The 60,948-nt window shown below is 36.4% G+C and overlaps 3 protein-coding genes across 4 annotated transcripts; 2 read left to right on the forward strand and 1 right to left on the reverse strand.

Annotated features, from left to right (window-relative positions):
- Positions 1-16,868: 16,868 nt before the first annotated feature.
- LOC143614364 (bifunctional nitrilase/nitrile hydratase NIT4B-like) lies at positions 16,869-21,450 on the forward strand. Of its 2 annotated transcripts, none has more exons than XM_077087822.1 (6): positions 16,869-16,982; positions 17,587-17,770; positions 17,874-18,053; positions 19,204-19,497; positions 20,062-20,346; positions 21,162-21,450. In XM_077087822.1, the coding sequence occupies exons 2-6, from the start codon at positions 17,629-17,631 to the stop codon at positions 21,296-21,298; spliced, it is 1,038 nt and encodes a 345-aa protein (XP_076943937.1). In that variant the 5' UTR covers positions 16,869-16,982; positions 17,587-17,628; the 3' UTR covers positions 21,299-21,450. The 2 variants fall into 2 exon arrangements, with proteins under 2 accessions (XP_076943937.1, XP_076943943.1); XM_077087828.1 differs by having other exon boundaries at positions 16,881-16,982; positions 17,590-17,770.
- Positions 21,437-22,549, reverse strand: LOC143614378 (uncharacterized). Its single transcript, XM_077087836.1, has one exon. It carries the CDS (start codon positions 22,382-22,384, stop codon positions 21,437-21,439), a length of 948 nt encoding a protein of 315 aa, XP_076943951.1. The 5' UTR covers positions 22,385-22,549.
- A 29,203-nt stretch (positions 22,550-51,752) lies between these two features.
- On the forward strand, positions 51,753-55,697 carry LOC143614390 (putative methyltransferase PMT3). Its single transcript, XM_077087844.1, has 7 exons — positions 51,753-52,190; positions 52,275-52,439; positions 53,360-53,542; positions 53,617-54,211; positions 54,325-54,437; positions 54,520-54,740; positions 55,238-55,697. Exons 1-7 carry the CDS (start codon positions 51,933-51,935, stop codon positions 55,554-55,556), a joined length of 1,854 nt encoding a protein of 617 aa, XP_076943959.1. The 5' UTR covers positions 51,753-51,932; the 3' UTR covers positions 55,557-55,697.
- The last annotated feature ends 5,251 nt before the right edge of the window (positions 55,698-60,948 follow it).

Here is a 60,948-nt window from a genome sequence, read left to right on the forward strand (position 1 = left end):
ACCATGTATCCTAGAAACTTCCAACCCTTGACACCAAAGTGGCATTTTGAAGGATTCAGCTTCATATTGTACTGATCTAGGATGTTGAAAGCTTCTTCATGTTCTTTTAGGTGATCCTCAACTCTCTTTGACTTCACCACTGTTTTGGATAAAAATCTGCTAAGGATAATGTATCCAAATCCGTAAAGTGAGGTTTAGTGCTAAATTGATAACGATGAATATATGAACGAAATTAAGATTAACACAGTGATTTGTTGCTAGGAAAAACCTTTTGACCTTGTTCATATCAAAAGAAAAAAACCCCGGGTGATGACAACTCGTCGATCACCAATCTATTAATATCAAAAAAGGGGTCACAATGGTTGTGGATATTAGATCGATGTTACCGTAGTAACTAACGTGTATAGAGAGAATAGTGAGTTCTGCTCTAAGTGTGTGTGAGTACAAGTTATATCTCTAATCGATCATATATAGATGTTTATAAAGAAAATAAATACAACAATGTTTTGGACAAAAATGTACTAAGGATCAAGTATCCAAATCTGTTATGTGAGGTAAGGTGCTAACTCGATAATAACAAGTGCGTAATTGTAATATTGGTGAACACAAAGGTTTGATCACGAGGGAAAAAGCCCTTAACCAAGATAGTCTTACTTCGGTCAAAACTTATCAAGGTAATCTTTGGTAAAATAACTCCGGTCAAGGATTAATAAGATAATCTTTGATCGGATTACTTTAGTCAATGATCAACAAGGTAACCTTTGGTCAATGAGTATATGATTATCGTGATCTCCGGCACAAAAAACCCCCGGACGGTGAAAACTATCACCGTCGATTGTATTGATAACTAAAAAGCGATTACAAGTGTTGTGGAGTTGTTGATCAACGAATGCTATGTGTGAGTACAGAATATCTTAGAAGCTAGAATACGTGTGAATGTGTGTGTTCTAATGCTGATCATACCTCTATTTATACATAAACATAATAACTCAATGGAATTGTTAATAATAATGACTATTAACTAATAATCCCTACAAATCTGCCATTCCTTCAATATAATCGTAACTGCCTCTTTGACCACGTGCTCCATCACTCAGGCTGCGAAATAAGGGGAAGTCCAGGTCTTGGAGCCGTTATATATAACTCTGGAACTCTTCAGAAGGATAATTGATCCAGGCATGTCTTCAAGGATAACATTTCCTTAGTACTCAGTTGTTGGTGACTCAAAAAGAAGTCCTATAAATCCGCCACTTCTCCCACTAAACGTGTTACAGCCATTTGACCACGTGCTGCAGGTGACTTGAAGCGAAATATTAGGTAGACCACGTCCTATAGCCGTTATACCTATCAAATATTAACCTACACATGAGAAACAATCGTTAGTAATACCAACTACTGAGGATCCTTAATCCTGACAGGATCTGTCTAAGGATAACTGATCCTAGAACATATGCCAGGATACCGTATCCACAGTGTCAAATTTCCGTGCCCTAACAATTGCCCCCAAAATGGCGGTTGTGATAAGATCACAACTGTCATTTTGCCTTTGAATTCGGACTTCCTGCAAAAACAGATGAGATTTGACAAGCTAGATATAATTATCAACTATCTATAGAATTTCCTTGGGAATTTCCCTTCCGGCTATATATCCAACTTCTCTTATTCTCCCTGTACATTATGAACAGCTAGTAACACATGTTTAACCAGGATAGATGGTCCATACTTTAAATGGTGAAGTCCGGGTTAAAACTTTTTGTAATTGTAAGTAAGTCCAGGTGACTTATGACTAATAATATAAATCTTTTGACTATTTACTTGTTATTTTACTGTTGAAAGTTTGTTAGATATAACTTTAACATTGTTGATAGTTTGGCAAATAGTTTTAAGTAAAAGATTTTTAGGATAAAAGATCCTTATGAAAATCGTTTATGATAGAATATCCTTAGGAAAAAATATTAGGAAAGAATATCCTTAAATAATAAATATTAGGATAAGACATCTTGAACAGTTGATAAAATTTATATAAGAGAATTTAAACTGAAAGATCCAAAATTAATGTGATAAATATCATACATAAGTTAATTAGCAGAGATCATACCAGAAGGTCTAGATAGACCTAAGTTACCAGAAGTGTTGAATTCTCAATGATCCTTGAAGGAATAGCTTTAGGATCCGGGATCCTTATATTTTTGATCTTCACATAAAACTTAGTAATTCTGTTGCAAATAATTCATAATGTTAACTGGGATCAAATCCAATAAACTGGGGTCAAGCCCAATAATATACTGGGGACAAGCCCGTGCAACTGGGGATAAGCCCGTGTAATCTGGTGTTAAACTGGGGACAAGCCCAAATACTGGGGACAAGCCCAAACTGGGGACTGGCCCAAAGATACGGATGTTAACTGGCGACATGGCCCTTGAGAAGAGGATAAAACCCCTTAAACCTTAGGAAATGGTACGTCTACCATTATTCGTAGGATCCTCCATATAGCCGGAGACAACGAAATTATCAGCCACTAAGCGTGTACTGGTCCAGCTGCCCTGAACTATACGTCGGATAGCGTGCGCAACTGGCGATCGTGAGAAAGGTGAAAACCTTTAAACCTTAGGGGATATGACCATCGGGGGTCATATCCAATTGTGGGAAAGGCCAAGGGAAATAGTAAAGTACCTTATATGTAAAGGAGAGGTGGCCAACCTCTTAGACTTTGAACCTCTTATTGAAATCTGCATTGTTACTTAAAAACTTGGAAAAGATAAATGTTAAGAATATATTATCCTTAGAATAACAAGAATAAAAAATAGATAAGTAATCAGATAGATATTGCCGATTTTAGGATCCTTGATCCTTTAAGGATAATATATCCTTCCAGGATACTGGATCCTGATTAGAAAAAGAACTTATTTAGGTGCATAGCATTCCATGCTCTTGGTAGTCTATTGCCTTCCATTGTGAGCAAATGATATGCCCCCTTTCCTGCTTCCGACTCAATCTGATAAGGTCCTTCCCATTTGGGCGCTAGCTTCCCATCAGCTGGATTTGTTGTGTTTTGGAAGGCTTTCCTTAACACCAAATCTCCTTCTTGATATCTTCTGATTCTGATATTTTTGTTGTATGCCCCAGCTACCCTTTGTTGATAAGCTACCATTCTGATCTTTGCTAGGTCTCTAAGTTCTTCTATAGTATCCAAGTCTTCAAGAAGGATTTCCACATTGGCTTGAGGATCACGGATGCTCGTTCTCGCAGTAGGAACTACCATTTTTGTGGGAATTACTGCTTCGGATCCAAACACCAATGAAAAGGGTGTTTGACTTGTTGCATTCTTTGGAGTTGTTCTGTCTGCCCAAAGAACATAAGGAAGTTCTTCAGCCCATTTTCCCTTCTTGGATCCTAGCTTCTTCTTCAGATTGTTGATGATGATTTTGTTGCTAGACTGTGCTTCACCATTGGCTTGAGGATGAACCGGAGTGGAAGTAATCATTTTGATGCCCCAACTGTCACAAAAGTTAGTGGTTCTATTTCCGATAAACTGGGAACCATTGTCACAAACAATTTCAGTAGGAATCCCAAATCTAGTTATAATATTTCGTTTAATAAAAGATATTACTTCCCTTTCTCGGACTTATACAAATGCTTCTGCCTCAATCCTTTTGGAGAAGTAGTCAGTCATAGCAAGCATAAAGACTTTTCCACCGGGTGCTTTTGGTAGCTTGCCTACAATATCCATACCCCATTTCATGAAAGGCCATGAGGAGGATATAGGATATAAAGGCTCCATTGGCTGATGAAGGATGTTTGCATGTCTTTGACAAGCATCACATTTCCTTGAATACTCCACTGCATCCTTCTTCATTGTTGGCCAGAAGTATCCAGTTCTAAGTATCCTAGGAAATAGTGCTCTTCCACCTGTGTGGTTGCCGCAGTCTCCTTCATGAAAATCCTAGAGTACTTCTTTGATCTCAGGATCCTCGATGCACCTCAAGTATGGACCTGCAATAGATTTTCTATATAGCATATCATCTAATAAAATGTACTGTGATACCTTGAGTTTGAAGGATCTGGGATTCTCTGTAGTTGGAATTTCTCCTGTTTGTATGTACTTTTTGATCGGGAGGATCCAGGATCCTTGATTGTCCGAGGATAATGGATCCCAAAGCACAATATGCTTATCATTTGTTATTTCCCCAATTTCTTGCTCTCCTATTGCTGGCGAGAGTATGTGAATAATTGGGATCTTCGTATTTTCTGGTATTTTTAGGGATGAGGCTAAATTTGCCAAAGAGTCTGCCCCGGCATTTCTTCTCTTGGTACCTGTACTATACTAAATACCTCGAAGGATTTTGCTAATTCCTTCACAATTTCTAAATATTTGATCATATTTTCACCTTTTACGGTATAAGAACCGTTAAAGTGGTTAGTAATGAGTAAAGAATCCATATAAACTTGAAGATACCTGGTCCTCATATTTTTGGCTAAGAGTAAACCTGCTATAAGTGCTTCGTATTCTGCTTCATTGTTGGTAGCTTGGAATGCACATGCAATGGACTGGGGTATTATGTCCCCCTGTGGCGATTTCAGTAGCATGCCCAATCCCGTTCCTCTTACGTTGGATGCTCCATCTGTGAAGTGGATCCAAGGATCCTTGATCTTTTCCAGTTGTTGGACCTCCAAGTTAGCTTCTTTTTGTAGATCACTAGTGAAATCAGCCACAAAGTCCGCCAGTGCTTGAGACTTGATTGCTGTTCTCGGCTCGTACTGGATATCATATGCACTTAACTTCACTGCCCATTTGGCCATTCTTTCTGATAACTCTAGTTTTCTAAGAACATTCTTCACAGGATAATTAGTTCTCAAAATAATATGATGAGTTTCAAAATAATGTCTCAATTTAGTAGAAGCCATAATTAAAGCAAGAATTAATTTTTCAAGATGAGAGTAGCTGGCTTCTGCATCTAACAGACTCTTACTTACATAATATACGGGGTTTTGTTCACCTTCATGATCCTTAACGAGAACAGCACTTACTGCATTACCAGAAACTGCTAAGTATAAATACAAGGATTCTCCATCCACAGGCTTCATTAAGGATGGTGCTGAGGATAAGTAGTCCTTCAACGACTTGAGTGTTGCCTCATGTTTTTCTGTCCATTCAAACTTCTTATTCTTTCTAAGAATATCGTAGAAGTCTTTACATTTATCGGAGGATCTTGAGATGAATCGGTTGAGAGCGGCAATTCTTCCTGTGAGCCTTTGGACATCCTTTGTATTTGCAGGAGATTTCAAATTGAGGATGGCTTCAATCTACTCGGGGCTTGCTTCAATTCCTCTCTTAGTCACCATATATCCCAGAATTTTTCCAGCCTTAACACCAAAGTGGCATTTTGACGGATTCAGCTTCATGTTATATTGGTCGAGGATGTTGAATGCTTCCTCGAGGTCTCTAAGGTGATCCTCAGCTTTCTTTGATTTTACCACCATATCATCTATGTAGACCTCCATAGTCAGTCTTACCTAACTGATCCTTGAACATCATGTTGACTAATCTTTGGTATGTTGCCCCTGCATTTCTTAGTCCAAACGGCATGGCAGTATAACAGTATATGCCGGTAGGAGTCATGAATGTTGTATCCTCTTGATCAGATGGTTCCATCTGAATTTGTTGAAATCCAGAGGAAGCATCCATAAAGGTAAGCATTTCATGTCCTGCCGTTGCATCCACCATGGAATCTATATGTGGTAATGGGAAAGGATCCTTGGGGCATGCCTTGTTTAAATCAGTAAAATCGACACACACCCTCCACTTTCCATTCTTTTTTGAAACAACGACCACATTAGCTAGCTATCGAGGATACTGAACCTCTCTGATCATACCGGCCTTAAGAAGTTTTTCAACTTCTTCTTGTATGATCTTGTTCCTCTCAGGAGCGAATTTCCTTTGCTTCTGATGGACGGGTTTAACAGATAAATCAAGGCCGAGTTTATGAGTGATGACCTCTTTTGAAATACCTGTCATGTCCGAGTGCTTGAAGGCAAAGGTAGATCTTCTTCGCCCTAAGAAGGATATTATATCCTCCTCAATCTTACTTGGGATACTGGATCCTAAGAACATCTTTATTTCTGGATCTTTGGGGTCCAATGATACTTCTTTAAGGTCTTTCTCCCGAGCTTCCAGCACGTCCCTAGGATGTTGCTGTAATTGCTATGCTATGGTTGTCTTGGCTGTTGGCTTCATTGACGATGAATAATATTTCTTGGCCTCCGCTTGGTCACCTACTATCTTTACAACTCCCCAAGGAGTAGGTAGCTTGATGAACTGGTGATAAGTTGAGGCTACGGCCTTCAATCCATGGAGCCACGGCCTACCTAAATAACATTGCAACAGGAAAGGTTATCTATTATACAAAATTTTTTGTAAGAATTTAACCCTCCGATATAAATTGGGAGGTTGATGTCCCCCAGTGTCTTCTTGGTTTCGCCACCGAAACCGACTAGCACCGAAGTTCTATGAATGATTTCTGAATCCGGGATGTTCATCTTCTTAAGAACATCATGTTGGATAATGTTGACCGAGCTGCCACCGTCTACTAGGATCCTGCGTACATAATGGTTAGAGATAAATAAAGTAATAATCAAACCGTCGTGATGAGGATCCTGAATGTTCATCTTGTCTTCCTCATCGAAGAAGATTCTCTTGTCTGTTGTTAAGGTGGTTGACACTATTGGTCGATCTCCGCTATCCATCTTTATCTCTTTAGCGAGTCTTTTTACTGCAGAGAAAGAAGTTCCACATATGTCAAAACCTCCGGAGATGAAATTGATCGTCTGCATATCCAGCTTGTCCTAATGAGGATCCTGGATTCTTGAATTGAAAAAGATTCTCTGATCAGTCTCTCGAGTAGTGGGGATGAGCGGTCTTCTCTCGTCGTCCAGTTCAAATTCTACTTCGGGATCTTCTCTTATGTCACAAGAATCTTGAAATAATTCGTAGTCTCTGGAGACAAAGTTGATCACATGAGCATCTGGTGGTGGTGGTGTTGCTTTCTGTGGAAGGTCTTCAGGATCCTGGATCTTGGATTTCTTCCTTCCCAAGAGTTCTTTAAAGTGACCCTTACTCAGGAGGTAACCAATTTCCATCCTTAATCCGATGCACTCGTCTGTCGCATGGCCAAAGTCTTCGTGGAAGGCGCACCGCTTAGATTTGTCCTTGAAACCGACAACCTTTTCATTCTTTCGTGGCCACCTCGCTTTTTCTCCCAAATCCTTCATGGCACAGATCAAGCCATGAGTGTCCACAGAGAAACAATAATCGGAGAAGCAAGGATAGTCTTCATCGTCATCTCCCTCTTCAACTGCCCGTACGTTCTGATTTTTGAATTTGGCATACGGCTTCGAGTTGTTATTCCTGTTCCAGGATCCTTTATTCTTCCCGGGGGTTTCTTGTTTTGGTTGTCCCCCAAAACGATCCTGGATCCTTTTGTCTTCTTCCAACCGGATGTATCTCAATGCCCTGTTTCTGACTTCGTCTAATGTCCTGCATGGAGTTATCACTAAATCATCATAAAAGGGGGAGCTCTTCTGAATTCCCATCTTAAATGCTTCAACAGCAGTAGTCATGTCAAGATTTGGGATTTCTAGAGCTTCCTTGCCGAATCTGGTGACGAAATCCCTAAGGGATTCATCACTAGGTTGGACAACACGATATAAATCACTGGTTAACCTCTCAAATTTCCGTCTACAGGAAAATTGAGTGTTAAATAAGTTAACTAAGTGAGAGAAAGAACTAATTGAAAAAGGAGGAAGACTTAACAGCCATTTTAGAGCGAACGGACAAAAAAGTTAGCCTGTCTGCCTGCAAGGCCCAATCGAAGCAGATTGTCCCCGACCTTAAGGGTGCTCCCGTTAGTGTGGATCCAAATCCCTTGCATAGGCAAGCTTCTTTGAGTCTCTCCGGAATAGGATTGATCTCCATCCTTTCCCTATACAGGAAAATTGAGTGTTAAATAAGTTAACTAAGTGAGAGAAAGAACTAATTGAAAAAGGAGGAAGACTTAACAGCCATTTTAGAGCGAACGGACAAAAAAGTTAGCCTGTCTGCCTGCAAGGCCCAATCGAAGCAGATTGTCCCCGACCTTAAGGGTGCTCCCGTTAGTGTGGATCCAAATCCCTTGCATAGGCAAGCTTCTCATCACTAGGTTGGACAACACGATATAAATCACTGGTTAACCTCTCAAATTTCCGGCTACAGGAAAATTGAGTGTTAAATAAGTTAACTAAGTGAGAGAAAGAACTAATTGAAAAAGGAGGAAGACTTAACAGCCATTTTAGAGCGAACGGACAAAAAAGTTAGCCTGTCTGCCTGCAAGGCCCAATCGAAGCAGGTTGTCCCCGACCTTAAGGGTGCTCCCGTTAGTGTGGATCCAAATCCCTTGCATAGGCAAGCTTCTTTGAGTCTCTCCGGAATAGGATTGATCTCCATCCTTTCCCTATACTGTATTTTTTGACTAGTTCTAAATATTTCATTAGTTTTTGTCCTCTAACAGCATATGAACCATTAAAATGATTAGTTGATAATAATGACTCAACTTGTATTTGAATAAACCTGATTTTCATGTTGATTTCTAATTGTAATCCTGCTATTAAAGCTTCATATTCTACCTCATTATTTGTGGCTTGAAATCCACAGGATATGGATTGAGGTATAATGTCTCCCTGTGGCGATTTCAGCAGGATCTCGAGACCTGTTCCTCTAACATTTGAAGCACCATCAGTGTATATAGTCCACTTATCTTTGATTTCTTCAAGTTGTTGGACTTCCAAGTCTGCCTCTTCTTTAAGTTCCCTGGTGAAATCAGCCACAAAGTCTGCTAATGCCTGGGATTTGATGGCAGTCCTAGGTTCATATGCTATATCATATTCACTCGGCTTCATAGCCCATTTTTCCATCCTACCTGACATTTCTAGTTTTCTCAAAACAGACTTAATAGGGTAGTTAGTTTTAACACATATAGGGTGAGTTTCAAAATAGTGTCTAAGTTTAGTAGATGCCATAATAAGTGCTAAAATTAATTTCTCAAGATAAGAATACCTGGTTTCAATATCCAAAAGACTTTTACTTACATAATAGATGAGATGTTGTTGACCTTCAAGATCCTTGGCTAAAACTACACTTACAGCATTATTTGATACAGCTAGATATAGAGATAGAGGTTCACCTTCCTCAGGTTTCACCAGTAGAGGAGCAGAAGAAATATAAGCTTTTAAGGATATTAAAGCCTCCTCATGCTTACTTGTCCACTCAAAGTTCTTGTTTTTCCTCAGGATATCATAAAATTCTTTGCACTTTTCTAAGGATCTGGATATGAATCTGTTGAGCGCTACTATTATGCCAGTTAGCCTTTGAACATCCTTGACTGATGATGGGGTTTTCAGATTCAGGATAGCTTGTATCTGCTCTGGACTCGCCTCTATCCCCCCTTTTGGTGACCATGTATCCCAAGAATTTGCCAGCCTTCACTCTGAAATGACACGTTGAAGGATTCAACTTCATGTTATATTTGTCGAGGATATCAAATACGGTCTTAAGATCCTGGAGGTGATCCTCAGCTTTCTTGGACTTCACCACCATATCATCAATATAAATTTCCATCGTGTTCCCCAGTTGCTCTTTGAACATCATGTTAACTAACCTTTGATAGGTTGCACCTACATTTCTAAGTCCAAAGGGCATAGCAATATAAAAATAAATACCTGTGGGACTCATGAAGGTTGTATCTTCTTGATCTGAAGGTTCCATTTGGATTTTCTGAAATCCTGAGGATGCATCCATAAATGTCAGCATTTCGTGGCCAGCTGTAGCGTCTACCATCGAATCTATGTGTGGTAGAGGTAATGGATCCTTAGGGAGGCTTTATTTAAGTCTGTGAAATCTACACAAACTCTCCATTTGCTATTCTTTTTCTGTACAACCACCACATTTGCTAACCATCGGGGATATTGAACTTCCCTAATCATATTCTCCTTCAAGAGTCTTTCAACTTCTTCTTGGATGATTATGTTTCTCTCAGGTGCAAATTTTATCCTCTTTTGATGGATTGGCCTGAAAGAATTATCAATTCCAAGTTTATGTGTTATAATATCTTTGGAAATACCTGTCATATCTTCATGCTTCCATGAAAATGTTGACAGTCATGATTTTAGGAAATTGAGCAACTTTGACTCAATATCCTCAGGATTACTCGTTCCTATCAGCACTTTGACTTCAGGATCCTCGGGATAAGGAAGTATTTCTTTAATTTCTTGTTCCCTGGCCTCCATTACGTCTCGGGCTGGCTTCTGTAATTGCTACGCCTGCTGGGATTTGGCAGTACACTTCATAGAAGAGGTGTAGCAATTCTTTGCATCTTGATTTTGATAACTCCCCACGGATTTGGGAGTTTCACAAATTGGTGATAAGTGGAGGGGATTGCTTCCATGTCGTGTATCCATGGCCCGCCTAATATAATATTGCAACAAGACAAACAGTCAATAACACAAAATTTTTGCATTTTGTTTACCCCTTCAACATATACTGGGAGCTTGATATCCCCAATAGTGTTCTTAGTCTCTCCACTGAATCCAACCAATACTAAGGACCTGGGGACAATCTCATTTTCTGGAATATTCATCTTTTTCAGCACATCTAGTTGAATAATGTTGACAGAGCTTCCACCATCAATAAGGATCCTGCGCACATAATGGTTAACCACATATAATGTTATTACCAAACTATCATGGTGAGGATCCTGAATATTGACTATATCGCTCTCATCAAAGGATATGGTCTTTGCTTGAGTGAGAACGGATGTCTTTGTTGGTCTGTCAACCACTTCTAACTTCCTTTGATCAGCATTTCTTTTCGCAGCAGAATAAGAGGTTCCACATATGTCAGATCCTCCGGATATGAACAGGATTGTTTTTGCATTTGTTGGTGGAGGAGTCGTCTTCTCAGGAACTTTTTCAGGATTTTGTTCTTTTCCCTTCTCCCGGCCAAGTAGCTCTTTCAAGTGGCCCTTGCTGAGAAGATAGCTAATCTCTCTTCTGAGTGCAATGAAATCATCAGTCAAGTGCCCAAAATCCTCGTGGAAGGCACACCATTTTGACTTGTCTTTCCAGGCTCCTTGTTTCTCCATCTTCTTTGGCCACCTATATTTTTCACCTAAGTCCTGCATGGCACACATTAATCCACCAACATCAACAGAAAAACAATATTCAGAGATCTTAGGATATTTTCATCATCTTCATCATCTCCAGCATCTACTGCATTAATCCTGGGGTTATCAGGCTTATATTAAGGTTTTGATCGATATGATTTTCCCGGGGATTCTGCTTTCCTGTTCGTCCGATCATATTTTGGGATATCGATCTTCTTATAGCTTTTCTTATCATCCTCTAGCTTGATAAACCTCAGAGCTCTGCTTCTTGCTTCATCTAATGACCTGCACGTAGTCATAACAAGATCATCATAGAAAGAGGAGTCTTTCTCTAACCCCAACTTAAGAGCTTCCACTGCCGAAGCAGGATTTAGATTTGGAATCTCCAGCGACTCCTTGCTAAACCTGGTAATAAAATCTCTCAAGGATTCCCCAGGATTCTGGGTAACCCTATAAAGATCACTTGTCATCTTCTCAAATGTTCTACTGCAAGAAAACTTTTTATTGAACAAGTTAACTAGATGAGAAAAAGAGGTGATGGTGTTAGGAGGAATACTCAGTAGCCATTTCATGGCTGCTCCAGTCAAGGTAGACCCAAATCCCTTGCAAAGACATGTTTCCTTGATTTCCATAGGGATTGGGTTGATCTCCATACGCTCCCTATATTGTGCAACATGTTCCTCAGGATCCGTTGAACCATCATACCGTTTCATATTTGGGGTTTGAAACCGTTTCGGGATCTGTACGTCACTAATTGATGGCACAAATTGGGATATTCTATGACTATCGGTGGGAACTTCAGCTATGGGACAGATTACACCAGGAACATTCGAGATCATGTCCTTAAGCTTCTATAATTTCCGGGCTAAACTTGAACTTGTGACTGCATCCTGCAAAAATCCTTGATTAGAATTAAAGTTAATTGTATTGAAAGTGTTACTCTGATTAATATTTTGAGGAACAGTCTGGGTGTTGTATCTTGCATTCCCAAACATAGCATTTCCTGGGGTAGCAAATGGAGTGGTCGAAGTGTTAGCCTACATCGGGATAAAGTCTCCCTGGTGCACCTCAGAGGATCCTACAACTGCTGAGTCTGAGCAAATGGTTGCGGAGGATTAGGGAATCCTGGTGAAGGTACTCTTGAGGATCCTGCATGTTGCTGAAATCCTGAGGATACTGCCTGCTGATAAGGACCTGAGGATCCCATCGATGGAACAATCCTGAGAACCCGGACTGTTGAAACAATCCTGAGGATCCTGCATGTTGGAAAGGCCCAGCAGAAGATGCGTGCAAGTATCCTTGGGATCCAGATGAGTGCAATCCTGCAGACCCTGAGCACTGGAAAGATGAGAATCCAGAATTTTATGCCATGGTCGACTCCAGACGCACCAATCCTGAGATCCTGGAGGAGTGAAATCCAGAGATCTCGGGACTAGTGTGAATTCTTCCACCGGCCTCTTGGCTTTCCTGATATCTTCCAGTTCCTTCACGAGCATCTGGTTGATCTTGTTCCGGTGATCCATCTGTTCCTGTAACTGTCTATACATAGACAGAAGGTCATTGTTGGATACCATGATGGGATCCTGAGGAGATGGTCTCGATCCTGAGAACACATGAGTAGCAGGTTTCATCTGAGTGTTGTCAGGTTTCTTTGGGATACCACTAGCAGGAGGAGGAGGAGGCATAGGAGGCCTCACAGAGGAATATGAAACTACGGCAGAAGAGGAAACATTCTTCGGTTGGGAAGATATGTGGTGGATGTTGAAAGTAGGGTTTAATTTGAGGGTTAATAATGATCAAAGCACCGTTTGCCCCACTGTCACACCCCCATCTAAGGCCTAGGCGTGTGACCCAATAGTTGGTACCATAATTGTAAATAAATCAGAGTTGCGTTATTTTTGCGGAAGACTTATAAATCTTTAAGGATCAAAACATAACTTTTATATATACATTCAAATGTCGGGGTTACAAAACACCCGTTAGAGTTGTTAACAAAGCATTACTTGTTTATATTTACAAACCATCATATATTAAGTTTTTAGAATAAATCCGAGCCATCGGATATTCAAAGCACTTCGACACTCCAAGTGCTAATATTTTTCACCTGCAAAATGTAAGAAAATACGTCAGCAACGAATGCTGGTGAACATGCTGAGGCAAAAATATTTTCTTTTACTTTATTACCCCTCGAGACTACGCCTGCCTCGGCCCAACGTGGCTTAGGAATAACAAAGTCAAATAACACATTATAAACATGAGCCTCTACTCTAGGTCACCTCAGCAAACACCGCAGCGTTCGACTTAGTTAAGTACCCGTAAATATACACAACGGTCGTACTCCCTGCAGGAGAGCATCCTACGACCAAGGGTGGTGCGATCATGCCCATTCATCGCATAGTACCACCTATGTAAGGATCCAGACATACGTATACCACAGCCTGAGGGCTAGGTTTATACCCTTTATTTATAACTGTTTTAGGAACACATAGTTCCTTGTAAACAATTTCATATAACAATTTTGACTCATTTTAAAATAAGTAAAAGTTTAGGGGCGTATTCACCTTTTCGCTTTAGGATCGGCTTCACTCACCGTCCAAGGGTCTTTCCCTTCTTTATCTCGTACCTATAGTACGAGTATGAATATTTGTTAGTCGGATACACGATCCGGCTTAAGACCTTTAGTCTTATTTTATATCTCAACCTCGATGAACCTTTAGTTCATTTTCTTTTACTTAAAAACCTTTAGTTTAAAAGTAAATTATAAACCTTTAGTTTATATTAAAAAAAACCCGACGTTTCTTCTTCTCCAAGAAACGTATTCTTTTCCTTTTATTATATAAGAATACTCATTATTCATTAAATAATATTTTCATAACAAAGAGCATACATATATACTTACACACATATATACGTAATCATATCCAATATCTTATTTTTCATTCATTTCTTTGTTATGTCTATTTCTCTTTTATCGAGGTATCGAGTATAACCTCGACTTAAGGCTTAAGCCTTTAATATAATATTATATTATATTCAATTGACATTACGCCTAACCTTATTGGCGTATTGGAAACCCTATGAAATCGCGCAGCACTCCTACGCCGCTTTAATTCTTGCTCAACTCTTTTCTCGACACGCAAATCGATGAACGCCAAACTTCAACACACGTTGGCACGTACTTCGAGAACAAACGCCATTCTTGGTATGTGGGTGGAGGGTGGCACGCACTTCGAGGAAATGTCGACATGGAAATCGAGGGTCGGGACACGTTTTACGAGGAAATATGGCACGCTTATCGAGGTATGGCTAGAGAGATGTTAGAGAGATATGAGAGCAGGTTTGGATGTGTGAAATGAACACCCCATGGCTGCTATTTATAGGCAAAATCTTGGGTCCCATAGCGGTACGCGAACGCCTCCTGGGCACCCGTCGCGTACCGCGACGTAGCCCAGGTGAATCACATAATAGGTCTGCCACGTGTCGCCACGTGGTAGACGGTGTGCCACGTGGCGGACGATGTGCCACGTGTTGCCACGTGTCGGGACACGTGACGACCGGTGTGCCACGTGTGGACACGTGGTGAAAAGGTGTCAGACGTGTCAGGCCACGTCATCGCGGTACGCTATGACTTAGGCTCAACAACGATCGCGTATCGCTGTTGACTTCGTCTAGAAGCTTTGACCAAATCCCATCGCGGTACGCGATGGGCTTGTCTTTTGCCTCGTCGCGTAGCGCGATGGGACAAGAAACCAGAATTTTCATTTTAAACCCTTAACTTTGGAATTTGGCAATTTAGTCCCTTAACTTTGGAAAGTTTGATACTTTGAACTCGAAATTTTCACGATGTTACACCCACGGTGGGCGCCAAATTGTTTCGGGCAAAAACTAACAAAGTAATTTAGTGATCAAATTCGTATGTGAAGTAGAGTGCTAGATCAAAAATATGGTGAACACAATGATTTGATTTCGAGAGAAAAGCCCTTGATCTTGAGGATCTTCGGCACAAAAAACCCCTGGACGGTTATCATCGTCTATTTATTAATAACAAAAAAGGTTGATTACAAGTGTTGGAGCTGATAATCGATCAAATACTAAGTGTTACAATGAGTTTCAGTAGCTATGAGTGCGTGGTGTGTGTTCTAAATGACCAATTCAACTCATTTAAATAAACAAAAGAATACAATTGAAATTCCAAGAAATCCGGAATAAACCCTAGACTAAGTCTTCCACTATCCGTTGCTTCACACGTTCGAGTCGACGAAGCCTCATAAATAGCCGTTGCAAACCCACGTCTCTTATTAGCACATTAAACACGTGGTTATATCTACAAAACAAACATAACAATAAAGGACAATTGGATTAGCGAAATGTAATCCTCATAATACTTGCACCAGTAGGATAGGTTGAAATTCTTAAGTCCTAATCAATCCCGAGGATAAAAATCTGCTCCCAACAATCCCTAAATCCAAAACATGCAAAATAGCCAAGTTCTTACCTAAAATATCAAGATTAACACCTTTGAGTATTGGCATATGGCTTAATCCTTCTGCATTATGCATGCAACAAATACAAACCACCAATCATAACCATGAGATAGCGTTTGGCATGTAAGAATGACAGAGAAATTGAAGTGAGTCATTGTGAGAGAATGAAAATATGTGTGTCTGGTAGCCAATGCCCACTGAAATGAAATCACTCATTACACAAGTGTATCTCATTCCATCAAGACTATTTCTTCTCACCCTCCTCCCCTTTAATTTTGTTTCTCTTTCACTCTACTCTTTGATAACACCACATGAGAAACCACCACGACCACCACCACCATCACCACCACCTAATTGCACCACTGTCGCCGCCACCACTACCATCGCCACAACCACCTCACCACTAAGGCTACCACCGCCACGAAAACCACCTGAAGGCCCCCACCACCACAATCTGACCACCATACTACCCGTTGCCACCACCGACATGTGACCGCCACCACCATCACTTTACCGTTGCCACCCCACCACCACCGTCACCATGACCGCCACCATCATCGTCGCCGCGCCACCACTTTCACTACCATCGCTGTCACTGACGCCACCACCACCGTCGTCATTGCAATTTTTTTTTCTATTTTGGTAGTTTTTTTATAGGGGATTATTTTATCAATTCTATTTCATTCTTGTGTTTTTTTTTCTTTTGCTACAAAATAACATAAAGTAATAATTCATTTTATTCTCATAGGTTAACCAAACAAAACAAAAAGAATAGCAATACCATATTTCATTTTCTTGCTCATTTTGTTCCTTCTTCAATTTTATTCTTACTCCATTTCATTACCCCCAACCATACCCCGAGTTGTTACCTACAGCCTGAATCCTAACATTTGAGGTTTTGTAGGTCAGGGTGTTCAGGTCTTTTCTAGAAAAAAAAATAAAAAGTAAGCCGATAACCGACCTATTTATTGACATCCATAGCTTAAACGGATATAAACGGGCTAGCAGGTTGACTAACATACTTAACTAAACATACCATGTACTATTTAGTTGACCCAATAATGGCCCATTTATCAAGTGAAAAAAAAAAAGAATCTTGACAAGCATGTGGACATTCGAGTGGTATTTTAAGAAGAAAAAATAAGGAATAAAAGTGAATCTGAAGAATAAGGGATAATAATACATACAATGAATCCAACCAAACATACATGTTAAAATAATAACGAGTGTGTGGAGAAGAGTGGTTCCTCTTCTACTTCCTTCTAGACGCCTCTCAATACATTCATCCATTTCTCATAATCAAACTGTAAGTTTCTTAACTTATTATTATGCACACACTTCAAATTCACGTAATTGCACACATGCAGATAGATGGATTATTTCAACTTTCATGCACCTTGATTCTGTATAATCCCTCTATTTGCAGCTAGATTTCGATTGTTTTGATGTTTAGAGTTAGTGAATTATCAAAATTGATATGGATACCTTGTGTTTTGATACTAAAATTGGAATTTTAGGCAAGAACAGTGTAAAACCTTTTATTTATACATGAATTTAGGGTTTTCTGTTATAGTAATGGTAACTAGCGAAAACCCGCAAGCTGCAGCCGAGACGCGGCTCGAATTTGGTTGGTTTGATTTGCTACGGTATCAGTACGATACCTGCACTCGCTATAGTAACCGTAAAAAAAGCCAAGATAAATAAAGTCGTAATATGTTCAAAAGAATATCCAAATATGTTCTACAATTAATATTTAGAATTTAATTAAATAAAATAAGAATAAAACAACATAATTAAAAACAAAGCAAAACATAAAAGAAATCATTTTGGACACAAATACCAAAAATGCACTATTATACATTGTTATTTATATAATATCTTGATCCATAAACTGTTTTATGGTTTTTAAGCAGCACGGTTCAAGAACAGATAATTTTGTGTTGTGATAATCAATGGCATTAGTTCCAACAACCCAGAACGATACTGCTGCTGTGTTCACTGAAGTCAACATGGGTTCCCCTGATTCGGGCTCAACCGTTCGGGCCACTGTCGTCCAGGCTGCAACCATTTTCTATGATACCCCTGCTACCCTCGGTTCGGGCCACATTTGTTTTAAACTTTCAATAGTTATAATTTATTAAGTTGATGGATAATTGTTGATTATAGTGACTTAAGTTGTTAATTGTATGAATTACAGATAAGGCTGAGAGGTTACTAGCTGAAGCTGCTTCATACGGGTCACAATTAGTTGTGTTTCCTGAAGCGTTTATTGGTGGTTATCCTCGCGGGTCGAATTTTGGTGTGACAATCGGTAATCGTACGCTTAAGGGGAAAGAGGATTTCAGGAAGTATCATGCTGCAGCCATTAACGTACCTGGTATAACTATGCAAATATTGTTGCAAGTAAATAGGTTCAGTAGAAACCGCACTGTTAACTGAAATAACCAACTGGGCCGTTTAATTTACCTTTGGTTCAAATTTGTTTTTAAAAATGCTAAAGTTCGGGTTAGTACAGTGTTAACCGACCTGTAACATGTTATATTGGGGCGAAAAATGCTACCGTGCCATTAATATTTTGTATATATTACAGTTTTATATATTATTTGTATATATATCTTCATCACACTATTTGGCAGAAACAACTAGTTTGTCAACTATTGGGCTATTGGCCTAAAGTAAAAGTGATTAACCGAAAAAAGACCATTTTGTGACCCATAACTGATTTTAACTGAACCACTCTTAACCAAAACGCTCAGTTTTTCATTTCTAGATAACCTAAGTGTATGTTTTAGTTAGCCATGTGCATGGGTCGGTTTTAAGCTCAAACCGAACCAAAAGCCGAAAATTTGGTTTTTGAGTACTTGAAAGCCGTTTGCTTTTAGTTTTTCGGTTTTGCCATTTGGGCTGGAATTTTTTGGCCTGAAAAAAATTGGCCAGCAATAATGAATTTGGGCCTAAATCTGCTAATTAATTATTTATTAAACATCAGGCTAAAAGATTTTGGTTCCGCTATTTATTAAATTCTTATAAATTACTTAACATTTAAAATAAAATATGAAATGTTTTCTGGTCTTGATTTTTGTATTGTGTTCGATTCGGTTTTACCATTTGGGCTGGGAAATTTTGGGCCACAAAAAAGTTGGCTCAAAATAATGAAAAATTTGGGTCCAAATTTTTTTGCTAATCTATGATTAATTGTTTACTATAGCATCTGACTAATATATATGTGTTACACTATTTATTAAATTCTTATCAATTTATTAACATTTAAAATGAAAATCCATATTCCCAGCTCGCTTTTTTCGGTTTTAATTACATGCAAAACCGAATCGCCAATTCGGTTTTTCCGAAAATATAAAACCAAATTCTCTGTTTTTGTTCGGGTTCGGTTATTTCACCTCTAGTATTAGTTCATAAGCAACCTAAACCGACCCACCTGTGCTCACTCATAATATAACTACCGTCAAGAAAATAATTCTATTTTTTGATGTGTTAACTGTTAAGTGTGTATTTGGTGATACATGCAGGTCCGGAAGTTGACCGATTGGCTGCAATGGCGGGAAAATACAAAGTTACTTTAGTGATGGGAGTTATAGAGAGAGATGGGTACACTCTCTATTGCACGGTTTTGTTTTTTGATAATCAAGGATGTTATCTTGGTAAGCACAGGAAGCTTATGCCAACAGCTTTGGAGCGCATAATTTGGGGTTTTGGTGACGGGTCACATATACCCGTTTTTGATACCCCGGTTGGAAAAATCGGTGCTGCTATTTGTTGGGAGAATAAAATGCCATTGTTAAGGACCGCGATGTATGCTAAAGGTTTGTGACTTTGTTCTATATCCCAATTTAGAAGTAACGATTTGTTTTTTGTTTATATTTGAATGAGTCGGTTTTGGTTATGATTTATGTCAAATATTCAAATGTAAAAAGTTAGTTGAAACGAAAACAGTCGATCAAATGGTCCAAAGTCATAAAGTGCCTTTTAACTTATTAGTGTACTTATATAGGTTTTATATCTCAACGTGCATAGTCAAATAAAAAAATAGCTATAAGAAATCAGATCAACGGGTTGAAAGTTTAAAGTACATTTTATAGCGCATAACATACTATATATGTACTAAAACATTTAAATAATTATTGTAATAATATCATGCTTATCATATGTTGAGAATTAACTATTTATAAAAGAATTCTAAAATTGACGGAATTTTGTATTCCTACCTAAGGGTGTGAATTTCTGACACTTAACACAAAATTTGCGGGTTTAAGTTTAGAGTAAATTGGTTCAGGCCAAATCTCAAGTTGAACCCTCAAACACCTTTAGACGTTAGTGTTAAATTTTTTGTTGTTATCTTTATTAACTATTATGCCTATGTTAAACAGGGATTGAAATCTATTGTGCACCAACAGCTGATTCAAGAGATGTTTGGCAAGCATCAATGACACATATAGCCTTAGAGGGTGGATGTTTTGTTTTATCCGCAAACCAGTTTTGTCGAAGAAAAGATTACCCCCCTCCCCCCGAGTATGATTTTATTACCGGAACCGATGAAGAACTCACACCCGAATCTGTAGTTTGTGCTGGTGGCAGTGTTATCATTTCACCATCAGGAGCTGTTCTTGCGGGCCCGAATTATGATGGCGAAGCACTTATTACAGCCGATTTAGGTACGTTCAAAATGTTTGCATTAGAGGTGGTAAATTGTTCTGGTTAAAATGGGTTACTTTTGGTGCTGGTTAAATGTAGGGGTGTATATGAGTGTCTGAGCTTGACTAGGCCCGAGCTCGGCTCGTGATTCGTGAGCAATTTTTGAAGCCCGAGGTTGGGTCGGGATCAAATCGTTTATTGTTTATTATCTATTTCAAATGCTTTTGTGATTTTTTTTTATATATATTTGAGTTAAGACTTTTATAAATAACGGAATATAGATATATTATTTGTTAATATAATGATTATTATGTGAATATATATATTTAACATGTTAAATAAAAATTGTATAAATAATAAGCTCATCTGGGCCCGTGATCCAGCTCGAGCTTGATAAGTGAAGCTCTGGCTCGGCTCGTGTATTGTTTAATTTTTAATTCAAATTCATTTATAATTATTTTTATTTATATATATTACTTATAATATGTATATGTAGTATTTGTTATTTTTATCATAATAGCATTATAATAATTATTATCTAAATATATATTTTATATATTAAATCAAGTTGTATAAGTGATAGGGTCGTTTAGGCCCGCAAGCCAATGCGAGCTCAATAAGTGAAGCGGGGGGGGGGGTGGACGCGACAGCTCAGACACGGGCTCTTTTAAGCTCAGCTTGATTCAAGCTTTTAGAGAGCTCACAAATGACTTGACTCGTTTACACCCCTAGTTAAATGAGATGGATCAGAAACCCATAAGCGGGTTTCATCAGTTTATTACAATTAAATGCATTGTTTTAATATTCTTGACGGTTTAAATGGCATTTGGTATAGATCTTGGTGAAATTGCTCGGGCAAAGTTTGACTTTGATGTGGTTGGGCATTATGCAAGACCCGAAGTGCTTAGCTTGATTGTGAGAGACGATCCAGCAACCCCGGTTTCGTTCACATCAGAGGGTTCTCACAAATAATAATTTTTTTTATGTATCAACTTGATAACTTGATGAAAATTAACGTTTTTTATGCGCTTTTTCTATTATCATTAATGAAAACTTTTGTAGTGATTTGAACGCTTAATCGAGCAAATTACATATAACATCGAAGGTATTTCAAGAAAGAACGGAACCGGATACTATACGGTCTCTTAGATCTTTGATCATTTTGTATCTCTCCATTTCATCTTCATACTCTTTCGTTGTAGATGAACCCGAAAACCCTAAAATGCTCGCTTCCAAACACTTATTTAACTCACCACTCACATTTTGCATATCGAGCCCAAATTCCCACTCGATGCAATCGGAGTTACGCCCAGCAACCTCGTTTTGAGCGTTTGTCATTTCAGCATTTATAACTTCAAGGGCGTTTTCGTCATTGACCATTTTTCCTAAGGCATTCTTGTTTTTGTTTTCGCCTTTGTTGTAATCAGTGCTTTGATACCATGATAAAACTTCGGGTGTTATATGGTATATGCCGTTATCGGCTTCCAAAATTTCCTCGAGGTCACGTGCTAGAATATCCACTTGCTTATGTTTATCCTCGTACTCGTGTTTTGCATCTATGAGCTTCATGTGAACGCGTTCCTCACGTAACATATCAGCAACACGAAGCATTTCCCTCTCTTCTTCTATCTCTGCACGTACCCGTTCAGATTCTTTCTTTAGTTCTTCAAGCTCAACTCTATTTTCTTCAATACTATGAACCATCTTTTGGCATAACCGATCCAAAACCTCAGTTACTTGTTTCTCTGATTCGGCTTCTTGTGTGACTTTTGCTAAAGACGACTTTGTGTTTGCTAGCTCTCGGCCTAGTTTCTTGTTCATCCGCTCAGCTTGTCGTCTGAGTTTCCTTTCGGTCTCCAGTTCTCGTGATATGGTTTTGACCGCAAACCGGATCTTGTCTTGCTCTTCGGACTTGTGTGCACTTGTTTGGTTGGACCGTTGTTCTAGGATTAACTTGTTGACGTGAGACCGGGCCTTGTTGAGCTCGTGATTCAGTGTTGATGCTAGGGAAATGCTCGATGGATGGCTGTTAGTGTGGTCCGTGTCAGTGGTCCACATGTTAGCTTGAAGTTTGAGTATTTCTTTCGATACTGTGAGCGAGTGCTTGATTTCATCCAACCCATAGGTCGATTTTAGCACACGGTCTTTGGTTACGGTTTCTATCTCGCCATAAGGTCGTGATTTTCCCTAACGAAAAAAAGAAAAATAATAGATTTAAGTTCAATGTATACAAACAAAGCTTTTTTACTACAATAGTTCACGCTAAAGTGTTTATAAATCGTTAAAATTGACCAAACTGTTCAACGTGAAGCAAGTCAGTCGGTTTGAGATTCAAACGGTTTGGTTCTAACGCTTTCCATTTCAATGGCTTGGTCCATCTGTAACTCAGAACCGGCCATTTAACTTTTATTATTTGTAACAGTTATATATACATGTGTTATACTGTAACTATTAACCACTTTGTCATTTTAAAGGTTAAATGTAAAATTTGTTCGAACCGTCAAATTAAACCATTTAGCCGCCAAACCGGTGAAGCTAGCCTACTTGGCCTAACCATTAAACCTGGCTGGTTTGGCTTGGCCTATTGTTCTCCAAACTTATAGTTAGCCTTTTTCATTTTTCTTTTTCTCAGCGGCTTAAATTACATCTTTTTTTTTCTTTGTTTTTTTTTTCATTTACGGGATTTGAACCCTCACCACAAAATAGACTTAATTGTTCCATCAATGATGGCACGTAACGTATAAAGGTAAAACAATTATTAGTTGCATTTTATTTAATATCATTGAATGTAACTTAATGAAATGGGGACACCATTTTATGTGGAGACTGGCCCAAACCTTGGAGACAAAGTTACAAAATAATGTAACGATCGGGCTCTGCATGTTAACATAATCATTTATTATTAGAAAAAAAATAAATTGTCCTTCTGGAATTCTACTTAAAAATCATTTTAACAGATATTTGTCCATTAAGTTTAAATTTGGTGCATTCAAGGAAAATGCATATTCTTTCCATAAATAAAAATGCATATTCTTTGAAAGTTGAATTCACCTATGACAAGAACTAAATATTAACATCTAGACATGTTTTATGCAATTGAATAACTTACATGATTTTATTATACGTTCAACTAAAACACAACACATTGGCCGAGACTTTGCATGATTGAACCTTTCTAACGCTCTTTAAGCTTCTTTTATCGAATAATAAAACGAAACATCACATGACATATTGTGGAAAAAATGCAAATTCGAGTAAAAGGTGAAATTATAAATACGCAATCCGACTTGTAACGTGTAGTGCTCTTGTTGTCTAAAAAGCTTAATGGGGTAAAAGAAAAGAAAAGAGTTGAAAGTAGTTTGAAAAGGGTAAAATCTAGTAACACGAAAGTTTAAATCGTGCAAGTTTTTTTTCTTCTGTGTCAGTTTTTAACTAGTTTCTTGCCAATAATGTGATTTTTGTTAAAATGTTTTTTTAAATTAAATGTGATTAAAATAACCAATTGAAAGATTTTTGGTACATATAATCTTTTGAAGTTTGAACTCCATACTTTGGATTAGCTAAAATTCAACAACGAATTCAGAGTGTGACCCCACTATTTGCTGTCTCTCTGACTTATAGTGCAAGGGGTATGCACAAAAACAACGAATAATTAATACTGCCAATTTAAAAGTATGTTAAGATTCTATTTTCTTAAAAAATAAAAAAAAAAGTCGTAATAAACATGTTATTGTACAAAACTTGTGTAAACATTTGTTTTGTATACGTTAGATTACATAACTTTTATGATTCCGTAAAAACCAACACGAGATCTTGACAAGTGTTCTTGACATAAACCATAATGTAACATAGACCGAAAATCATGTCAAACACATAAAACCAAACATAATACATGTATTTGTGGGTTAACATAATACGACATGTTTAACTAAAAATATTCATGTGTCTGATATGATATTGAGTCAGATCTACTTAGACAAAACTGAACCCTTTGAATTTTATGTTAGGTTTTTGTTATATCACAACCATGAATCTTGGAATTATCTAAGCACTTTTTTATATAAATAATTTTATTGATATAATCAGGGTTGGCCCTTAGGTGTGGCAGGGTGGTCGACGCCCACTTGCCCAACACCATGCTAGGCCCGAAAATTTTTTATTTAATAAATCTATTTTTATTAAATATAATATGTATATTTAATGTTTAAACATAATTACATAACAATTAGCTTGGTCTAGTGGTAAAAGGGTACTACTTCTAACGAAAAGGTTATGGGTTCTAATCTCATTTGAGACATGTTTAATCTTAATTTATACAAAAGTTTTTTACACAACCCAAATTATGACCAAATAAACCCATTTAAAAGCTAAATTGTTTAAACCCAACAAAATATTCCTTATACTTAAAGCCTAAAAAATTTTCGTCTTCAACCTAATTTTTTTTTTTTGCTTTCTCGGAGCCGGTCATATATATAATGAAATAAAAGAAAAAAGTCAAAATTATCTCATATGGTTTTGCATGGTAAGTCAATGGCATTCCCCCAAAGCCATTGTCTTTCTCCATAAAGCTACAAGATTGTCTGTATTGTGGATTGATTACCTGCATAGCGCCAAAAGGTTTCAGACACGTGGGCATGTGAGTAGTAATTTTTAAACATTTGTATGAAATTTATAAGTCAATTCTGAAATTTTTGTAATGACTCAAATCGGTAAAAATAATATTAAAATAATCAATTATATAATATACTGAATTTTTCAAAACGATTTAAAAAAACATTTAAAACATTATAATTTGAATAATAGGCCAAAAATATGTTTAAAAAGGTAACATATAAATATATAATTGTTGAATGGGTGTCGAAGCTTAGCGGAACCATTGTCAAATCAAATTTGAGCTGACTTGACTCATAATATGTAATCCGAGCGACACCATGATCAATTCAAACTTGAGCTGACTTGACTCATACTCTTTAATCCGAGCCAGAAGATCAGTTCGTAACATCGTATTCCCACAGCACGAACCCAGTGGGACACCACTGGCCAGTGAGATTTTTTATTCATTTTTTTAATGATTTTATATGTCTGTTTTTACATAAGTCTAAAATAACAAGTTAACAACAATCTCAGGTTATAAAAATATAAAAAATAACATAATATCAAATTATCGTACACAAGCTAATTTTCGAGTTTTTACTAAGCTAAATACTTTAAATTAGGAACAAGTGACAAGTCACAAATTACTTCACCTATGCTATTTTAAGTTTAAACCTACCACTTTATTTTCCTAAAATGTTTTCACAAATTTCAGTTCCCCATGAAAAAAAACTATATAGACCTTGTTAAATGTATCACCTTGCTATTAGAAAAATAACAAACATAAGTGGAAAAAAATGCATATAATAAAACTATACATTAAAAGTTACCAAACACCTTAATTTACTAAAATCACCAAAACAAACCTCAGGAACCGAAACCTTGCCAGGGGAGCTGCCAGTTTTGTTTCGAGATCGATCAACATTCGTACTAGATTTCTCCAAATTGACACATTTCTCATTTCGTGGCGAATTAGTTTTATCGACCGAATATTGTGCTAGAGTATTCTTTGCAAACGATGACGATGAAGTGGTAGGAAACCGACGTTTTCTGATCTTGGATGGCATATCTGAGGCCCTGATATCCATATATGCAAATGGAAGATTATAAGCAATTGAGATTTTGAGAGTGAGAAATGAAGAAGGTGTTTGATGGTAATAAAATGCCAAAGAGAAGAAGTGGCAAATACATGAATATAACGGGAACATGCATGTGGAAATGGACGGCTGGGATGTTGGATGGAACGAGGGTACCCACATTCATGATTTATTGGCATTTTATATTCCTCCTAACACGTTATATTGTTTGTTTTAATGTTTCGATAATTATTGGTTTTCTATTGTAAAATAATGTTGAGAAAGAGAATGGAAAACAGAAGTATAGATTAGAGTTATTTATTTCATAATAAAGTTACATAATACATATAGTTAAAAGATTATCTTTTATGAAGTCATAGGATATTTACGTTCATTATATATTATAGAGTGCATTAAATTATTTTTATCATTTTCCAGACGATGAAATCATTTGAGATTTTGAGTGGGTATGATATAATCTTAAGAACCAATTTACTTCAGATTTTTCTTAAATATTTCACATGGAGTGTCTTAGTAAATATATACTACAAAATTTTCGCTCAAACGAATTTGTTAACCTGGCCAATCCAAGTAATCTCCCATAACATCAATCAGTAATGAACTCGTCTAGTTGCCCTTATCTATTGGTGTTTTACTTAAGGTATATTGTAATAAGTTGGCTTTATTCTAAGTTGACTAGTAACATGCAATACTTCAACCATCTCTAGAAGACACACAACTCACTCTAGGTAAATTGTATTCTTTTGATATATGCTTTGGTATTTTAGTTGCATAAATTCATTTGAGACCGGCTCATGTAACATTATAAATATATCATGCATCCAAAACCAACTATACTTGTTTTGAATGTATTACTAACTAGTGTATTACCCGGCGTGTTGCGCCAAGACAGATCGGTAAAACTTGGGCGGTAGTAAAACTCAAGCGTTGCTGGTCTTTGTTTTGAGACGATAAGTCGACGCTGATTCAGTCAGTTTTGGTTAAATGTGTTGTGATATCGAAACTAAAACAAAAAAATAAGACAAAAACAATATAAAAACTGAGGTAGGCCAATAGGGTGGCGTCAGTCACTAAAACATAGGCGTTGGTGAACCCAAGCTTTGTTGATCCGACCAGGCATTGAGGCAATGAGTCTACGCAAATTTGGCCAGACCCTGTCACTTTCGTTACGGTACCGAAACTAAAATAAAACGATAAAAACAAAATTCGAATTCGGTCGGTTTTTATTATGTTCGTTACGATATCTAAACAAAAACAAAATCGGGTGATCGAATTCGGTCGGTGTCAACAGAACCATTCTCACAAAATAAAAAAATAAATAAATAACAAACTTTAAAAAAAACTAAAATGATTTGCACCATCAAAGTTTTGAACTCGGGTCCCAAAGAAACCAAATACTTAACCTTAACAACGCAAACCATCCAACCAACACTAAGGGTTAACGAAAGTGATAAAACTATAATAATATATAAAAAAACAAAATTAACATGCTTTGTGACACCAAAGTTCTTAATTATACTGTAGTAATAATTAATATCAACTCAAATCTTTTATACCTTTAATGCATTGAAATATTTGTTTTTATTTTATTTCACTACCTTTTAATAGAACAAAGATTATATCATACTAACATATCTAAATGATATATCAAGTGGTGAATGAACAATAACACCTAAATATGGCACTTTTGAACATAAATTTTCATTATGTAAGGTTACTAACAATGTGAAACTACAAGTTACATCATTGTTAAAATTGACGGTTGTTAATACAAATCCTATAGTAAAAATTGTTATAAAATTATAAACCCGAAATAAATTTTAAAATTCGAAAAAGTGATCATTACTTTCATAGTATTGTCACTTAACATGCTTTTGTTACCATGTGCAATGAATCAAAGCATATAGTACAAATACATTTTGTATTTTGGTGTATATATTTTTTAAGAGTGGATTTGACTATAGCTAATTGTGTGCCTATTCGTATAGGTAAGTGACAATTCGTGGTTGTTACAAATTTGTAATTGTCATTTCCAGACATCATACATACACCGATAGACATTTTATCTTGGTTAATTACGACTTAAATGTTAATAAAAATTAATAATAACACTATGATTTAAAACTTGATTTACATTTGATTCTTTCTCTTTTATAACAACTCTTTCGGCTCTAAATCAATAGAATATATTGTTGGAATTGTCTGAATTTTTGCCTTGTATACCAAAAATGTGTCATTTACGCTGGAACCATGACTTTTTAGTTGGAGTCATCATAAAGCTCTTTACTCTACTTGATAGTTGATACAACCAAAAGCCATTAAGTTGAACTCATGTTCATCTTAAAAATAGAAAAAAAAAAAAGCTCATATTGTTACTAAATCAACGCCCCCCCCCCCCCCCCAATCCCCAAGTTAAAGCGGTGGACGAGCAGTTAGTGGATCCTCATTATACCCCCTCTGGATGGGCCCATCCACGTGTGTCATCATATTCGCATGAGTTGAAATTCCAAGCAAGACGTAATTTTAGATTAAGAAAAGATTCAGTTTCAAAATCTTTTTTGGACATCCTAAAAAGATTGAGCCGTCCCTAATCCCGACAGGTCTAAAATAAAATCGTCAAACAATATGAATTGTTTTTATTTTGTTTTGATTTTTTGTTTTTTTTTTTCATAATTTGATCATCGTGAGTGTGAGGAGACAATAATTATGATTATCTATAGAGGAAAGAAACATAAATCTTCAGATACCAGTTATCCCTACAATAAAATATAAGGGTAAAAAACCGTTATAATTACGTTATCCATATTTAAAATTTAAGAATCACCATCGTGGCTGCCATCCACTTTGTCATCGCGCCGCCTCTGCCATCATCATCTCCATGTAGCCGCGGCCCACTGTCTATGCTCATAACTGCCAATAGATGCCACATAAACAATATATCGCGTGAATTCCTAAATTTAAATAATTTTTTTTTCTAACAAAGTTCTTAATCAGAATTTGTGTTTTTTTTTGTCAAAACTTGTTTTGACACGAACCCAATTAACATTTTTTTAAAGCAACACCTTTTGTTCTGTTAGTCGATCTCATCACCCATTTTGCCCTGCATATTAATGAATAAATCGGTATGAAGTCTTAGAAAATATCTAACGTTCCTGTTGATTATGGACACTAATGAATGTAGTAGCTAGTAGCAGGAGGTAGGTAATAGTCATAGGTAGGGAGCTCTTACTGTTTTGTGACTTTGTGTCATAATCATATTCGGTATCAATAATACTCAATTACTCATGTATCTATACAAATGCAAAGATATTATAAGACACTTGAGCAAAAACAGAAGAGAGAGGAGACATGAAAAGAAGGAGATTTGAGTGGTGACTAATATGTAGATAAGGCCTCTATACCCTAAAGGAGGCTACCAAGATCGAGTCCCACTAGCTCTAACCCTTCCGAGGTCATACATCATTAGGCTATAGGGCGTACTCCCCTCTTCGCTTCCCTCCAATATGTGTCACATCAGGGCTCCATCACACTTCATTCCACTCCACCCTCTTCCTCTCCATCATGGGTTGAATTGGACGGGGTGATTAGTGTGGAGAAGTCCATGCTAATATCCACAATCTACTAACATATGAATACATTCTTTAAATTTCATGTAGTTTGACTCATAGTTATTTAGTATATACACTACAATATTGGCTCAAACTTCGGTTTCGTTTCATCCCTAAGCATAATCGAAAGATTATTTTCAAATCTAAATATCTAGTATCCAATTCCATATCTATAATTGTTGTTCCTTGCATCTTGTCTTTTCCTAGCATTATTATTTCTTGTTTGCTAGACAAAGTATATCATTATCTAGCATGTGATGAGTTATGTATTATTTTTTATATGGCCACAATTACACGAAACAAACCAGATGTTATATATTCATTAAAGGAGTAAATAACACTATTATTGCCACTCGACCTCTTATCAGTTATCACTTGGCAAATTTATTAATTTACAATTTTTTGGCTTTTCTTGTTTGTACGCCAAAAGATCTTTGTTCGAGGAGGAGGCGTTGATGCCGTTGTTGCATATATTGCATCATTGATGACTGTTTACTTAACTATATATAATCAAAGGGCCGGCTCAACAAATGTGGAGGCCTAAATCGAAACAAGATTTTGGGGCATTTTCATAACAATTGTTATGAAAAAAAATTGATTATTACAAGTTTTGAACTCATAACTTAAACTTTAACCCTATCACCATATCAATACATTACTTTGAGTTTACTATACCCGTTATAATATATCTATATATAATATTTTTTTTAGATTCGGAGGCCTTAATGACTGGGGGCCTAAAGCCCTAACTTGTTTTCGCTGTCCCTAATAATCAGTATCGATATAATCTTTAGTCATGGACGATGGGTCGATGGCTTGATACAACTCTTATTTATGTACCATGTTTATTATATATAATTTGGCACTTTTTTTTTATAACATTCATGCCCATATGCTACTTACAAGGATGAGGGGTAACTAAGGGTACATGCTCCTTAAATAAATACTTAATTGTGATCAATTTATTTGTTATTACACATACTTATGTGTTTGATTAATAATCTATAACACATCAAACAAGAGCAAATTAAGACGGTATATTTTAAGGGATTTGCAATTACTTAAGCACATGGTAAAACTATAAAGAGAGACAAGGTGGTAATTGAATACATCTTTCTCTATGATAGTTACAATCTTAGTCCTTTAGTAAATTTAGAGAACAATTACGAATTTAACCTCTATCTTTTGCCTATTTACTCTTTTTAGTTTCACTTTTAACCCAATTTCCTCCACGATTTTCAAACGGTCATAACTTTTTCGTATTATAATGTTTTTTTTTTAAATTGCATTATAAAAATGAGCGTTTTATTCTCTTTAATTTGAGTATGGTATTACCATAGTTTGTCTAAGTTATAAAAATGACATTTTTGTGGTCCAATTTTAATCGTTTTTGTGACATTCGTCATTTTCAGTTTAACTTGTATTTGTTTTTGTATCGGAAACCTGACCCGTTTTGGTCTTTCAGATCTTTCGTTATTAATAAAATATTGGGTTTTATGTTCGTTTATGTTACACAACTGTCGGATCAAGAAATCATCTCTTATGTTCGTTTAGCCCAAACCTTGATCGTAATTATGTTTACATAAGCTTTAAACATACAAAGGATTATAGTAATGTTTCTTCACAATTAAGAAACACAAATTTTACATTCATAAGGATATATAGTTTCTTCATGATTAAGAAACATAATATTTTACATACAAAGGTAGCCGTCAATGAATGTTTCTTCTTGAAGAAGAAACATATTATAGATGTTTCTTCATGAAGAAGAAACTCAGCATATGATTAGTAAATAAACAGAAAGACTACAGGTTTAAATATTTTATTCAAACAAATGATCAATCAAGGTTTAAAGCTATCAAAACTAGACCAAAGGTCTATAGCCGGATCAAATGATGATCCGGATATTTATATACCCATTTTATTATAGATCAATCAATCAGTCAGTCAGCCAGTCAATCAATCATTCATTCACAGTCAAGGTTTCAAACGAGATCACCATATCATTCAGAACAGACAATCACAGGTGAATACGTTAACCTTTTCAATCAATCAATCAAAACATATTTATACTCGATAAGATGAACGGGTGTTTGTCTTAACGAGTCAGTCAACGTTTACATGAGATTATGTGATTTCTAAAAACGTTATAATACAATATAGAAAATAAAAGCAACTCAGGCTGAGTACACATGTGTCTGGATCCAAACATAACTGTTCAGCCTAATCAGTCAAAGGCCAGGTGGCCGCGGGTTAACGGTCATAACTAGTTCTCCTTATAGGGGCTACCATGGCTCGGGGGAACACATGTGTGTGTGTAGGGTAGTGGTACAACGCCCAGAAGTAGAAATACTTCTGCTGAGTGTACAGAAAACTATAATTGTATTGTAATGTCATTCAAATGTTTATAGAGTCATACGTGTTCACCAGCATATAGCTGACGTATTTTTCCCCACATTTCAGGGAAACAGATTAGCACAAGTAGCAAGACATTATAGACATTCATGGAGTTAGATACTCGCAAGGTAATGATGGCTCAATTTTAAGTTATTAAAATATTGCAAACAGTATTTAAACAAGATTTATAAATCAAACACCGGGTATTTATTACCCGAGAAGTTTTTCAAATAAATTAATATTTTATTCAGCCATAGTCTTCCGCTAATATAAACCGCAACTCTGATGTATTTACAAAACATGTACCAACTTGTGGTCACACGCCCAGGCCCTAAACCGGGGTGTGACATCAACGCACCACTCATCCAACCCATCCAAGCCATACAAGAACCACCACCTCCTCCACTACAAGCACCTCAAGTCAACCATGGCAATCAAGGGCGAGCTTTTATGATGAACGCTAATCAAGCTCAAGTGGCAAACGATGTCGTGAACGGTATGTTTTTGGTGAACCATCATTTGGCTTCTATTTTATTTGATACTGGTGCCGATAGAAGTTTTATTTCTTTGAAATTTGAGTCGAAAATTGTTATGCCTCGAACTAAGCTTTCCCGACCGTTTTCTGTTGAAGTCGCCAATGGCAATTCCATTACCATCAATTCCGTCGTCCGCGATTGTACTCTCATCCTTGCTAATCATAAATTCTCTATCGATCTCATCCTGATGCAAATGGGAAGTTTTGATGTCATAGTAGGCATGGATTGGTTATCTTTGCATCGTGCTGAAGTTGTTTGCTTCAATAAATAAATTCATTCGCATTCCGCTCATCAACGGCAAAATTCTTAAAGTCTTTGGAAACACTACTTCTAGAAGACTTAATCTCATGTCATGCTCTCAATCGCAAAAGTACTTACACCAAAAGTACGTTCCGGTTATAGCTCTCGCGATGATAAAAGACAAAAAGGAAAGGAAAATTCAAGATATTCCCATTGTTCGTGATTTCCTCGATGTCTTTCCTGACGATGTCACCGGTCTTCCGCGCGTTCGTCTGATTGAATTCCGAATCGATCTTATGCCCGGCGCAATGCCCGTGGCCAAGGCTCTTTATCGTTTAGCCCCGTCGGAAATGCAATAATTGTCGAACCAACTCAAAGAACTTTCCCATAAAGGTTTCATTCGTCCAATATCTTCTCCTTGGGGCGCTCCCGTTCTCTTCGTGAAAAAGAAAGATGATTCGTTTCGTATGTACATCGATTACCGAGATCTTAACAAACTCGCCATCAAAAATCGATATCCCTTGCCACGTATCGATGACCTATTCGACCAATTTCAAGGCGCAACTTGTTTCTCCAAAATCGATCTTCGATCGGGTTATCATCAATTGCGTGTTCGCGAAGAAGACATTCCTAAAACCGCTATCTGTACTTGATATGGACATTTCCAATTTTTGGTTATGCCCTTCGGGTTAACAAATGCACCCGCGGTATTTATGGATCTCATGAACCGCGTTTGCAAACCATTCCTTGATAAATTCGTTATTGTCTTTATCGATGTCATCCTTATCTTTTCTAAATCCAAATCCGAACATGAACATCATTTGCGTTGCATTCTCGAACTCCTTAGAAACGAACGACTCTACGCCAAATTCTCCGAATGTGAATTTTGGCTCGAGGAAGTTCAATTTTTAGGACATATCATAAACGACAAAGGTATTCATGTTGATCTCGCTAAAATTGAGGCCGTTAAGGATTGGAAAAATCCAACAACTCCCACGTCAATTCGATCCTTCCTCGTTTTGGCCGGATATTATCGGCGTTTCATTCGAAACTTTTCTAAGAGCTCTTTGCCTCTTACCTCCCTTACTCATAAAGAAAAACCATTTGATTGGGGTTAGAAGCAAGAGGAAAACTTTTGTATTCTCAAGGACATGCTTTGCAATGCTCCCGTTCTAACCCTTCCCCATGGACACGATGATTTTGGTGTATTTTGCGATGCCTCTCATCAAGGTCTTGGTTGTTTCCTCATGCAACGAGGTCAAGTCATCGCATACGCATCAAGGCAGCTTAAGGTCAACGAGAAGAACTATACGACTCACGATCTCGAACTTGGTTCCGTCGTTTTCGCTCTCAAAATCTGGAGACATTACCTTTATGGTACGAAATGTGTAGTTTTTACCGATCATAAAAGCATTCAACATAATTTTAACCAAAAAGATCTCAACATGAGACAACGACGATGGGCCGAATTACTTAGTGATTACGATTGCGAGATTCGCTACCATCCCGGTAAAGCGAATGTTGTCGCCGATGCCCTAAGTCAAAAGGTTAATGTTAAATCCGTTCTGCTCTTAAGCGTTGTTGCTCAAACCGATATACAAATTCGTATCTTCCAAGTGATGTGTGTCTAAAAGGTGTTTCTTTCTACGGAACTCACAACTAAGCTTTAAATTTATAAAATGGATTTTCCTAACAAAACTACACACAACCGGCAAGTGTACCGACCGTAATTAATATAGAACTAAGGAAGTCCGAGTATCGAACATGAGAACACGTGAAAACGTCTATGATCACTAACCCTAGAAAAGACCTTCCTAAGAATAATATTTTTTAAATGATTTATAATAATTAAACTACTTGACCTAACTTACTTTAACTAAGTTAAAAGACTAAACTTAACAAGACTTAACGAAACTTTACGATTGTGACTGACAATGGAGAAAAACGTCTACCTAGGTCAGAATCATATTGAAGGTCTAATAAGCTAATGGATTGAATAACCTCACGACACCGGTATCTAAGGATGACACAACTAAGGTTCGCTCAAGAAAGCTAGATCACCTTTCGGTCTCACTAACAAACCCTAACTTACACTTAATTGATTTTAAGAACAAACCGGGAAACGAATTGCTAAAGTGTTCTAATGTCGACTCTCCTCTCGGTCTCACCGACACACAACCCTAATGGAAACGAATACTACGCAACCAAGGATGGAGGAACAATTTGGTTTAACTTAAACTAGATCAACTAATTGCTCACAAACCCAAACCCGACAAACCCACTCTCGCGCGATCCTAATCCTAACAAGTAAAAGCTATGAGACGAGTTTACTTCCTATCACCTCTTGGTCTCTAAGAAGGTGCCTACCCGCTAAATTCAATCAATTAACACACCCAACTAAACCCTACGCTTGTACACCCCGCAAACAATCTCTAAACACAAAGTAAAGAGTCAAACAAGCAACAATCAATCAGTCAAAGCAAAGGGTTTATGAGTATAATTAATAAAATCACAGCCACTAAACACAACCTAATTCAATATTAAACCAAAATTTCATTAACAAATCAAATTATGATGATCAAACAATCCATAAAACTCACTAAAACCTAACAATATTCATCAAACCTAGGTAGAACTAACAAGTTTAGCCTAACATAACTTTTGGACAGCAGGTATAACTTAATGTAAAACAACATATTAATCATTACAAACATCATTAAAATCATTCAACAATCTATGATAATCAATAACAACTCAAACCCTAACTCAATTGCAAAAGAATTCAAGTTTAAAGTTCAAAATCAAAGAGTTATGAATACTAACAAGAACACAAGGTTTATGAATGTTATACTCAAGATTAGGGCTGAGATTAGTGATGAATATTAACCCTATATGCTGTCCGCAACCGTCTCTAATGATCTTATTCTTCCTCTAGCCACCACTAGCTTCCAAAACCCTTTTTTCTTTTCTTTTCTTGGCTGCAGATTGCGATCGGAACTATGGGGGCTGCTGATTTCGGGATTAGGGCTGGCTAGGATTTGTTTTTTTTGTTGTTTATTATATTATAACACATATGGGCTTCAAAAAATGGATATGGGTCGGGCCTTTAACTTGATTCTTCAATAATAGTGCATAAAAGGCCTCTAAATCTCTTTCAAAGCTCGGTTTCTTTCTCTATAAACCCGTAACCTACAAAATAAATATTAATGTAAGATCATACTAAAACAAGTTAAAAATATTAAATATTATATAAATAAGCGATTATAACAATGATAAATGGTGCGGAAAATAAGTGTGTATTACAACACATCACCAAGCCCAACGTGCAAGGTAACATGTATGACGAAATATCATATGGAGCCGAACTTCAACTCGAATCCAAACCCGATGGTCTTTTGTACTTTCTAAATCGATTGTGGGTTCCCAATCGCGATGAACTTCGTACTTGTATACTCGACGAAGCTCACAATTCGCGATATTCCGTTCATCCCGGTGCGGATAAGATGTATTTCGATCTTCGTGCTACCTTTTGGTGGCCGGGTATGAAAAAGGACGTAGCATTGTTTGTATCTAAATGTCTTACTTGCTCAAAAGTCAAAGCCGAATATCAAAGACCTTTTGGTCACTCAAGTAACCACCGATTCCCGTTTGGAAATGAGAAGACATTGCTATGGACTTTATCACTAAACTACCCAACACCCAAAAAGGCAACGATAGCATTTGGGTGATCATCGATTGTTTAACCAAATATGCTCATTTCATTCCGATCTGCGAAAAGTATTCTGTCGAGCAGCTTGCTCAATCTATGTTCGGGAAATTGTGTGCCGACACGGTTTACCATTGACTATCATTTTTTATCGTGATGCTCGTTTTACCTCTCATTTTTGGCTATCTCTTCAAGAATCCTTGGGAACTCGTCTCGATCTTAGCACCGCTTATCATTCTCAAACAGACAGTCAATCCGAACGTACGATCCAAACCCTCGAGGATATGCTACGAACGTGTGTTCTTGATTTCGGTGGGAATTGGGATTCTCACATTCCGTTCATCGAGTTTTCCTATAACAATAGCTATCATTCTAGCATTGATATGGCTCTTTTTCAAGCTCTTTACGGTCGAAAATGTCGTTCTCTGATTATTTGGAACGAAATCGGTAAAGCTCAAATCACGGGACCCGAAATGGTCCAAGAAGCCACTGACGTCATTGATCAAATCCGTAAGAACCTCCTAGCCGCTAGAAGTCGTCAAAAGAGTTATGCCGACAAACGGCAAAAACCGATCGAATTTAATGTTGGCGATCTTGTCATTCTAAAAGTATCTCCTTGGAAGGGGGCAGTCCGGTTCGGAGAGAAGGGTAAGCTAGCTCCTCGTTTCGTTGGTCCATTCAAAATCCTTGAACGTGTTGGGAAGGTAGCTTATCTACTCGAACTACCGCAAGAACTTGCCGATGTTCATCTGACATTTCATGTTTCGAATCTTAAAAAGTGCTTAGCCGAGGGTAATCTCCATATACCTCTCGACGAAGTACATGTCTATGAGTCGATGATCATGGTTGAACGACCCATTGAGATCATGGATCTCAACGAGAAGAAAACCAAGCGTAGTCGTATTCGGTTAGTAAAAGTTCGATGGAAATCACGGCGTGGCGTGGAATTCACTTGGGAACGAGAAGACGCAATGAAAGAGAAGTATCCACACTTGTTCGCTTCATCGTCTTCATCTTAATTTCGGGATGAAATTCCCTAAAGTAGGGGATACTTTGACATTCGTCAAATTCGGGTCTTGATTTGTAATCGTTTTGTAACCTTTTATTTATGTAAACCGACCCGTTTTGTAAACCGAATCTTATGTTATAGAAAATATTGGATATTTATGTTACTAAATCATCCTCCTTGGTTCATATTAAAAAAACCCTTTTTACGGATTCGAAAACGCCTTTAAAACGATCAAATTACATCAAAAACGAACTTTCAGGACGTGTAACGAACCACAAGACGAGCTGGGCCAACCCCCCACCCCTCCGGGCACGCCGTGAAGCGCGGATAAGGCAAGGGTTGAGGTCGTGCGGTGCCTAGTGATGTATGCACATGTATTACGGATTTTCTTGTTGTTTTGTGCTTTGCTTGTTTGTTTAATCAACCCATTTGCTTGTAAACATGAAAGAGAACCTTGCAGTGAATCTTTGAACCTTACCCTATATATACACACCCATCTTCTTCATTTTACACTTGCTCTTACTCCAAATTCTCTCTCAATTCTTAAGATTCAAAAGTTGTTCTTCATATTCTTAGTAGTTTGACTTCCCAAGTCAAACTAACCATAGTCTTTCATTTTAATTAACTTACTAAATCTTATTAATACTTGTTTATGGTGGTACAACATATATATAATATACACCCCTTGTTACCTTTGGTAGTTACTTCTCCGATTCCGGTCGGTGAGGTTTCAGACCTTGTAAGGCAGGCTTCATGGAGAACTTCGTGTTCTTGATATATATATATATATATATATATATATATATATATATATATATATATATATATATATATATATATAACTTGTTCATACATACTAGCCATGCTTAAATTCTACTCATTTTAGTTTATTTACAAGTTCCATGGTTATGGGTTTGAGGGTCTATGCTTCGGTTTAACCGTAAATAGCTCTAAACCGTAAACCGAACTTTGCTTACTAGTTTTTGTTAAATACTTGTTTAAACATGTTTAATGTTAGATCTCAGTTTATAAAATCATTTTTTATAAGTTCTATGGTTATGGCTTTGTAGATTCTAACCTCGGTCTTAACCCGATACTAGATCTGAACCGAAAACCGAACTTTTGTTTAGAGACTTTATTGTTAACTTTTTGGTTGTAAAACTTAAATATTTTCATTTGTACATTATTATACAAGTTCTTGGATATTTGGGCATGTGGAAACCACCTATGAACTTATTGTGAGATGGAAACCGAATCAAACCGAACTAAACCGACTTTTACTCGCTTAAGACACACAAGTGTGTATTTAGCTATCAAGATTTGTATATTTCTTTAAAAATAGCTTACCAACTGATTTTAATTATTTTCTTAAGTACTTGGAAATATTGGATCCAACTTGATCTCATAAAAAAGTTTGGACAGACAAAACCAAACACTCGCTTAACGTACGTTGTTAGTTATAAAAAAATAGATCTACATACTTGGTTAAGTCTTACTAAATTTTTATGAGTTCTCACATAACATTTAACATTTTGAAAAGTTGACTTTGGGTTTGACCAATTGTCAAGACCCGAACCAACAACCCGAACACTCATTAAAACCCGTTTGAGTATCTTTATTCCAAAGGGACTTGCATTCTTGCATTTTACCCACCTTATTACTTAACATAGGTTGAGTAAATATTAAGGTTAGATACTTTAACCCGGTTTCGAGCAAACGTATATTTTTAAAGGGTTATTATTATTATAAATTCTTAAATAGTTACATTTTAAACCTTGAACTTTAATTGTTTACTTTTCTCAACAATTATTTTATTTTAAGACTTTCAAGACGACCTTTCTAAACTCGAAACTTAGTTCCTTTTTAGGCTTTGTTTGTTAAACTCGTCGTTCCGGCAAATCTTCAAACTATCATCTTTCAAGTTTATTACTTGAATGTGAGTACTTTCATACCCCGTTTTCCATCTTTTGTTTTGGGGGTGGCATTTCATACTTATTCAACTAAATGCTTTATACTTGAATCTTAAACCATAAACGTTATTGTATACTTTACTTAAATGATTGCTCTATTTGGTGTTCTATGATTATTTGCCTATGTGTTTATCGCTTTTGGTTGGTGGAACTATAAAATCCTAGTCTATTTGGCATCCCCTTATAGCAAGGTGTCGTTAACGTAATGCAATTAACGATAACTATAAAATCCTAGACTATTTGGCATCCCCTTATAGTTAGGTGTCGCTAACGTAAATCTATTAGCGATTTTATCCAAATTATTGCTTTTATTTATTGTTTTGTATACGAGTAATGTGGCTTTTCCTTACTATATACTATTATGCTCAAACTTATGAATTGCTCACCAACCTTTGTGTTGATAAACTTTATTTTATAAAATGTTACAGGTTTGCATCTTGGTTGAGTCGAGCTTGTGGAGAAAACGTGTCAAGACCTTCAAGATATTTGAAAAATGAACAAATATTTAATTTGCTATATTTTTGTGATATCTTGTTATGACTATTTATGTTTATTTATTATGTGACATTTTCGATGTTGTGAAATTAAATGAGTTTGTTAAATATTGTCGCTTTAATTAGTGTCATGTGCTTATAGGCAATCATTACACCTCGGCATGTTCCGCCGCCTTTGGTCGGGGTGTGACATTATGTATTTACATTATAACCTTCAAACTTTAATTATTTATTTTACCTGTCAAGTTATTTTATCTTAAAGCTTTTAAAACCATCTACTAACTCAAGACCCTATTTAATCTAGGTCTTGCCTGTTGAACTTACCCTTCCCCGTTTTATCGCAAACTATCCTTCAAGTTACTTATCTCATATGAGTACATTTCATCCCCCTTTTTTCTTTTTATACTTTGGGGGTAACATGCATACTTATTCAAAACAAGAATGATTTATAATACTCTATCCTCAAACCGCAAACTCTAGGGTGTATGATACTTAGAATACTTTCTCTATTGTGTGTTATATGTTTCATATGTTTTACGTGCACGGGTGTTTATTTTTATGTTGTTGTGGAACGAAATAAGTATAATCATACGCACCCCTAACTACTTAGCCTTGTGCAAATAGAATAGGGCATCGTTATCAAAGTATGTCGGTTGCTACCGATTAGAAAGGATACTCATTTACTTATGATTTATATACCGCAATCGATGCTTTTATTTATAGTCTCATATACGTTTGTGGATTTTCCCTCATATTATATATAATCAAAACTATGAAATTGCTCACCAACATACGTGTTGACAAGTATTATTTTATGCACTGTTACAGGTTTGATTATTGGTTTATTGGAGTTTGAAGATGCTATCTTATTTGAGACCGCTTAGGTTATTAGAAAAATGAACAATTAAATTCTTATATTTGGTGTTATTTGTATGAACAAGATGTGTTACTTTTGGTGATTGAATGAAATGAATGAATAGTTTAAATATTGTCGCTTTAATAGTGTCTTGTGTTCTTGGGCAATCAGTTGCATCCCGGCATGTTCCACCGCCTTTGGTCGGGGTGTGACAGTTTTGAATTAAACCGTGAGCCAAATAATTAGTAATGGTATTTTGTCGTCGAAAACTGACACCAGAATGTTGAAAATTGTAACCAACCAAACCGAATCATTATCAACGATTTGGTTCCGATTTGGTTTGTACTTTGATAATTTGAGTTTAAAATAAGAATGATTAAAATAATCCAATAAACGGTTTCATGATTTCAAATAAAACAATAAACACCCATAAATCTATTATATGTTACTAAGGTTTGTGTTTCCCGCTGCAACGCGCGGGCACCCGTCTAGTTTTATATGATGTTGCAGTATTCGTTATGCTTTCATATACACTTACATTGTTGCATATTAATACTTTTCATATAAGTTTAATGCTACAAAGTACAAACACGATCTACTCGCATTTAACTAAAGGACTAACACCACATGGCCTTGTAATCTCTTGAGTAGGTCCAACTATGTAAGATTCTCGAGTGGACATTAACATTTCATGAATCCTCATAAGCGGCGAAAGTTTTTGTTGATGACAAGAAAGAATTTGATCTTGGTTCCAAAAAGAAGCCTTATGGCAACGTCTATACCTTGGGTCCGGAATTCGGAAAGAAGACTTGGGTAAGATTTAGACCTTAAATTCGAAAATGGCCTTCTTATAAGAATTGAACATTAAGTTCGAAAACAAGTCTACAAGGTCAAGTTTTGGACCTTGAGTCTGGAAGAAGCCTTCTAGCAAGAATTGGACCTAGAGTCCAAAAAGAATCATCTAGATAAAAAAAGAGTAAAAAAGAAGAAGTCTTGTCCATGCAAGCGTAGCACGAGCCTAAGTTCCCAAAAAGTCTTTTACCCAAAAGTAAGCAAAAGTATTCAACCACTTAAGGTACTACACTAATGTTTAAGTTTCACAAAGAGTATAATATATTTTATTGAAACCAATAAACAAGGACAATAAGTCTTGAATGATTACAACCGGATTCGTCGTTAGCAGCACCGCTATACGATAAGAATAGCAAACAACCTACTGATTGTGGAAGAAGTGTTAATCGATTACGCTAGTAATAATAAAGAGAATGTTTTCTTATAAGTAGGCGACGACCCAATTGCACAAGGAAGGAATAGACCATTGACGTGGTATTTTATCTTCCTGAATAGTTTGGTGTTTCCATAGGCAGCACAAGACGCTCCTATCCTAACCAGTGGCGGATCCAGAAAAAATTTCATAGGGGTCGGAAATTTTGAAGGTCGATTGTCTATCGCTAAAAATTAAATTTTTTGGTATCTTTGGGCCGGGTCGGGTCACAAAAAAAAACAGTTAGAAAATTAAATTATAAATACAAAACAAAATTACATCAATCATGAGGTGCATTTAGACAAACATCAAGGCCCTGACTCGGTGTGCGAAAGCGCACCAATTTATGTATGCGATAAAAATATGAATAAACTTATATGATTTATGTAAACACAATGGCGAAGCGTAAAACTTTTAAATATGTGTCTATATGTATTATACATCTATAATATATATAAACGAAAACATAAAAAACCTAACTGTCGTGATGTGGTCGCTCTCCCTTTTTTTGGAGTCACCAGATATCCTTGATTTTTAAATGAAGGCTTTTCATGCATTTGACTTGAATTCATGGGTATGTGTCTAATCAAAACCATATATTTCTTATCACACCCCAAAACACGGCCTAGGAGTGTGACGACTATGTTGGTACCATATTTGTGAATAAATTAGAGTTACGTTCGATTAGCGGAAGTCTTATAAACATGTGGATTAAAGTTGTAAATTTTTACATATATATATAAGTCGGGATTTTAAAAGATTCCCGATCAAGTTCAAAAGATTATCTGTTTTATGCATACAAAACCACCATTTAATATTCTAAGTTTATACAAAACATCTCCGAGCCATCGGATATATAAATAGCACTTCAACATTCCAAGCACTAATCTTGTTCACCTACAAAATGTAAATAAAATACGTCAGCAACGAATTACGAATGCTGGTGAACACGCTGACGCTAAAACATTTTCTTTTATTTTATTACCCCTCGAGACTACGCCTGCCTCGGCCCATCGTGGCTTAGGAATAACAAAGTTAATTAACACATCTATAAATTCAAGTCTCTACTCTAGGTCACCTTAGCAAACACCGCAGCGTTCGAGTTAGTTAAGTACCCGTAAGTATACACAATGATCGTACTTCCAGCGGGAAAGCGTCCTATGATCAGGGTGGTGCGATGTGCCCATAGTGTACTACCACATATGTAAGGATCCAGACACACGTATACCACAGCCCGAGGGCTAGGTTTATACTTTCATTTATAATGGTTTTAGGGACATGTAGTCCCTTATAATCATTTTCATATAACATGTTTGACTCATTTGAAAACAAGTTTAAAAGTTTGGGGGTGTATTCACCTTATCGCTTTGGGATCGGCTTCAACACCGTCCGAGGGTCTTTCCCTTTCTATCTCGCACCTATAGTACGAGTATAACCAATTGTTAGTCGGATATACAATCCGGCTTAAGACTTTTAGTCTTATTTTATATTCTCTACCTCGATGAACCTTTAGTTCATAAATCTCTTTTACTTGAATACCTTTAGTTTAAAAGTAATCTATAAACCTTTAGTTTATGTCACAACCCGACTTAGGGCCTAGGCGTGTGACCACAAGTTGGTACCTGTTTTATAAATATATCAGAGTTTTGGTTGATTTTAGCGGAAGACTTTAGGTTTGAATATAATATTAATTTACATTGAAAATTTACTCGGGAATTAAATACCGGAGTATTAGGTTACAAAAGATAAGTTTCATATTACAAGGATTTTATCAAAACGGAGCCATCTTGTACGCAATACTATCTTCATAAGACTCCAATCCTTGCTATTGCTACTTATGCTTAATTACCTGCAATGGGTTTGGAAAAATACGTCAGCTATATGCTGGTGAACACGTATGACTCAATAAAACATTTTGAATGACAATATAATACAAATGTAGTTTTCTTGACAATCTCAGCGGAAGCATTTCTACTTCCGGTATATGTACCACTGCCCTACACACACAACGGTATTCCCCGAGCCAAACGGCCCTAAACTGAGAACTGGTCATGACCGTTTAAGCTCGCGGCTTCATTTCCTTTGATTGATTGATTGAGCTTTAACAGTTATGTTTGGATCCAGACATATGCGTATTCGGTCTGAGTTGATATTATTCTCTACTTTGTATTATAATGTTTTAGAGATTTCATTATCTCATGTAGACATTGATTGACTCGTTAAGACAAACACCCGTTCGTCTCATTGAGTATAAATATGTTTTAACTGATTAAAAAGGTTGACGTATTCACCTGTACCGTCGGTGTTGTAAACCTTGACTGATTGATTGATCGACTGTGAATGATATTAACCTATACATAAATAGGTTCGTATGAATGTTTTGAATGATGTTAAGCTATGATTGTAAGCTTAACCTTGAAATCGTTTGTCTTTGATTGTGAATGAAAACAATTAGTTTTATGTGACGTTTGATATAGCATGCTTTGGCCTAATAGGTTCTATCACGTTGGTAAGTTTCTCCAGGTAAGTTAACGGGTCCCTCGGTTGATTGGGATTTATGCGAATTACTTTTCCTTAGGCAAGAAACCTACTACTAATGATATCCCCCTTCCAGTTACTACATGCCCGTCAAAATATATCTTTCGTTTAACATTACTTCATTATGAAGTAACGTTTATGAAAACATGATTGTGAATGAATGTTTGTAAAATACGATCAAGGTTAAAGGCCATAGCCTTGATTGATAGTCTAAGCTATAATTCAAATAACTTAAACATAACTCCTACCTTAATTCGGATGCTTAGATTGATAATGCAATAAGGCAGGACTTGATCTACTCGTTTATGTGATTGCTAGCTTAATTCCAACTTCGTTTCTTGCACGTTTTACGAGAAAATGGCATGTCGGCTTGTTACGGCAACAGGGCACGTTTTCCAAGGCTATGTGTGTGTAAAGAAAGGTGTGTTTGGGATGAAATGAACTCATGCCCGTCACCCCCCTTTTATATCCCATCCTGGACCCCGTCGCGTACCGCGCCCGGTCCTTTGGGACTGGTCGCGTACCGCGACGCCGCAAAATTACACCGCCTTATGCGGTGTTGACACGTGGCCTGTCATATTACGCCACGTGTCGACACGGTGTTCAACACGTGTCCACTGACTCAGCAACCCCATTGCGCTACGTGATGGGTTTGTTTGGTACCCCGTCGCGTACCGCGACAGAAGAAGATTTTCATAATTTACAATTATGGTCCCTGTACTTTCTAAGTTAGTATATTTAGACCAAAATTGAGAGGGTTCGGGACGTGGTGTTACAGTTTATTTATAAAAACCCGGCGTTTCTTCTTCTCAAAGAAACGTATTCTTTTTCTTTTATTATTTAAGAATACTCATTATTACTTAAATAATAATGTCATAACCAAGAATATATATATACTTGCACACATGTATATATTTATTATCACAACATATCTTTTACTGTTTCTTTGTTATGTTTTCTTTTATTTTTTTATCGAGGTGTCGAGTATAACCTCGACTTAAGGTTTAAGCCTTTATAATGTTTTATTATTATATTCATTGGCGTTTTAAGCCATACCTTAAAGGCTTAAGAAAACCCTAGTGATTCGAGCAGCACTCCAACGCGGCTTCACTTCTTGATCAACTCTTTTTCTCGACACTCCTTTCTTGAAACGCAAATCAATGAACGCCAATCTTCAACACTCGTTGGCAATCTTCTCGAGACTCATTGCCATAATAACAAACGCCTTCTTGGTATGTGGGTGGAGTGTGGCACAAACTTCGAAGAATCGTAGGCACGCAAAATGAGGAATCGAGACACGGAAATCGAGGTATTATGGCATGTTTATCGAGGTGGATCGAGGGTAGAGAGAAGATTGTATGTGTATTTTTGGTGTGAAATTATTGTAACATCCTAAAAATTTTAATTATAAATAAAGAAAGTTATGTTTAGTGATTTCACGTTGTTAATTATTTAATGTCGGGTAAGGAGGGAGTTGGGCTAGATTGCGTAAGATGGGTTAAATGAGAATGGGCCTCGGGTCCGTGGGCTTAGAGGGATATAAATATCCCATCCCAAACCCAATCTTTCATTTCCACCTTCTTTCTTCACACACTCAAAACACACACATTCTAACCGATCAAGATTCGAAGCCGAGACCCGAGATTTTGTTGATAGAACTGAGTTGGTAAGGTAAGAACATATCCACCAAAGCTAATATTACTGAAAATGGTTAGGATTGGATGGGTTAACCGGACCCGAAACCCAAACTGCCCAAATCGGACCCCTAAAACGTCGATTTTAGGCCGATTTGATGGTTGGGATTTGTAGGCGCCGATCATACGATTCCGTGGGTACCAAAATCGAGTTATTTGGCTAAGAAACGAAGGATTTATGGGCAAACAGATCTGCAGCGCGATAACTTCGCCTGCAAGATTAAGTTCGCCTGATGAACTTCGCCTTCAAGCGTAAGTTCGCCTTCAAGCGTAAGTTCGCCTAAGGTTTAACTTCGCCTGAAGCCAAGTTCGCCTAAGGTTTAACTTCGCCTGAAGCCAAGTTCGCCTAAGGTTTAACTTCGCCTGAAGCCAAGTTCGCCTAAGGTTTAACTTCGCCTGAAGCCAAGTTCGCCGAAGGTTTAACTTCGCCTGAAGCCAAGTTCGCCCGAGGTTTAACTTCGCCTGAAGCCAAGTTCGCCCGAGGTTTAACTTCGCCTGAAGTGAAGTTCGTTTAGAAAATAAATTAAAAACCTAATGGAAAATGTGTTAAGGCAGCTTAACCCCAGCCAGGGGCTCTGCCCCTTGGACCCCGCTAGGGGCTGCCGCCCCTAGAACCCAGCTGCCAGGGGCGCTGCCCCCGGACCCCCGTTCGTTGTGGGTCATATATAGATAGAAATACAAAACGAGTAGTAGTAGTTAATTGATATGTGTAAATATTATACAGTTAGCCGAGCCCAGTTAAAGAAAGGAATTACGATCAACGGCGAGCGTAACAGGATCCAGGTGAGTTTCTAGCCCCATTCCTTGTTATGTTTTCGGGGCTGTGTGCATACTTGATGTGTTGTTAATACATTTATCCTAAGTGATAAGTGTATTCCATATGTGATATATGTGATATGTATGAATGATTGCTTGATGGTACGTGAACGATCTTCGGATATTGCACGTACTGTCAGGTTGTAACGTTATAAATATGGTAAGTATGATATGTATGTTTATGTGTATGAACGTAATAAAGTTAATAAAAGAAGGAAATGACGGTTGTATGGTTGTATGGTTACGAAAAGGGTACCGAGCCCTAATAATACTCGAGGTATGATGTATGGTTGTATGGTAACGAAGAGGGAATCGAACCCTACTAATATTCGAAAACAAGGGACCAGACCCTTATAATATCTGTGATGTTAGGGACCAGACCCTTATAATATCTGTGATGTTAGGGACCAGACCCTTACAATATCTGTGAGGATAGGGACCAGACCCTCATAATATCTGTGATGTTAGGGACCAGACCCTTATAATATCTGTGATGTTAGGGACCAGACCCTTATAATATCTGTGAGGTTATAGGGCGAAAGGCTCTTTAAAACGTATGATTATGAATGTAAAGAAAGTATGTAAGTAAGAATGAAGGTATGAGTACTTATGTGTGTATGAAAGAAAGTTATGAGGTTAAGTACGTATGTATGTAAGAAGGTATTGTATGGTATTGTATGATTAACTAGAACTCACTCAGCGTAGCTGACTTTTAGTATGCACGCAGGTGAGTAGGATGAGACAGCTGGCTTGAGTGGAGGACACATGGCAGAAGACTAAAGCCTGGCATCTGAAGATCTGATATGTTTTATAAGTTATGTTTTGATTTTGAAAGACAAGAGGAATGTTTTAAGACATGATTATGAATTGATATGTAATGTTTTATGAAAGTTTTATATTCCGCGTAAAGTTTTTAATTAACTCTGATATTTAGAACTGTGTTTATGAGTAAATCCAACACGAAAGTAGGGCTACCGGTAACGGGGCCTTACAATTATGAAGACCCGGGGCTGCTATTTATAGGCAAAATTCTGAAACCCGTCGCGGTACGCGACGACCTCCTTGGCACCCGTCGCGTATCGCGACGTAGGCCAAGACAGTCACCATATAGGCCTGCCACGTGTCGCCACGTGGCAGACGGTGTGCCACGTGACGGACGATGTGTCACGTGTTGCCACGTGTCGGGACAAGTGGCGAAAGGTGTGCCACGTGTGGACGCGTGGCAGTCTTGTGCCAGAGATGTCAGGCCACGTCATCGCGTATCGCGATGACATAAGTTAACAGCGATCGCGTATCGCTGTTGACTTTTTCTAGAAGTGTTGACCAAGCCCCATCGCGATATGCGATGGGCTTATCTTTTGCCCCGTCGCGTAGCGCGATAGGACAAGAAGACAGATTTTTCATTTTAAACCCTAAGGTTTGGAATTTTGGCATTTTTGGTCCTTTGACTTTGGAAAGTTTGACATTTTGAACTCGAAATTTTCGTAATGTTACATTTTTTAAACGGGTTATAACATCTCATTAAATTAAAAACTAATCTCACCAAATATTTGATATAAAAATCCTAAAAAGTATGGATATACTAAAAATTAATATATGCTTTATTTAAAATATATATATATATATATATATATCATTTATAATTAAAAAACCAATTTTATAGTAAAAAAAATAAACGGGTCTTGGGTCTCATCAAATTCATATAACTTTTAAACTGGGTTATAATATCTCATTTATTTTCGAAACAATTTATCATCAAATCATAAGTAAATTATTAAGTTTCATACAAAAAAAAAGTTAAAAAAATAAATAAATATTAGAAACAAATAATATAAAACAACCATGTAAATAAACAAAACATTTAAAAAGCTCTATGGTTGTTTCTTACATTTACTCAAGCCACCATATTGTTTTATTTGTAAATGAAAACTTCTCATGCATTTTACCCGAATTCACGGTATAGGTCTCACCATACCCAGATAACCTTAAACGGGTTATAACATCTCACTATTCTAAAAATAAATCTCACAAAGTATTTGATATGCAAATCCTATAAAATAGGGATATACCAAATATTAATATTCAATTTTTTAAGAAACATATATTATTTATAATAAGAAACAATTTTATAGTAAAAAAATAAGAGGGTCATGGGTCTCACCAAACTCATAGTTTATAAACAGGTTATAACATGTCAGTTATCTGTGATACTTTTTCATCATCAAACCCTAACTATATTATTAATTTTTTTATAATAAATAAAATTAAAATGCAAAAAAATATGAATATTAAACACGAAAAGGAAACACAACCCCCGTAATACGGGGATAAAAACTAGTATATAATATTTATATAAAAAAAAAGGAAAATAATAAATAACAATATATAAAGTAAAAAAAGATCTAGTTAACGTAGGAAAAAAAATTAAAAAGGTATGCGATGACTTGGGTGAAACTAAAAATATACTTTAAATTTATTTAAACCATTTATCATTTATGACTTCATGTATTATTTGAAAAAGAACAAATAAATTAGAAAAGGATAAGAAGTGCAGATAACGAAAAACTAGGTATTAAAATATCAATTTTATACTATTTCTCTCCCACAATATCCACTTCTCCCCGTTCCCATTGCCGCTGCGGCTCCAGAATGCCGGAATTTTTCCGGCAATATTTCTTCTTCTTTGCTTTATATTTTCTCCATCTTTTTTCTCGGTATTTTACAGGGGTCGGTGTCAAAATTTACATGGGTCGATCAGGATTATTTTGTATATATAACACTAATTCTTTTTTTCTCACAGGGGTCGGCCGACCCCGTGGTCAAGCTATAGGTCCGCCCATATCCTAACTAGAGGATGCGTCAATGAGAAGCTACACTTATAGGGTTGAGGAAAACCAGGCTCACAATCAATTAACGATTTTCATAACAGTAACAAATTGACTCATATGTAGCTCCAGTCCATTAGTCATTCCAGCCCAATAGTGAGATCCATATCATGTAATATCACCTCAATAATTAAACACATAAGATATTATTAGGAAGATTATAGGTAAAACAACTAATACTAAGTTTAACATTAAGACACTAATAACTTATGCAATGTTAGTCACTAATGACAACATGTGGTTCGAATTCGAAATAATGTAGTTAGCACCACATCTGATTCTAGATTATCGGACTTGTATAGTATACCCACTTTCTAGGTTACAAGATCAAACCCGCACCATAACCAAGCCCACCGGTCAAAGCTCGCTATATTTAAGTCAAAGTTCATTCCCAGTCTCCTAAATAAAAGCGGGCATATACACATCTTAATGGAGAACCTTCCATCTCCTCACCGGATGAGTCCTACGCAGCGAGTCATCAAAGCTAGTTGCACGATACTTTGCTTCAACTACAATCTTCTACCTCAAAAACTAGATCCACATAACAACCAAAAACCCAAAGCCTAAACAAACAAAAACCCTAACTTTCTCAAACACTCATCAACCAATAAAACTTAATGGATGTTTTTGTCAAAACAACCAAACTTGAGTTTCTTTTTAATCGAAAGCCACATGGGCAGGTGTAAATCCAATTCACCCTTGAAAGAGAAACCCACTTGCCAACCGACACCCTACCCGTGTTTTTTTAACTAACAAGTAGGACCCAACCAACACAAAAAAAGTAACAGCCAGGGACTCAAACTGTACCAACTCCATAACCCAGGGACCCAAAACCACCTAAATTTTATAAAAATAATAATAAAAATATAAAACACCGCGTGAAAACACTCAGATCTACCCCTACACTCTGTTTATAGACCCAACATATTGCCACTCATTATCCACAGCTTAGATCTCTTATTATTATTATTATTATTATTATTCATTCTTTCACTCTTACGGAAGTAAGTTCAATTTCTCTGTTTTTGTTCGGTAATTTGTTAGATCTGATTCGGAATTGCAGTTTTATTACTTTGATGTTTTGTTAGGTTTTTGTTTATGATGTGATCTAATGTTATATTGGCGGTAAATATGACTGTGATTGAATTGTTTGATTAATTTAATCCTAGCGTTAGCATTGTATTTGTGATACCTATTGTTAATTGTTAAAATCCGTAATTTGGATTGTAGTTTGAAGAAATGCGAATTAGAAATGAAGTGCTGAATGTTGTTTTTTAATTATTTTGTGAATTTATTAGTGAATGTGTGGATCACTATGTGTTTAATATAATTTAATGTTGAGAATATGTAGTGAATTTGTTGAGTAATTGTGGAATCTGTTATTTTTTTTAACGACATTTTACCTTTCTGTGATTGTGATGTTATAATTTGGTTACTTTTGAACTGTAAATGTGATAATGTAATTATAGTTAGTTATTAATTAGATCTTCAAGTTATGATTCTTATTAATTAATAACATGATTAATAATGATCTTGTTTGACAACTCAAGTTAATTTAAGCGGATCTCGGATAAAGTGAACATCATATCATATTTTTGATTTTATGGTTTCAGTTTCGCAGTTTCATACGAACCTTAATAAGTTCACTAACTAACGGGTTGCGTACGATACTGATACGTTTTCTTTTTGTCTAATAGGTTGATCGGACAACGAATCTGGTAGCTGGAATACTGTATTATCTTTTATTATAAAGGAGTCGGGTATCCATGAAATTAAGCGTATCTTGGATAAAAAAAATACTAAATTGTCTATTAAGAAAACAATGCAATTGTTTTTGTGATAAAGTAATTGCATTTTAAGTCAAACTGATTAACGTTGTGGTGTATCAAACATAACGTTAATTATGAGAGGAAGAACAGACGGATCTAAGAAGCGTTTGCTTACTACTTTGGTTCTTGCAGGAGCTGCGCTTGTTTTTCTTTATTTGTTTTTCGGTTCTCAAAGTGAAGGTGAGTCAGCTATAGAGTATGGTAGCCGGTCGCTAAGGAAGCTTGGGTCGTCTTACTTAGGTGGCGATGAAGAATCTGATCTTGGAAACAAGCAAGATGATTTTAAGTTTGGGGTCGATGATGAAGATGGTATTGTACCAAAAAGCTTTCCCGTAAGTTATTTAACAATAAGTTTGGATCATTTTGCATTTCTTTAGTAATTTTGTATTTTGATCCTTTGTCTTTCTTTCTTGCAGGTTTGTGATGATCGATACTCTGAATTGATACCCTGTCTTGACCGACACCTTATCTACCAGATGAGATTGAAGTTGGATTTGTCATTAATGGAGCACTATGAAAGACATTGCCCTTTGCCCGAAAGGCGTTTCAACTGTTTGATTCCTCCCCCATCAGGGTACAAGGTGTGGTTTTAATCAACTAGAAGTTGAAAATGGACGGGTTGGGTCTGGGTGAGTTGGGTACTGGGTCATACATGTGGCTTGTGTAGGCCTGTAAACGAACCAAATGAACACGATCGGAGCATGTTCTTGTTCGTTTGTTTAACTTTAACCGAACAGATGATCGAACACGAACAGTTGAATGAATGAGGTTTCTTGTTTGTGTCCGTTCGTTAAAAAATTAACCTGTTCGTTAAGGTTTTCTTCGTTAACAGTATAAACTAATGAGACATAACTGAACATAAATAAACAAACAAAACATGAGCTAAAACCCATTAAAAGTAAACGTGGACAACAATTTGCGGGGTTTAAAAAGTTATTATAAATAGACTAAATTGAAATAGGCCTAAAAAATTTTAATGATTATTTCAACAAACGTAAACGAATGAACTTTAACAAACATAAACTAACGAACACAAAGGAAGGTAAATGAACAAACACAAAAGAATTTAAATGAACGAACGAGACAGGTGTTTCATGTCCGTTGTTTAAACTTAATGAACAGTTTTTGTTTTGTTCATGTTCGTTCATTTATTAAATAAACAAACTTCTCACTGAACTGTTCATGAACAGTTCATTGAATGTTCGGTCCGTTTACAGTCCTAGCTTATAGTACCTGGTTGACGTTTTTGTACATTTTTGTTTAAATCCTTTGTTATAAGTAGTGTGTCGATGTTCACAGAAACCATATTGTTTTTTTGTAGTAATCTAAGCTTTTGAATAAAATGAGATATGAGGTTTTGCACACCAAAATTTATTTTTGAATAACTTTTGACCCGGTTTGGCTTGTTTACTTCTTTTAAGCTAATTTTTGTTTTATTCATAAGTAAATGTTTGAGATTGCTCCCTTTATAGTCTAACAACATTGGAAAATTTTGATACAGGTCCCCATCAAGTGGCCAAAAAGCAGAGATGAAGTATGGAAAGCCAACATACCACATACTCATCTTGCACACGAGAAATCAGACCAAAACTGGATGGTTGTAAAAGGTGAAAAAATCATATTCCCAGGTGGAGGAACTCATTTCCACTATGGAGCTGATAAGTACATCAAATCAATTGCAAATGTAACTATTTTCCCACATCTAGTTTACCCTGCTTTATTCCATTTTCTAATTCTAACAAACAATCTAATCAATAGATGCTCAACTTCTCAAAAGACATCATGAACAATGAAGGAGACTTACGGACCGTACTTGATGTCGGTTGTGGTGTTGCAAGTTTTGGCGGTTACCTTCTATCATCCAACATCATTGCAATGTCATTAGCACCTAATGATGTGCATCAAAACCAAATTCAGTTTGCTTTAGAACGAGGCATTCCTGCATACCTTGGTGTTCTTGGAACAAAAAGACTTCCGTACCCGAGCAGATCCTTTGAACTTGCTCATTGTTCCCGTTGTAGAATCGATTGGCTTCAACGAGACGGAATTCTTTTACTTGAATTGGATCGGTTACTTAGACCAGGTGGTTACTTTGCCTACTCGTCTCCTGAAGCATATGCACAAGATGAAGAGGATCTTAGAATATGGAAGGAAATGAGCGCACTTGTTGAACGTATGTGCTGGAAAATAGCTGCAAAGAGAAACCAAACTGTTATTTGGGTCAAACCTTTGACTAATGATTGTTACTTGGAACGAGCTCCTGGTACTCAACCACCTCTTTGTCGGTCAGATGATGATCCCGATGCTGTTTATGGAGTAAACATGGAAGCTTGCATTACACCTTACTCTGACCGTAAGTAATCTTCATGTCAGTTGAGTTTGTAAAATGTTTCTTTTGACTTTCAAAAGTTAAACAAGGACTTATTAGTTAAAAAACTTAAAAATTTACATGCTTTTTTTCATCAGATGATCACACAACTAAAGGAAGCGGGTTGGCTCCATGGCCAGCTAGGCTAACTTCTCCACCTCCTCGTCTAGCTGACTTTGGCTATTCAAGTGACATGTTTGAAAAAGATACGGTAAAAATGATAATACATAATTCTTAATTATTATTTCAATTAAAATGTTTATCAATTCACAAATTCTTGCATAATTTTATAGGAGCTGTGGCGTAAGAGGGTTGAGAACTATTGGGACCTGTTGAGCCCAAAAATATCAGCGAATACCATAAGGAATGTGATGGATATGAAGGCAAATTTGGGTTCGTTTGGTGCTGCTTTGGGGAACAAAGATGTTTGGGTGATGAATGTTGTCCCTGAAGATGGACCCAATACATTGAAGCTTATTTATGATAGAGGCTTAATCGGCTCAATTCATAACTGGTATGTATTAATCCTATTTATCATTTCTGTCATATATTTACAAGCTCGTGGACCTTGCCTAAATTAGGCCCAACCTGAACTGTTCCCCAAAATGAAAATTAACTAGAGTTCGACAGGAGTTATCAAAACTGATTAACAGAAACTAAAATAACTGACAAGACCAAACCGAAATAACTGACCCAAAATAATAGCTGACGGGTCCTTTTTTTAATCAATTTAAAAACCGAAAGTTATAGTTGGGTTTTGGTTATATCTCGTTCCAAAACCAAACTGAACTCTGGAATTGAACCAAACCGAACTTGTTTGAATGTTTATTCTTGCATTTATTGCACAAGCTCATTTTGGGCCAGAAGTTTTAGGCCTAAATTCATTAATAAGTGTTAAATGCTTTTGACCAAAAGTTTTGGGCCCAGATTCGTTATTTTGGCCCAATTTTCTTTTAACACAAACATTTCAAGCCCAAATGTAAAACCATAAGTCGGGTGCATTTCTTTCAGGTGTGAAGCATACTCAACATACCCACGTACGTACGATCTTCTCCACGCGAGCAACGTGTTCTCAGACATAATCAAAAAGAAAGGTTGCAGCGGTGAAGATCTGTTAATCGAGATCGACCGTATTCTCAGGCCCACGGGCTTCCTAATCGTTCGGGACAAAAAGCCCGTTACTGATTTCGTGAAGAAATATTTACCCGCGATACATTGGGAAACGGTTGCGGTGGCGGATTCACCATCAGAATCAGATGGAGATGATGTTGTACTCATAGTCCAAAAGAAACTATGGCTCACAAGTGAAAGCTTAAGGGAAACAGATTAAGTTTTGAACCTAAAAGGCCACTACTCTGTTTTGTAGCATCAAATTGTGACTTTAGTTTCTACTTATGGTTTAGTTGATTTATTTGTTGTGATATACATTTGCATCTACAAACTCAATATTGTCTATTTTTGTTTGTATTTATTTAGCAGAGTTTGATTTAAATAATTAATCCAAATATGCATACGTTTTCATAAGTGTTTTTTTTATATGTATGGATATGTGACTGATAAGTGACAAATTGTTTATATGTTTTAGCTCAAATGTCATTAAGGAGATGATCTCTAAGAGCAATCACATCGCATTTGGTTGTGGTTATTCGATATGAAAATAGATGTGAGGTTGTTAAATAATGTTTCACCGGTCTTATTCGTGTAATGGAAACACTTGCATCTCTTGAAGATTTGCCGGATATGGATCGGATTTGGCCAAGGTTGAGGTCAGGTTATGATGGTGCAAGTACTGTCTAGTGAGCCAACAGGTTATGTATGTTGTTTTGCAAACAACATACTGATTTATGAAAGCTTTGTAAAACAATAGGTTGTTTGATGAACGTCGTCTGTTCATCTTGCAAATGACGAAACACGCTTTCACGTATGTCAAAACTAGGATTTAAACATTGGTACTAGAAGTGGTTTTAATCAAGAAGTTTCTCTTTCAAAGACTGAATACAAGTTGGAGTTCTCATTATAAAACATTTTCTCGGTTGGTTACTTTATATCAATCCGTTATGGAAGTGGTTGAATGTGTTGAAGAAATGGATTTCAATATTGTTAGCGTCAAACAAGCGAATGAACTTCAATCGGATATGAAAAAAAAATTATATTAGAGGGTTTTAGTTCATTTTATGAGGAAAGACATGTACTTCAAATGGTAAGCATGAAAATGAATATAAAAATGCAAAAAGGCCAAGACAAAAGACAAACATCATCAGTTTGATTGTTCCTACACAACTAAGAGTTTGGAAACCATTTTAACGAGGTAACATAGTTCTTATTTGTATATGTAGTTAAAGTCCTTGTGATAATGTGGGTTCAATATGTCAAAGATACTAAAATTTGCTGAGATGTATATGCACGCTCGCTTTTGATGAAGATGATAAAAGAAGACCAAAGATTGAACTCTTGACCTACATCTATACATACTATTAAAGCAAGATGCATTTTCCACTTGTCAAGCTTCTAGGGCCTCCACATCAATGCCACCTCAAGGCCATGTCACCTATTACCTTTCTTAATCAAGCCAACTCATCAACTAACCTATATTTAAACCATAACATTTCTTAATATTTACCCTAATCAACTTTTTCTCTCTTTCACCTATTAATAAATTCCGGCGAATATCATTCAAGATTTTTATCAATTTTCCGGTAAGTTTGTATTTTATAATAACTTATTATTTAGTTTTTCTGGTAACACCTTCCGGTTGTTTATCTATTTATTTCCGGCAACCTTATTATTTTTTCCGGTTATTGTTTCTTCTAAACTTTTTATGTTTATTCTCATTGTTAACTGATTTTTTTAAAATCAGTTTAAGTTGTAAATCATAAACGGGCATGAAGGTGATATTTGGACGTTTTACGTTTTTACGGCAAGTATTTCCGGTAAGACTCAATGTTAAATTTTTTCCGGCTATGTTTTATACCTATAACAATGGTTGTTTTACATTATTTCAGGTTATTTACCCGTTTAATTTGCTGAAGATTTCATTTTAGTTGGTTAATCAAAATCATATATTCCATTGTTACGTTTTTCCGGTAAGTATTTCCGGTAACATTTTTCGTATATCAATATTAATATTCTTTTTTATTATTTCAGTTAACATTTTCCGGTGAGTGTCACGGCTTATACAATCTTTTTTTTGGTAACATCTTTAAATTTCGTTTTTCCGTTAACACCTTTAAAATTTTCCTGTTATTAGGTATAAATAAAATAATCCATATTGTGCTAAAGGTCCTAGAAAATTGCTGATTTTGGGAGGCCTAATCAAAACCGTTGATTTAGATGACTTTTGTCATTGACTTGGTCAAGCACTCCAGTTGACTGCGCCTCAAAATACATTTTTTTGCCTTTCATGCTCATGTTACTATATCAATAATAACTTCAAAATTACTTTTTATTTATATTATTTTTATGTGATTTTCTTGTAATTATGAAATTCGTTTTAAGTTACCAAGTAGAGCTCATGTTTGAATTTCAAATATGGTAAAAAAGTCTTTTATTATTATGGTAAATTATAACTTTATCAATATGGTAAATTTTATATTATATATGGTTGAATATTTGAATGGGTAATACTTCAAAGAATTAAAATATTGTTGAAATTACATCATTTTAGAAAAGAGACCACTTAGTCAAATCTTATATAAAATGACTAAAATCTAAATTTAGTAAATAAGTAAATAGTTTGATAGCCATCAAAGTTTTTAATTAATTTATTGTTCAAGGTTGTATATAAAAATCAAAGATACATAGGAGATTTTCACTATTTCGTTTTTATGGTAAGTATAACGCCATTCAAATTTTTTGATTATAAATTATAACAATAATTTTAAATTTGTTCCCATAATTCTAATCTTTTGATTATAAATTATAACAATAATTTTACATTTGTTCACATAATTCAAATCTTTCATAATTTGTAATTTATTTTTTATTTGATATGAATAGTATTATTCGATTGTGTCATTTCAGGTTATTGTCCCAAACTTGATATAAGCTAATTTCATAGATTGAGCATTTGTTGATAAGATGTTTTTTTTAATGTTGATGCATATTTGTTTTAGTATTCATGTATTTATTTATTTTTCACAATTTATGTAATTTAATTAATTATTATATAATCAGGAAATGAAGTTTAATTGATTATTCTATAAGAAATTAAATTATCTATAATAATATAATCAATATTCTATCGGTGTTGGCCAAAGTCCAATCAAATCACTAATGTCAACGCAATTTAAAACATTATTATACTTTCCAATATTATCTTACTTTATATTTTTAAATTTATACACATTTAATATGGCAGTTTAGAAATCGATTTTCCCCATTCAAATTCCGATTCTCACCATTTATATTAAGTTTACAAAAATATGTTAAATAGTTTGACTTTCTCCAGTTATGCAAAAACCAAATTTTAATGAATTTTTTATGTTTGTATAGTATTTGGAAAGTATTATACAAAACCGAATTTGAATAAAAAAGATTTTACTTTTAATAAGCATTTCTAAATGTTTAAAGTTTTTGTGATTTTTAATGTTACTTTCAAATAAATTTATTAATATATTTAGTCCCATGTCAATATATATATATATATATATATATATATATATATATATATATATATCTAACTGAATATTAAAATCTCATACTCACCATTTATATGAGATTTACAAAAATATGTTATACAATTAGACTTTCACCATTTGTTAAAAAACCGAATTTGAATAAATTAACGTTTGACTCAATTTGACAATTTATATTAAATAGGTTTAAATAACATTTACGTGTTAAACTATATATATATATATATATATATATATATGTATATATATATATATATCTAACTGAATATCATAATCCGATTCTCACCATTTATATGAAATTTACAAAAATATGTTATCAGTTTTGTTGGGTGTGGATTTTTATCCTCGGAATTGAGCTTAACTTAAGGATGTTGACTCAAGCGGTTATTCTGAGGAAGGTACGTTGACTAATTCAATTGTCCTATATTATCTAACTGTTTTGCAGATAAGATCACGTGTTAAATATGTTTATGAGAACGTGGATTGCAACGAAATATAACTTGAACTTCGTCAACCGACAAATGTGGAAGCTAACGGCTTGTTGAAGACTTAGTCTAGGGTTTCCAGATTTTTCGGGATAACAGTTGTAATCTTTTGTTATATATTGAGCTGATAATATCAGTAGGTCACACACACTTTTCACGATCTAGCTTACTAGCAATTTCTGTAACACTTAGTATTCGATCACTTATCAGCTCCAACCTCTGTAATCATCCATTTTTGATATTAATAAGCTTGACGGTGATAGTTTTTACCGTTCGGGGGTTTTTTTTGCCGGAGATCATTATAATCAAGCGTGATTCGACCAAAAGTTAAGCTCATAATCTTTAACCGAAGAGATTCGACTAAAGATTACGTTGTAAACTCTTGACCGAAACGAAGATTATCATAATCAAGGGTTTTTTCCCTCGTAATCATATCCTCGTGTTCAATCTTTTTACTATTAAGCACCCCGCCTCACGCACTAATTTGATCAAAAGTTAGTTTGTTAATTTTTGACCGAAACAATTTGGCGCCCACCGTGGGGCAAACGGTGCTTTGATCATTATTCATTCTCAAACGAAACTCTACTCTCAATATCCACAACATGTCTTCACAGCCCAAGATTGTTTCATCTTCTGCCGCAGCATCAGAATCCTCAGCGAAACCTTCCATGCCTCCTCCTCCTTCTGTTGATGTTATCCCAAAGAAACCTGACAACATTCAAAAGAAAGCTTCTACTCCAGTATTTTCGGGATCGAGACCATCCCCCCAGGATCCCGTTATGGTATCTGATAATGAACTTTTGTCTATTTATAAACGATTACAGGAACAGATGGATCGCCAGAACAAGACCAACCAGATGCTTGTGAAGGAACTAGAAGATATCAGGAAAGCCAAGAAGCCGGCGGAAGAATTCACGCCATTAATCCCGAGATCTCTGGATTTCACTCCTCCAGGATCCTCAGGATTGGTGCGTCCGGAGTCAACCACGGCGTACAACCCTGGATCCTCGCTTTTCCAACACTCAGGGTCCACGGGATTGTACTCATCCGGATCCCAAGGATACTTGCATGCATCCATTGCTGGGCCGTTTCAACATGCAGGATCCTCATGATTGTCGCAGCAGGGAGGATCCTCAGGTCCTTATCAACAGGCGTTATCCTCAGGATTGGCGCAGCAGGGAGGATCCTCATGTCCTTATCAACAGGCGTTATCCTCAGAATTGGCGCAGCAGGGAGAATCTTCAGGTCCTTACCAGCGGGTGGTATCCTCAGGATTTCCACAGCATGCAGGATTTTCAGGAGTACCTCCATCAGGAATCTTCAATCCTCAGCAGCCATATGCTCAGACTCAGCAATTTGTAGGGTCCTCCGAGGTGCACCAGGGAGACTTCATCCCGATGCAGGCTAACACCTCGACCACTCCATTTGTCACTCCAGGAAATACTATGTTCAGGAATACCAGCTACAACACCCCAACCGTTCCTCAGAATATCAATCAGGGTAACACTTTCAATACAATTCCTTTTAATGCTAATCAGGGATTTTTACAGGATGCAGGCATAAGTACAAGTTTAGCCCGAGAGCTACAAAAGCTCAAGGACAT

Source organism: Bidens hawaiensis, unplaced genomic scaffold, assembly GCF_021521415.1.
Source record: "Bidens hawaiensis isolate Kalapana, Puna unplaced genomic scaffold, B.hawaiensis_p1.1 tig00002273_1, whole genome shotgun sequence".
NCBI classification, from domain to species: Eukaryota; Viridiplantae; Streptophyta; class Magnoliopsida; order Asterales; family Asteraceae; genus Bidens; species Bidens hawaiensis.

What these genes read in the sequence shown, in the direction of transcription:
- LOC143614390 (XM_077087844.1), top strand. Translation starts at nt 51,933, where the DNA reads ATGAGAGGAAGAACAGACGGATCTAAGAAGCGTTTGCTTACTACTTTG. An exon ending in CTCCCCCATCAGGGTACAAG is followed by an intron (nt 52,440 to 53,359) that starts GTGTGGTTTTAA and finishes ATTTTGATACAG; the next exon opens with GTCCCCATCAAGTGGCCAAA. An exon ending in ATCGGCTCAATTCATAACTG is followed by an intron (nt 54,741 to 55,237) that starts GTATGTATTAAT and finishes CATTTCTTTCAG; the next exon opens with GTGTGAAGCATACTCAACAT.
- LOC143614364 (XM_077087822.1), top strand. Translation starts at nt 17,629, where the DNA reads ATGGCATTAGTTCCAACAACCCAGAACGATACTGCTGCTGTGTTCACT. An exon ending in TGCAGCCATTAACGTACCTG is followed by an intron (nt 18,054 to 19,203) that starts GTATAACTATGC and finishes TGATACATGCAG; the next exon opens with GTCCGGAAGTTGACCGATTG. An exon ending in GACCGCGATGTATGCTAAAG is followed by an intron (nt 19,498 to 20,061) that starts GTTTGTGACTTT and finishes TATGTTAAACAG; the next exon opens with GGATTGAAATCTATTGTGCA.
- LOC143614378 (XM_077087836.1), bottom strand. Translation starts at nt 22,384, where the DNA reads ATGTGGACCACTGACACGGACCACACTAACAGCCATCCATCGAGCATT.